Genomic DNA, 72,089 nt, shown 5'->3' with positions numbered 1-72,089 from the left:
GTCCCTGCTAAACGGTTCTTTGCCATAATCATCAAGAAATATCTTTGTTCTTGACTACATTCATCAAATCATCATCCAAATATATGTTTGAACATATGTTATTGTTGTAGCTTCTCTTGATGACCCCACCTTTAATGTCATAGTCTTCAATGTCCCTTACACTCAGAACACTTATTTTCATATATGTCTTCAAAACAAATCTAAACTACTCCCTCCCAAATTATATTTTGTTTTGCAAACATGCATTGTTTCCTTCACACCTCAAGAATTCAGCCATGCAATTGTTAGTTTCCAAATTCACCACAAATTGAAAAGAAAACCAAATTCACCACAATCATATTTCTACTTTTGATTTTGCTACATGCTTCTTCTATGAACTTTAAACATTACTGGCTTCCTTTCTTTCAGATTTCCATTTTTCAATCATTAATTAAAATGAAATTGGACTTGTAAATTAAAAAAATCTACCTCAAGGGCTTCCCAATCAGTATTGTTAGAATTCTAAACTTCACCTCTACTATGTTATGATATCTTTCAGAAAACTCCACTACAATCTTTTCAAAAAACCAACTTTATAGGAAAATCAAATTCATGTTCACATCCTCTACTTCAATATTAGAATCATGCCATACCTGCTTTGGTGTAGACTTGTTTCTTTAAAATATTTCTATTGTTATAAATAATGGAAACCATATCACTAGTGAGAGGGGGGTTGAATCAGTAGTGTGGCCAAATTATACAATTTTTCAAAAATTATATTTTTAATTAATTTAGTAATTGTTCATGGATCAGCAACACAACTCAATGATAACATAATCATCATTAAGCACATTAGAAACATATACAAAAGACACCAATATTTAATTTATAATAAGCTTCAACTTAATTACATCATTTCCCCACAAACTACTAGTAGGTTTATCAACTGCTACTGAGAGGAACTTTTATCCTTGCTCATTTATAAGTTTGTTATCACTGTGACAAACACCCTCCAAAATTTTGCATACACTCAAATTTTGGAGCCTACTATGGATGTTATGATTGGTCGTTCCATAGTCACTTCTTAGTCTGTTGACGCTTTTAAGCTCCCTTCTTGGATCGAAAGTGTCGAAGTCACTTGCTCACACATGCTCAATCTGTAACAAGTTCATGAGCGTATTCTTTTATAGAATCTTGGACAAGCATAGCACATTCCATTAAAAATGTTCCTGTGCGATGTCCTATCCATGTCGTGTCGAAAAACAGAAACAATAAATTCTAGTTTAATTTGTCCTTGAATTCAACAGAAAATTAAATTCGAATTCTATTCTCATATAAACTTAAAATAGTTAAATTAAGTTTATTAAACTTAACTTAGGAAATTCAAGTTGGAAGTATTTCTATCATCATGTGTATGTTCCCCCTACTTCGTAGAAGTCCAGTATGAGTTAATTGTGAGTTGTAAAATAGAAGACTCAGTTTCATGAGTTAGTTCAGTTAAATTAGTTCTCAAACTGATTGAGAGAACTAATAGTGAGTTAATAGTCAGTAGTGTCACTAATGAACTCCACCAGTGCTACTCTTGTTAACTAAATATTTACTCATCAGAAACTCATGCATGTCGAATCAGAGAAAGACCCTGTTGAGACTAGAGTGTAGGGACAGTGTGCTATTTGTTTTAGACTTTTCTGAGTTGCACTGATAGTGCTTGCATTTAGGAACTGACTCTTGAGGGATTGCATAGTTTTTAGAGGCGTTATTTCTCTTTAAATACAAGCTATTCTCGATAGGAATTACGCATTGGAATAGATACTTGGAGAGCTTGTGAAGAGGCTAATATTTGCCTTGATCTTGCTTATGCATTGGAGATTGAATTTACTGAGTGTTGGGATTGTTCTAGAGAGACAAAGCATTGTAATTTCATCTTGATTTTCCAGATTAATACAAAACAGATAGTGGGGTTTTGAGTTGTGGTTTTCCGTAGATATTTATTGTGTTATGTGCATTTGATTCTCTTTCACTATTGATTAATATCATTTTATCGATGTTTGTGGGCTTCTGTTGTAAATAGTAGAAGTAGATTCTTGTCTCTTGCTTTAGAAAATTGCATTAGCTTGTGAATCTACAGGATTTTCGACATGGTATCGGAGCAAGATTGTTTTTTTGGCCAAGAGTTTGCAGAGCAGATCTAAAAATTTATGTATACAATTTTCAGAAAAAAATTGTAGATTTGGATTCCTTGTGAAACTATACCCAAATTCAAAAAACAAATAAGTCAAATCCGAGTTCGGATGAGGGATATATCGTTGATTTAAAATCAACTCTCTAGAGGAGATTTCGATGCTTTGAGTTTCTGGGTTATAGGTGAACGTCAAATTTGCAATACATACTTCAGGATCAGAAGATGGTGTTCCATGGGTTGAGGCTTGAGTATGACTTGGAAGGTAGGTCGAATGTCATAGTCTAGAGGGACAAGATGGAGGTTGTGTTAGAGGACAATGGCTTGAAGGAATTTGTTGAACAAGCAATTCCTAGGACAACAATTATTAATGCACAGAACTTGGCAGAGTGGAATAAGTGTGTGGCGAAGGCAAGGTGGATAATCCTTGAGGGAGTTTGAGATCATATTGTCTTGAGTCTCCATGGAAAGGAAACCCCGCATGCTATGTGGAAAACATTGACGGACTTGTATCAGAATAACAATGATCAAAGGAAGTTGGCACTAAAGGATAAACTTTGTAAAATCAAGATGGATAAAGGTGAGACAATTCCGAAATACTTGACCAAGTTTAGTCAATGTCGGGATGAACTTGGAAGTGTTGGAAGTATGGTTTTCGAGGAGGATATGGTGAGCCTTTCTCTTCTTGGATTCCCAAAGATTTGGCATAGTTATCAGGACTCTGTCAATGATTAGGAGAAGCTACCAGATTGGGAACGACTATGGTCAGTTTTGATGGAGGATGAGATCGTGAGGAACACCAGGGATGGCTCTTCATCAAAGACTAATGATGAAGAGAACTTTGCCTTAGCGATTAAGGCAAGGAAGGGGAAAGGTAAAATTTCCCATTCCAAATCCGATTCTTGTCATGGAGGTAAGAAGAAGGACATGAAGAAAGTTAAATTCCTTCATTGTCATAAGATGGCTCACTTTGCTACAAATTGTCCATTGAAGAAGTCCAAGGAGAAGTCCTTAGGAGGAGAGGGGGGTGAGGCCTTGGCCTCACAATATGAATTGGACTTTTCCCTCATTGCATGCATGGTGTCTTCAATGATGGGAAGAGTCCATTACTTAGAAAGTGGAGCTTCTTTCCACATGACTAGAAGCAAAGAGTTATTTAGTGAACTGGAGGAGAAATATCTCAAGATGCATATTAGGATGGGTGATGACAGTAAGTATAGTGTTACTGGTGTGGGCACTATTAATTTTCAGAGGGATCATGTAGCTCCACTCACCTTGAATAATGTTATGAATGTACCTGGAGCAACTTAGAACTTGGTATAGGTTTCCATGCTTGAGGATAGAGGCTATGATGTGATCTTTCCGAAAGGAAAGGCATTCCTTCGACACATAGCCACGGGTCAAGTAAAGAAGACAAGGATTCGAGTTCAGAATCCCTATAAGATAGAGGTAGAGGATTGTGCTTCTTTGAGTTCAAATGCGGAAAATATGTTGAGCTAAGACGTCAGGGAGTTCTGGCATAGGCGATTGGGCCACTTGCATCATGTGGCTTTGAAGATATTGAAACAAATATCTACCAGTCTTCCCAAAGGTATGCTTGAGCAAGTTGATACATGCAAGGGTTGTACTTTGGGAAAATACACCAAGCCTTCCATTGGAGATAGAGATAGTCGAGCAGAGTCTATTCTGGAGGGAGTCCATTCAGATGTGTGTGGACCATTCTCAATAGCATCCATGGCCAAACACAGGTATTATGTTATATTTGTTGATGAATATTCACGTAAATTCTCGTTAATTTTTATGTAGAAAAAGGATGAAACTTTCACAAATTTTTGTGAGTTCAAAGCATTGGTAGAGAAAGAGTTTGGCAAGAAGGTTAAAGCTCTATAGAGTGATAACAGTGGTGAGTATGTCTCCAACAAGTTTAAGAGGAAGGGATTAAATGAGAGTTGAAAGCACCCCATAATCCTCAACATAATGGGGTTGTTGAGAGGAAGAACAGGAGCATAGTAGGGGCAGCAAGGGTGATGTTGCATGATTAGGGCCTACCACTACACTTGTGAGCTGAGGCATGCAACACAACAGTTTATGTTCAAAACCGTAGCCCACATCGGATACATGAGATGAAGACACCAGAGGAATCTTATTATAGTAAGAGGTCAGATGTTGGTCACTTCAGAATTTTTGGGTCATCAGTTTATTTCCATGTGACCAAAGATGAATGGAAGAAGATTGAGCCAACAATAGAGTTGGGGATGTTTGTGGGGTACACTGGTACACCCCACAACGATTGAGTGTACATGATGACCAGTCGAACGACAGTGGTTTGCAGGGATATTAGGTTCGATGAGGAAAATGCCATGCAAGTATCCCTTGAGAGGGACATTGAGCTACATGGGGATGAGGAGATTTTAGCTCCTAAGGTTGAGGGGCCTTAGATTGATGTGGAGCAGCCACATGTAGAGGTTCAGAGAATGGAGACATCCACTCAGGCAGGGTCTTCCAAAGAGGGAAGAAAGTGCACTCGAGAGGCTGACAGATTGTTGGATGATGCACTAGAGAATGTGGGAGCATCCTCTTCTTAGCGTAGACAATAGAGGTCACCAAAGTGGTGCACTAGATACATGGCACTTATGGGTGCATGTGTTGTGACAAAGCCATCTTCCTTTTAAGAAACAATTTAGTAGCCGTTTGAGTTGATGTGATGGTGGAGGAGTACGACTCCATGGTTCGAAACAATGTTTGGGATATGGTCCCCAGACTGGAGGACAAGTTAGTTGTGAGCTCCCATTGGATTTACAAGGTAAAGAAGCTGTAGATGGTAGTGTGGAGAAGCATAAGGCCATATTTGATGCTTGTGGCTTTTCACAAGTAGAGGGGATTGACTATGATGAGACCTTTTCTCCTATTGCAAGGTACTCGTCAATCCAATCTATTTTGGCACTATCAGCATAGATGGGTTGGAAGATCCATTAGATGGATGTGAAGATTGCCTTCCTCAATGGAATGATTGAGGAAGAGGTGTACCTAGAGTAGCCCAGAGGTTTTGAAACCTTGGACCGTGAGTCGTATGCATGCTGACTCAAGAGAGCATTGTATGGGCTGAAGTAAGCACCCCGTGCTTGGTACACTAGGATAGATAGCTACTTCACTAGGTTGGGTTTCACGAAGAGTGAAGAAGATGCAAACATATATCACATAGTGGTGGAAGGTAAGATGTTGATCATTGTACTTTATGTAGATGATCACATACTGACAGGAGATGAGAAGCTCATAAAATATTGCAAGGAGGACCTTGCAAGAGAGTTTTACATGAAGGACATGGGGCTCATGTATTACTTTCTTGGCATGGAGGTATGGTAAGAAGATGGGGAGTTGTTTGTATCTCAGGGCAAGTATGCCAATAAGATACTCAGGAAATTTTTCAAGGAGAGAAGTAAACCCATGGAGACTCCTCTAGCTGGTAATTGGAGGAAGGAAGATGCTACTTCAGGGGAAGTAGTGGAAGCTACTTGTTGGGCCTCAGAATTACTCTCTCCTTGACAACTTTTCTCACTTATTTCTCTTGTTTTCCATAGAAGACAAATCCCCATCACTAATAAATGATAGATTTTGTCTCAATGTTGTTGGGAAAAGTATCCATTCGGAATGCCCCTATCCCACTCTAAGGTGTGATAGTGCCTTAGCAACAAACAAGGAAAACTACTTGAGTATTTCTTCTTTATGAAATGTAAATGAGGAGAAAGAATGTAACTAACCTGTGTCTTCCGCTAGTTTGTTGATCCAATCGCTCCTCTCTTCAATAGCTCCCAGCTCCCTGCTCCCTTACGGGCCCAGCTTCACCAAATTCCTGCAAGATCACAAGAGAGAGGAACTACACGAAGATATAGATATACATTCATAAAAAGCTCAAGATCAGATTAAGCTAAACATGCAAATATAACAAAACATCATTTATACACAGCATGTAGGAGAAACTCAAATAGTTTATTGATAGAATAAGAAAGTCCAAGAGTAGATACAACCAAGTGAGTTCCGATCTAGCATCTACCTCCCAGCAAAGGAATCCCTTCCTCTCCTCCAACAAAACATAAATCACCCAATGTACTAATCTGAATCTCAAACCAACAGCAATTCTCTGCAAAGTACAAAATTCCAGCCTATGGATCTCTGGGATGAGGGATCCATATATAGATGTAAGCAGAGAGGATGAGTCAGCTTATGTTTTGACTTGTGGCTTCTCTCTGTCAGTTCTTGCTTCCACTTGGAGACTGAGAGCCTCTTACTCATCACTTGGTCGAATTCAGTGAGGCAAGTGTCATTGGAGAAGATTCTGGAAGCTTCCATGGTTTTTCCACCTCGTTGAATGACTCTGCCACTTGTCCTTTCCCGCTCAACGCACCTGGGTAGTGCATTCAAGTGCATTGCAATGCACCTAGACAGTGTACTGGGGTGCTTTGCAACGCAGGCAGCTAGTGGAGCACTTGAATTGATCCTGAATTGACTGTTTCTGAGTGGTTTTTGGTGGAGAACTTCTGGGAGAAGCTGTCATTGGTTGACCTTGTTCCTTTAGGAGTTATAACAACATATTTAGGGACTTTGAATCCCTTGAATTATCGACATTTCATGCTTATAGCTGTAAGGCACAAAAATGTCTATAACACTCAAGGAGGACTTTAAATGATTGACATGTTATAATTTTATGTTTTTGCTATTTGAAATGAGTTTTTGCAAATTGGCTATGGAACGCAACCTATTTTGCAACTAACTGTGTGTTCCGTAGCTACTTCCATCATTGAACATGTTACAGGTGTCAAACGAAGAAATCACCCACATGGGCATCTCTGGAATTGTCTTGACATGGATCCTATCCTAATCACCCAGTCAGATTGACAAAAAAGCCAGGTCAATGCCACAGTCAAAGGTGGAGTCAAGCGTATGAAACCCAGAAGAAATAGGACTCTTTTTCTACCCTTTCATGGTTAATTAATAAATCCAAGAGATCTGTTGAAGCATTAACTCGGATCAGCAACCCGTGTCAGCGATTTTGTGCAACCACCTTGTTCGAATTCAAATCACCTCTAGTTGATCAAAATTTACAAAGACTGTGTGTAATACGTGTAGACCACCTGTAGTTAATTTTCCTCGAAAGACAATTATGAATATTTTCCTTTAAATACCAGTTGAACAGAACCGAAAGGGGTTCAAAGTTTTTGATGTATTAATTTTAAACTTATCAGCTCTGTAATTTTGGACTTTTGCTCCTGTTTTATAAATACAAAGTCATGTGTTGACTGATGATCATTTGAAGGAGCATTTTAAATTTAGTTAGCAGCTCAACCTAGTCAGTTGCAGAGGGACACTGCACTGAAGGAGTTTTTCTTTTCATTTATTTTTTCCTTTTTGTTCAGTTTTAAATTCTTCATTTACTTTTAGCAGTGTTTATAACTTAGGTTGATTTCTTGTGGTTTGATTTCTTTTAGTTTTAGTAAGTAGCATAATGTTAGAATTCAATTGTGCAGTCTTGTTTCCCCAATCCATTTCATAAAGGAAACGGCTTTGTTTCTAAACAGAGTAAGATTGAAAGTAATGAGGATGCACTATTGATTAGCTTACTCAATGTTTTTGTTATTTATTTCTTAGTTCAGGTTGTCAATGCACAATATTAATGAATGTTTTTGGTCACCATTTCAAGCTAATATCCATCCTAAACTAAATGGTTAAGCATTCACTTTACATAAGGGTTTAGACCAATCAATTATCTTCTGCATCTTTTTATTTAGTTTTTACTAGATCATGGAGTACAAAAGTTGCTTGAATTCCATCTCAAGGAGGTTATCTGTCAAATTGAAGGTTAGAGTAACTAGAAGTACTTCAGTTAATTTCATTCTCTGTATTTATTCCAACATGGCTTATAACTTTACATTCTAGTTTTAAGAATTATCCATGAATTAGGAATAGATGAGAAGATAGGACAGATGCTCTGTTTCTCCTTCTTTCAACTTAGATTTTGACTAGTTTTAAGAACTTAGTTCACCTTTAAGAAATTTAGATTTAGTTTCTCATAGTTCAAATTGTATCTCACTAGGAATCAAAGAACAGAAACCCCCAAAACAATACAAACTACAAAACAATGAAGTAAGAAGGGTTAACTAGCACATATAGTGCACTACCCTTCATCATCTTACAAGCCTCAGTTGATAATTTATGCAAAGCAATTTAGGACACTAAATTGAATAAACATTTTGGTGCCATTTCTGGGGAGATGTAACTCGATAACCATATCTCTTACATTAAAAACAAAATGATATGAATAGAGAAAGAGACTCTAGGGGTAGATTTATAGCTAGAGGCAGGAGTTCAATTCCTACAACACCACCTACTCCACCAAGAAAAAGAAGAGATACACCTCCACCTCAAGCTCATAGTCCCAAGCATAAAACTCCTGAAATTCTAGGGGCAAAAATCCAATCAAAGAATCTCCTGCTTCATCTACCAAGGCAGTCCTAGAGGAGAAAAATCTTGGGTCTCCAATAGTAGGAGTAGCCTTTTTCACCTCCACAGGGGAGCACATTTTAGTTGAAGAATTAGGAATACCTGGTGAGGAATAAGAAGTAGAACCTCTCTCCCATATCCCATTAATAGAAGAACCAGAGGAAGACAAAGTAACCTTGCAGGTTGAACCTTATAGTGACTCTAAAGAAACTATAATGGCAGAAGAAGGAGAGGATGGAGAATTCACACTGTTTGGAGGAGGGGGTAGAGGAAGAGGTAGAGGAAATAATGGAGGAGGCAGAGGAAATAGGGAAATAGACAATTCTTTTGGATTCCCTATAGTGGATGAAGAAACGAATGCCACAATGAAAAATATCTCACCTTCTGTCCTCCCAAATTTCCATGGGTTAAAAAGTGAGGATCCTGAAACATTTTTATTTTAGTTTGAAGTCTTGTGCAGAACCTATGATTATCTATAAGACTCTCAAAAACTTAAGTTGTTCCCTTCAACACTGAAAGGAGCTACTTTGAAGTGGTTAATGGGGTTAATCACTCAGTCCATTAGAACATGGTATGACAAGAAAAAAACGTTTTTGGATAGGTATTTGGATTATTGAATACCTACCAATCACAAATATGAAGTGTTCAAAATGATGCAAAGAGAGGATGAAAATTTAGAAGATTTGATTGAGAGATTCAACTATAATTTGAAAAGAGCAAAGATGGACAATTTAGATGAAGATACTTTAAAAGATATTTTATTAAAAGCCATTAGAGATGAGTGGATAGATATCCTTAACATGATGGGGAAGGGAGATATCTCTCAACTCCCATTAAATGACATAGGAGAATTATGTGTTCATCTCTCAAGAGGGAAATCCAAAACTGGGAAAGGTCTAAGAGATCCTTCTCTTGTTAGAGTAAATAAATCTACAACTAGATCAGTGAGTAGGGCAGAAATTGGTAATATGCTTGATGAATTCAAAACAGATATTCTAGGGAGTCTTAGTGAGAAAATAGACACCCTTAAGTTGCAAAACAAGCAGAAAACCGAGGTTGATGCTTTAGCTATTTTTTGTCCAAAATGCAGAAAAAACATGCTCTAAGAGAATGCCCTTTGGATGAAAAAATTATAGAGACTTGTATGATTTTCTCAGAGAATCATGAGACTAAAGGTTGTCCTTCGATTCCAGGTCTTAAGGTTGTTTTTCAAAAAGAAACAGTTCCAAATTTAGTAGAACCTCTTTGCTTTGTCTCTAGAAAACCTTGGCAGGGGCCAAAAAATCAAGGATTTAACAATCAAATGTATCTTCAGCCCCCACCAAATTGGAATTCTTGCCAGCAACCTTGGCCTCAACCTCAATCTCAACCTTGGCCTCAACCTCAATCTCAATCTCAACTTTGGGCACAAGGAGTACAAAATCCTTATGGGAGATTTTCTCAATATTATCAATATCCTCCATAATATCAGAATTATCCTCCCTCACAAATTCCACAACAAAATCAACAGTCACAACTTCAAAATCAGAACCCTCAACTTTCATTACCATTTCCATAACAAATTCCACAACAAAACCAAAATCCCCAAATCTTACTGCCATTTCAACAGAGACCAAATCAGCTACCTACCCAACCATTACCAAACCCCAAAAATAAAAATCCTCAGAATAGTTACATGGTGTAAGGACAACAATTTCCAACTTATATGATCACTCCTCTAGATCTCAATCATGTTCAACTAAGATCTGGTAGGGTATTAGAAAAGGAAAGGCCTTCTATAGGTATTCAGGAACAAGACAATTCTGAGGAAGATTCTCTACAACCCAATAAATGTTTTGAGGGAACATCTCTCCAAAACCAAAATACTGAAAATGAAAAACAAAAAGAACCAGTGAACTCAACTCCTATCATTGAGCAGCTAATATCTACTTCTGCACCTCCTTTTCCTGAAAGATTACAAGTTGATAGAGGAGTAGAAAATTAGATCATGTTGCCTAATTATGATTTTATAAATAAATTAAAAAATCTGTATCAAAATTCCTTTGTTACAAGCCATTAAGGAGATTCCAATCCTAGCTAAAACAATAAAGGAGTTGAACATAAAGAAACCAGGAAGAAAAGCAAAAGAAACAAAAAGAATTCACCTGGTAGGAAAAATAACAGGTATAATGATGGGAAAAATTGCTATACAAAAATATGTAGATCCAGGAAGTCCAATTGTGAAAATACGTATCAATGGAGTTGAAATTCCAAATACATTGATTGATTTAGGGGCAGCAATAAACATCATGAGCAAACAAACCATGGAACACCTCAAGCTTCCTAATCTTCTTTACACACCTACATTATTGCAATTAGTGGATAGGTCTGTAATCAAACCAGATGGATTGTTAGAAGATATTTCAGTATCCTTAGATTCTTGGGAATGTCTTGTTTATTTTATGATCTTGAACCCCAAGAACAATCTAGGAGGACATCCACTCATATTAGGAAGACCTTGGCTAGTCATAGCTGATGCTTTCATTAGCTATAGATCTAGTGATACATATATTTCTGATGGGACTTCAACAAAGAAATTCACTCTATACCCTCCAACAAGAACAATCACAGAAATACATGACAAATAATGGATTGATGATGAAAATGACATTCAACCTCTCCTTACTATTTCAAATATTAGTGAAGATAGTCAAATCTTAAATACAATGGAAAATTTTGAATCATCTTTAGAATATGAACATGTTCAATTTCAAGAAAAATCCAATATTGAATATTTTTCATCTAGGCAGATGTCTCTTTATTCTATGGAAGAATTTGGTAGCTCTACAATTGAAATCTTTCTAGGGAGAACATTGAACATAAACAATAACTTGGAGAAATTACAACAGGAAAAGCTACTCAAGACATTACAACAACATTCTGCTGCATATGCATGGGAATATACTAACATGAAAGGAATTAGTCCTAAGACTTGTATACATCACATCTACATTGAGGAAAATTGTAGACCTATCAGACAACCTCAGAGAAGGATGGATCCAAATCTTAGGGAAATTGTGAAAGAAGAGATGCAAAAACGGCTGAATGTAAACCTCATTTACTCAATTTTAGACAGCTAGTGGGTTGCCCCTTTAGTGATTGTGCCTAAAAAGAATGGTAAACGGAGGGTGTGCATTGATTACCGAGAATTGAATAAAGCTACCCTTAAAGATCATTTTCCTTTTCCCTTTACAGATCAAGTGTTAGATACATTAGCAGGTAAGAAGTATTTCTCATTCTTGGATGGTTTTAGTGGTTGTAATCAGATGCAGGTGGCACCCGAAGATCAAGATAAAACCACATTTACTTGTCCATGGGGGACCTATGCTTACCGACTACTTCCTTTTGCATTATGTAATGCACTTGCAACATTCCAAAGAGCAGTACTAGGAATGTTTCATGATCTAATACATGATTGTGTAGAGGTATATATGGATAACTTTACAGTCTATGGGAATACATTTGAAGAAGCTTTTGAAAATTTGGAAAAAGTTCTTAAAATATGTAAGGAAGAAAACCTTTCACTAAGCCATGAAAAATGTTTTATGATGTTTACAGAAGATATTGTTTTACAGCATCACATTTCAGGAGATGGGATTAAAGTTGATAAATATAAAGTTGAAGTCATCTCTAAATTATCAATTCCAAATTGCCAAAAGTGTGTTCTAAGTTTTCTAGGATTTACAGGATACTATAGACGATTTATAGAAAATTTCACTAAAATACCATCCCCACTCTTCAAATTACTCGCCAAGGATTGTGAATTCAATTGGAATCCTGACTACCAGTTAGCATTTGAGACCTTAAAAACAAAAATTTCTGAAGCACCCATCCTGAGAGGTCCAAATTGGAAACTACCTTTTCACATTTCAACAGATGCTTAAGATACAACTCTAGGAGTTGTATTAGGAAAAAAAGACTTGATTCCCTATGCCATCAACTATACAAGTAAGAATTTGACTCCCACTGAGTTAAATTATACTGTGACTGAAAATGAATTTTTAGTTCTTGTTCATGCAATCAACAAGTTCAGACATTATATAATAGGCTATGAAACCTTTGTTCATACAGATCACTCTGCAATTATATACTTAATGAATAAACCTATAACTAATGGCAGAGTTACAAGATGGATTTTACTCTTGCAAGAATTCAATATTACTGTGCTAGATAGACCTGGAAAACAAAACATAGTTGCTGATTTCTTTTCCAGAATTCAAAATATCAAATATGACACTCCAGTTGAAGATAAGTTTCCTCATGAATATCTTTTTGCAGTAACTACTCAAGCCCCTTGGTTTGCAGATATTGATAATTACTTAGTCACAGGAAATTGCCTTCACATTTTTTTCCTAGAGAAAAAAGAAAAATCATTAAGATAAGTGCAAGATACAAATGGATCACTAATGAATTGTATAAAACAAGCCCATATCTTATGATCAGAAGATGTGTTAGGGAAGATCAAATGCCTGAGATTCTTAAGGCATGTCATGATGAGTCGTGTGGTGGACACTTTGCTAACAAGAGGACAACCTATAAAATCGTTTCTTTAGGATATTATTGGCCATCCATCTTCAAAAATGCCAAATAATATGTCAGGAGGTGTGACAACTGCCAGAGGGTAGGGAAACCTACTCCTTCAAATGAAATGCCACTACAAATTTAGGTACTCATTTAACCTTTTGAAAAATGGGCCTTAGATTTTGTTGGGACAATTAATCCTTCATCTAAGCAAAATAAGTATATATTGGTATGCACTAATTATGTCACTAAACAGGTAGAGGCCAAAGAATTACCTTTTGCTAATGAAAAATCTGTAGTTAATTTTCTTTTTGAGGACATCTTCACTCGTTTTGGTGTTCCAAGAGAAATTGTGACAGATCAGGGATCTCAATTTACATCTAAAATGGTGAAGGGTCTTGTGGAAGATTTCAACATCAAACATAGGAAATCTACTCCCTATTGTCCACAAGCAAATGGTCAAGTTGAATATACAAATAAGGTGATTGAAAAAATTATCAATAAGACTGTGCATCTACATAGAAGAGATTGGGTAAAAAGGCTTCTTGAAGCCTTATGAGCCTATAGAACTACATGGAGGAACACAACAAGACATACACCTTGTGAACTTATGGGAAACAAGCCCTTTTCCCTATAGAGATTCAAATCAAAACCTTGAAGATGGAACTCCAATTGGGACTTGATTTATCAGAGGCAAAAGAACAAAGATTGGAGTAACTCAATGAACTTCATGAAATCAGGCAAGATGTAGTCTGAAGAACCAGTATAGTCCAACAACATAGGGCTAAATGGCATGATAAATATATTAAGGAGAAGAAGCTTCAAGCAGGAGATTGGGCATTGTTGTTCGATTCAAACTTCAAATATTTTCAAGGGAAGTTTCAAACTCATTGGCTTGGGCCATATGAGATTGAAGAAGTCTTCAATAACGAAGTTGTCAAGATAAGGACAATAGATGGAAGAAAAATACCTCTTCTTGTGAATGGTCATCGGTTGAAGATATATCAAAAACCAATTTCAAGAGAGGAGTTCATTAAGATTTTCTAGAATAACTCTAAAATGAACCTAGTGAAGAAGAATTCTTCTTCTCCACTAACATAGTCTTTATTTTTCCTAAGAAGTGACTGATAATATATATATATATATATATATATATATATATATATATATATATATATATAATTGTATGAGGTTGAAAACCAATCATTGATTGGCATACTTATACAGAAAATACAAGGTGAAAATCAGAGATTTCTGACATCCTATATTTTCCATTTCCTCTCTATAATAAGTAGTGACAAAAAGCTACATTCATTTATAGTTTAGACTCTCCAAATTCACCATCTCATTCTGTCTTCATTTTTTTACTGTTCCACTTCATCTCACTGTCATATTTCATTTACATTTTATCTTTTTACAGTTTTACCCCATTTCACCCTATTTTTCATTTTATCTTACATCTCATTCCATCCCACTGTCATAACTCATTTCCATTTTATTTTTACATTCATATCCCATAAGCCATATTTCACTTTTCCTTCTTTTCACATTCTGCAGTTGATTCCATTCCGCAGCTAATCTGATTCTGCAGCTACAACTTACTTATCAGCTCTGGCACATTTGTACAGATCACAAATAAATCATGAATGTAGGGAAATTGAAGAATCAAGTTTTGGACACCAACCATGCTCAAAGTACCTACGAATCAAAACCAAAAGAATTATCAAGCAAAATGTTAAGTTCTAAAGGTAAAATTCAAAATTTATTTCAAAACAGCAAGTTACAAACATAAGTTTTGGCAAGCTCTTTGATTCTTAAATTAAAATTAATATTTTATTTTATTTTATTTTTATTTTTTAAACGAATATACTAATTTTTACCCTTAATAAACTTTTAAGTAAATATTTTTATCAGGTTATTCTGTGACTATGACTATGAAACTTATTTATTTATTTATATATATTTTAAAATAGAATTAACTATTCTATTTTCAACCTTTACAACTAACTAATATTTATAATTAATTTATTTTAAGATTTAAATCTCCCTTTATATGATATTTTACTTGAAATATAATTAACTTATATTTATTTAAAATATAGTCAACTATTATCTATTACTTATGTTTATAGTATATTAACTCACTTATTTTAATATATATTTATAAAATTGTCTATTTACGTTAATAAGAAAATTAATAACCGGATTTAACTGATTTGAATAAAAATAAATAAATAAATAAATATTTTGGTCTAACTAGTCGTTTCCTGGTCAAATCTAGCCGTTACCTGGGTATTATGCCCGATCTATTTATAATGCATAGCAAGATCTGCTCATTCAACTTGTCCTCATGATCAACCACACTGGTTGGTTCGAAACGCGTCGACAAAAAAATTATCTCTAAGTGATTTTCGCCTAAGATTCTTCTCTAAAAAGGTCACCTTCCAGTTTGAAAATCCTTAGATCCTCATGATAAAGAATTTCACCCAACATCAGAAGATTTACGACCTCATGCTTTAGGGGGCAACTGTTATAGACATATTTGGGCACTGCAACCCCAATCACATATGTCCATAAACCAAGGGCTCTCAAACCCCTAAAAGTGTTGTTTCATACCCTAAAGGATCAAGGTCAACTGATTACATCATTTCCCAGAAGTTCTCCCTGAAAAATTGCTCAGAACTGGTCAAAACTGGACCATACAGACTGCTCCATGCTAAGGGTGCGATGCATCTCACCTGCTACACACAAAGAGTGCGATGCATACTGAAAAACCCTTCTGTAGGGTGCGATGAGCGAGAGTAGACAAATGGCAGAGGCAGTTTGCTAGGTGGAAAGCCAGAGAATCTTCTAGAAACTGCTCATATGACACTTGCCTCTCTGAATTTGCCTAGGGATGAGTAAGAGATGATGAAATCTCCAAGTGGAACCAAGAACTATCAGTGAAATGACACTAATCAAAATCCCAGAAGCTGACTCACCCCCCTGTAAATATCTATATATGGATCCCTCATCCAAGAGATCCAAAGGTTGGAATTTTGTAATTTGTAAGGAAGTGTTGTTGGTTTCTCTTTGAGATATTGTATTGTTGGGTGATCTAGCTTTTCATGAGGTGGAGAGGGCTTTCGTGCTGGGAGGATGATGTTGGATCAGACAGCTGGGTTGTAATCCTCTCTTCTACTACTTCTATCAATAAAGCTATTTGAGTTTTCCTCCATACACTTTTATATTTCTGAATCTTATATTTGTGTATGCGTTTGTATGGTTAATGTACATCTGATTCTACATTGTTTATGGTTATAGATCTCTATTCTTTGATGGTATTTTGTTGCTTTGACTCTACAGGTGTTCTTTGAAGTGGGACAAGTGAAAAATGAGTGGCAAAGCTCTATCAAAGGAGAGAAGAAACAAGCAAGGAGCCATGCGAAAGACTGAGGTTGGTACTCTCTGCTTCTCTCTCATCTATCACTCATAAAGGAAAACGCAAGTTACTTTGTATTGTTTGTTTCTAAGATAGCTACCCGTCTTAGTGGGACTAGCAGCTCTGAATAGACACTAGTTTTCCCAGAAACAATAACCATGTAAACATCAGTCACACTCATTCCAAAATTTTTAAGCATTGTCGCACAAGTGTCGTCATAAAGTGTATCTTAAGTGTCACACTGTCCTAACTTGTTGTAAATTTTTCACACATAAGGAAATGCATTGTTCATGTGTCATGGATGATATATGTTTATTGTGCCTTATCAAAGTTGTCACACAGTCAAAGTCTTATCACTGTTCACATAAGTCTCATTGGTCTCACACTTAGCCATTTTTGGAAAGGCTTCCCGACCAAGCAACCTAGCTTCATCGGGCCTCCCTAAACTGCACACTAAATAGTTTCAATCCTCTATCTATTACCTTCCCCCTTGGCACTGTGTAATGCCCAGTTCCTACCTCTAGTATTGCTGCATTTTTCATTTCATGTGCTTAAGCTCCAACCTTGATCTATAGAATTGTGCAATCCTTTCTCCTAGCCTGACCCTAATTGCGCAATCACAAGCCACAAGCTCATTCCCTAAGCTTATTAAATGCACAATTGCACAATAGCGCATCCTCCCTTGTCTCCTAGAGCTATACAACCTGTTCACTCAGTGTACATCCCCTCAACCTTCCTCTCTGGCTCCCAAAGCTGTGCATTTTTCTCCCTCAATCTAGCCTGAACTACGGACTACGTAGTCTCAAGGCTCAAGCCTCTACCTTGAGCTCTTTAATTTCGCAATAGCATCATTAACTGTGCTCATCTATCCTCCAAAATTATGCAATAGGCTGATCCAGTGCCTATCCCCTCAACACGTCATCCTAAGCTCCTAGCCAACATAATTTTCTTCCTCGGTCCAACCTGAATTGCAAATTTTGCAGTCTAAAGGCTCAAGCTTCACCCCTGACTTCTTGAGTTGCACTTTTATGTAGTTACTGAGCCTCTATCCTAGTTTGCCACTTGGTTCTAGCTTAGTAAATGGATGAATGTGTTCCATCTTATACTAGGGGTTTATCAGATTGATGTTGTTTTGTCTTGAGTGAATTGTAGATACAGGAACCCTATCATGCTATGGCAATATGATGAAGAAGGAGATGGAGAAGGATAACATGATAGAATACACATATGGATCTGAAGAGATAAGATGATCAATAGGTGAGAAGATGAAGGGACATCGAACTCTAACAAAAGATGAAGATCAAGATCACATGGAAGACTCCTCATCTTTAAGCCATAAGGAGGAGAAAGAAGAAGAACATGAACCATCTGTTCAAGAAGACACAAAGAAAGAAGTAGTAAGAAGGACATCTTGACACTGTCACATCATCATTTAGTACATGTCATCAATGTCATGACATGTCCTATCACCAGTCATCATATGCATATCATTATTGTGGATTATTTAATTACATATTTGGAATGTATTGTAAGGTGGAAGCCCAAAGGACACACATGGAATATGAAGAGTCATGTAAGTTGAAAAGTCATAGGAATTCAAACAATCATGAGGGTATTCAAAGAGTCACAAGGAGGGTGAAGCATCACCCCTTGGTTATATATACACCCTCATTGTATGAGCAAAGGATTTTTTCACCTTGGCTCCTCATGCAAGGCATTAGAGAGATAAGCTAGTTATTTTGAGCAGAAGGGAGTGGCTCCAATGCACCACTCTTGGAGCTAGTGGTGTTGATTGTATATATGTGTCTTGGAACTTTTACTTAATATAAGAAGCCCTATGTGCCAGCACGTTCTCCATACATGGATTATGTATATTTGTAAGACTATTATGTGAATGTTTGTAATTCAAGTTTTCTTTCATCTGTTCTAAAGTAGTTGAACTACTTTAGTTATTTTGGTACTTATCATATTGAGAATGTATTGTAATTGCTATTATCATTGCCACATCCTGATGGACTATTCTGTTGGATATCAAACAGATCTTCCTTGTCATATTGGTTTTAGTAACCATTAGATTTCTGTGGAGTATTCTGATTGATGTTGCACAAACCCTTGTTCATGTGTGTCTCTACTAGGGTGGCACTAGTACCTCTCTCTTAGAGGCTCAGTCTTCCTCCCCCTCGCAGTGAAATAAATTTGACAAACATCTGATCGAACACTCACGAGGAACACCCCCCTTTCTTTTCAAAGGCGCATTTTCACTCCTCTCTCTTGCTCACAGTTAGAGCCAAGGAATAGCTTTAAGAATCATTAGAGGAAATTTCAGCCTAAAAGTGACCTCCAAAGGAAAAATGATAAAATAAGAAGAAAAATAAATAAATTAATATCATAATTTAAATATTATTGTTAAAAAATAGTCGTTACTTGAAATTATGGTCTCTACGTTGCTCTCTATTTAGGACTTTTCCATGGTCTTCCTCTTCATCTCGTCTTGATGATGCACTACACTTGTTGGTTCGAAACGCGTCAGCCAAAAAAATCTCTTATGTGATTTCTACCGAAATACTTTTCTTAATAAAATAATAGTTAAAATAATAAAATAAGAGTTATAAATTTTGGAGGGAAAATAAGAAAACCACTTTTTAATTATATTTTTGTCTTATCGTTTTATAGGTTTACTCAAATTTCAAGTGTAGACACTCGTTGTATGCGAAATTAAATTCCACATCCAATGAGTCCCCATTATACATACTTTTGAGAAGACCTATACTGATAAAAAATGAAGATACATTAAAAAAGTGTGTTCATGTACATGTATTTTTTCTTATTTTGCCTCCAAAATATTTACATGTACCTCTTTTTAAATTTAAAGGATTTTGGTTGGTTTACATATTATGACATGGAAATTATGTGAAATTTTAATGGGCACTTTTAGGTTAAAATATCCTCTAATGACATGGAAATTGGGCCGATATTCTAGATGGGGTTCCTACTCCAAACGGTGTGAGGTCAAATTAGGACTTCACATCAAGGAGACACCTTGGTTGACGGATTTCCAACATCATCAACATAGTCTTCACTAAAAGGGACTACAACCCTTGCTTGTTTATCAATCTTTGCTAAAAGGGACTCTTTCACCTACTCGTTTATCAGTCAATAATGAAAGGGAATACTACCCCTACTCATTTACCAACACTCACTATAAGGGACTCTTGGCCTTGAACATTTACTAGCACCCATTGGAAGGGACTCTTTCCCGTAAACATTTACCAGAACCCACTCGAAGCAGTTACTACCCTTGATGTGCAAGCTACCACTTTCCACCCTTGTTGATCCATATTTCATCCATTTTCAAACTAGAACCAATAGGCCTCTTGTGTCACAAACAACTAATGTTTTCTCACTGTAACTGCTCACCAAACCCACCATACAAACACCTTCAACAATCTCTAATTTTTGATAAAACAACCATCGCCTTCAGAAATTTCACATTACTGAAAAAATCACCTAATTAAGTAAATCGCCAACCATACATATCAGCAACATCAATCGCTAATGACCATTGCACTTCTTTGCATCTCTAGAACACCCTTCAAATACCAAGACTGGTCCCTGATTCACCCTTGATGCATATATCCATTATGCATCATGTTGCACCAAGAACCTCTAATTCACATGCTCATCCACACACTTTGCTCTTGCAACCCATGAACTTTCCTTCTTGAATTCTTCTTTTAAAGAATTCTGGGCTGATATTTTTGGAGTTGGATTTTGTTTAACTTGCGTTCTAGTTTGCTACATGGATTTATTATTGTTTTGTGTTTCTCCAATTAAATCCAGTATTATGTATGTGATATTATCTTCCCAATATTTGATCTGTAGTTTTGGGCTCAATTTGTGAGTATTTCTGTTAATTCGACACATTTTGTCTTTTTAACATAATTTAACTGGGACTTTCTATTTGTGGCAAATCTCCATATTTTATTTCATGCATGTGCCTTCAACACATTGCTATAACCCCAAAATCCTTTTTAATAAACACTACCAACTCAAGTTGTTGACATGTTCATGTGCCTAAAGCACCTAACATAGGCCCAAAGCCTTTTAAATATGTTGTCACTCCCAAATATAAACTCCACAAGTCAATTACTGCCAATTCTGTTGAATTAGCCTTAAGCTCCTTTTTCGTCTCGCCTTTACCTATTTTCCCCCATAATCCCGCTACTTGTGACTGTTGGCTAATCCCTTTAGGAATTAGGCACATCAAGCCTGTCGATGGCCTAATTCCTTTATTATTTTCTCCATGCCCTTGGTCTTATTTCTACACGAAATGACCAAATTCCATCGTTTAAGTCTGGAGCCCCCCTTCCCGTTGATTCAATTTTGAAACCTTTTTATTAATAAAATTTTCATCAACAACAATTCCACTGGAACCATCGTAGCTAAATTTATTTATTAATGGCTCCGTGTCCTTTATTTTCCGTAACTACATAAAATTTGTGCCTGGTGCTAAGGCCAAAGCTCCCTCTATCCTGACACTTTAGCTTGTGAAACCATTGTAATCCTCTTACAATCCTTCAGGCTCCTCCTTAGTGAGCTTTGTTGTAAGTGGATTTGTCTATGTCCAATAAAAACCCACTCCCGCTACTCTTTTGTACATTCCACATATTCTCAGTTCACCTTTTAGTTGCTCCACTAATTTTTTCGCTCCATCAAATTTGGCTATGCACTAAAAAGGGTCTCCAGCCCTCCGCCCTCCGGGCGGCCCGCGGTGGCGCGGCACCGGGCGGAGGGCCCAAATATTTTTTTTTTAATACTTTTTTTTTAAAATAAAAAATATTTAAAAATTTTGATTTTAAATAAAAAAAAAAAAAACATTGTTTAAAAAAAAAATTCTTTAATAATTGTTTTTTTTTTTAAATAAAAAAAAAACAAACAACGTTGTTTAAAAAAAAAAATTAATAATTGTTTTTTTTCTAAATAATTAAAAAAACAAATTTGTTTATCAATTAATTTAAAATTTTTTAATATATACCTTTCTAAATAAAAAAAAACGATATGTATTAGAAAATTTTAATTTCTTTTTCTTTTTTTTAAATAGATAAATAAATGTTTCTTTAGGCTTGGGTTTTGGTTGCACTGCGAACGATGGCAATGATCAAGGTCTTGAACAGAGCACAGGACGCTGCGGCCCCGGCTCCAACACCGGTCTCAAGGGCTGTAAGCGATCCGGAGGTTTGGCAAACGGCGACTACGTTTGGAAGGGCGACTCAACTGCAAACATATTCAGAGAGATGGCCGGCTTCACGCAGGCGAATGGCCCAAATACACCCAGACCTGAAAGGCCATACAATTGCCGGGGTCTTTGACACGTTTTCTCATGCGACTATGGATTGGGAACGGAGCAAGAGATCCAAGCGGAACGGATCGAAGTTAATGACGGAAATCACCATTTTTGCGTGGTTGTCCGAGGAGGTATCTCCCTCGAGAAAGGCTGAGACCCCAAATCGTGTCCAGATCGCTTGCAGAATCGAAAGGGGGGGATTATATGGTGTAGATCCGCACCATTTTACAACACACGGACCAAAACAGTGTGGTCTCGGCTCAGATCTACTTGATCTAGCCTCCATACGAGCACAGATTGATCCCAAACAGCAGGTCGAAGACACCATCCATAGATCGAGTAGAGTTCAAGCAGATCCTGACATGCAAAAGGAAAAACAAACAAAATCAGGGCCAGATCTGGGTTTCGGCCTACAGCCAGAGCAGGTAAAAAAAATTATTTTCATATTTTGATTAAACCCCCACAAGGGAAAACTCGGTTAGTATGGGTTCATGCAGGAAGCACCTCCATTCAACTGAAACAACAAATATGGGTAGAAATGGGATACCCAGTCCTGATCCAACATCTGGTTAGTGGAAGGAGGTCTCTACAGGACTGCAGATCGATGGAAAGCTATGAGATTGGGCCAGGGTCAATCATTTCTTTAAACCTCAGATTGAGAGGAGGGGCTACGTCTAAGGGACAGCAAAGCGGAGACAAGGGAAAAAAAACTGCACCTCAGCAACAACCCAAGGGAGGGTTATCCTACAAAAACATTTTACAGGGCAGCAGAGATTCAGGGTCCTCTCCAGATCAAGGCGGTCATATACCCAGGCCATATATAGTAGATCAGGCAGAGCAAACCCCAGCTTTAAACTTAGATTCTTCTGGGCTGGATGATTTCGTAAAGTCCTATGAAACGCAAGCTCTCATATGTCGTTTCAACAGTTTTTGGCCAAAACCCCTGGATCTATTCCATTGGATCTTCACCAGCTGGACCATGGAATGTGATATTCATCTCTGTTCAAAGGGGTTTTTTATAGTAAGATTTTCATCCAAGGAAGTCAGAGACACAGTTATTAGTGCAGGACCCTGGTTCTGGGGAACATCGGGGCTGTTTATGACCCCATGGTTCCCAGATTTTGATCCAAACAAAATGACTGTAACCAAAATGCCGGTCTGGGTTAGACTATATAATCTACCTCTGCATTTTTGGAATGAACGAGTTCTGGAAGGCATTGGGAACAGTATAGGGAAATATATAAAAACAGATCTGGATAGGATTGATGAAAGGATCTACACTTACGCATGTATCTGTGTGGAAGTAGATTTAAGCAAAGGGCTGCCGAACAATATAAGGCTGATCTACAAACAACAAAACTGGCTGCAAGTGCTAGACTATGAAAATACTGCTTTCAGATGTAGACTCTGTAGGCAGACAGGACACTTACAAAGCACATGTCCAGAAGCCAAGAGTAAAAAGAAGCAGAAAGGGAAGCAGAGGAAAGGATGGCAATTCTCACCACCAGATTCAGATGACGAAGAATCAGAAGCAGAGGAGGAAGAGATCCCTGCAGAGAAGACCGAGGCAGCTCAAGAAATGGAGAAACAGAAAGAAACCACAACAGACAACAAGGCAGAGATGACAAGCGTGGACCACAGCATAGGAGGCACCGAGCGACATCACCACTCAGATACCTCAGATTCAGACAAAGAAATCGGATCACAGAATGTAGAAACACAGTTGATCATTGCACCGACCGAGCCCACCCAAGGGGAGTGGCGTAAGGTCGAAAAGAAAAAGGGGCGGAAAACTTGAACTATTTTCGTTTTTCTGCCTCTTTTCATGCTCTCTTCTTTCTTCCCTTTTTTCATATTTCTTTTTGCACGTTAGTCTTCTAACGCTGCATAGGGCCCTTATGGCAGTTCTCAGTATGCTTCAATGCATATTCAGATGTAACTTTTCATTATCTTTTTAATAAAAAGTTACTGTTTTTTCTTCGGAAAAATAAATGTTTCTTTAAAAATTTTAAATTTTTTTAAATTTTTTGGCTTTTTTTTTTTTTTTTAAATTGAAAAGACATATTTTTAAAATTTTAAATTTTTTTTTGGTTTTTTTTTGTTTTAATTTTAGTGTATTTTTTTTTTGTAGTTTTTTTAAAATGTTTTTGATGTTAATTTTACTAGTTTTTTTACTTTTATTTTTATGGATTTTCTATGTTTTTTTTTTTTTGTTTTAATCTAGTTTGTTTTTTTTTCCCTAGGTTTTTTTAATGTTTTTATTTCTATTTTTATTTACTTATATATATATATATATATATATATATATATATATAGATATATATATATATTTTTTTTTTTTTTTAAATTTTGTTTTTTTTTCCTAATTCTTTTATGGTTTATAAGATAATTTTTTTTTAACTTTTTTTTTGTCTTTTTAATATATATATTTTTAAGTAATTAACATTTTAATCTTAATTTTAGTAGTTTTTAAATTATTTTTTTTGGTTAATTTTCTATGTTTTTATTAAATTTAGTTTGTTTTTAATTTTTTGATAATGTTTTTTAAATTTTTATATTTTTACCTAAATTTTATAGTTTGTTTAAATTTTTTTTCTCTTCCATATATATATATATATATATATATATATATATTTCTTTTCTTTTGACAATTTTTTCTATTGTTTACAAGATTTTTGATTTTTTTTTTTTTTTTTTTTTCCATTTTTTCCATTTTTTTTAAATATGTTTTTTTACTATTTATTTGTTTATAATTTTTAAGTGTTTTTTAGTTTTTTAATTTAGTTTTTTTTGACATTTTTATGATTGATTTTTTTTTTTTTATTTTTTTTTTTTTAAATTTTTTTTTTTTAGTATATGCTTTAATTTAGGTTTTGTTAATTTTTAAACTTTTTTTGTTTTGTGTTTTTTCATTGTTTTAATTTTTTATTTTATTTTATGTCTTCATTATTTGTTTGAAATTTTAATCTTTTTCAGGGTCATGAGAAAATATTTTAAGGTATTATTTCGAAATGTTGAAATATTACCCTTGAAAAAAAAAGGAAAAAAAAGTGTTATCCCAACGTTAACACTTTTTGTTTTGAGGGCGTTTTTGGGACATTTTTTGCATAAAAAATTGGTTTTCACCGCCATTTTTAAAATATGTTCAAAATTTACCCTAGAAAAAAAAGTGTTATTCCAGCATCAACACTTTTTGTTTTTAGCACTGTTTTTGATGTTTTTAAGGGGTTTTTTGGCTAGAGTTCTCGTTTTGAGTTCACAGTTCCCATTTCAAAGTTTACATTGTTTTTTCTATTTGACTTTGGGGACACCACTTTGACTAGATTTTTCTTTTGATCCAGGAGGCCATTTTCAAACTTTCACATACCACTGGAAATATTTTCGAGAGCTCTATCAATCTAAGTGGGTTACATCTGTATTTGAGAGGATCTGTTGCACAAGAACTTGCTCCAAAATATCAATACCTTTGTTTCTTTTTCCTTTGCCACATTTTCAATTACCTTTGCCTTTACCTTTGCCATGATTGACAACATATTTACCAATGAATTTGTAGTTTCCATTGTTTTCATTTCCCAAAAAAAATTTCCTTTTCCATCAGTGATAACATATTTCCAGCAACCTCCCCCTTTGGCATTGATGGCAACACCAATATCAAACAAAACATCATTACCATTGATTCACTAATGATCAAGAAAAGACAATGGTAATTATCTTCTATATCTTTGATGCTTCTCCTTGTGTTTTGCTTAAGGTCCTTCTCCCTCTTTGTATGAGGTTATTTACCATCATTTTTTTATCAACAATACTTATCCCCCTTTGAAATCAATGGAAAATATACTAACATTCTCCCGCTGTCAAAAATCTCCCTTTGTCTTCTGATCCTATGAACATGTGAATTGTTTCTTCTTAAGCTAAAAACCTCAAGTACCTCTAATATGATCCAACCAACTTGTTCTATGCCTTGTGAAGAATATTGATTTCAAGGGAAAGGAGTAATTTCTCCCAATCTCCGCCTCAAGAAAGCAAGAAGGATCTCTTTCTAAAACAACATATGCTTTTGCAACTGAGCCATAAGAAATATATTTTGCTAGTCCAAGTCTCAATTAGGATTACATTCATAACAGTGCCTTCCTAGACACATACACATGACCTCTATCAACAAGAACAACTTTTCCTATGCATGACACCATCAATTGTAAATTGATGAACAACAAAGTACAACGCTTTTGGAAAACTTAAAAGGACCCTCATCAATGCATGCCTAGACCAGTAGCTCGGTTTGTATTTCACCTGGTAGACTTCCAATGACAACAAACTCACCATGATACATTTGACTCATTAAGAACCAGTCATATAAATCAGTACTTACCTATCAACACTTGGGCTTACAGAAAACATGAACACCATCCTCTAACAGAGAGTTTAATGACTGTAAATACCAATTGGTAGTACCTTTGACACCACTTGTTGAATTGATGCCACTGATAAAAAATGTTGAGCACTTGATAACTGAGTGTTCTTATCCTTTGATCATGTTCCTTTCACCAAAAATCTAATGTATTATACCAATTTCCAATAGAATATTAATCCATTCTGCAAAAAACACCCGCTACCAATTAACGATACATGTTGTCAATGCATAATTTGATACTCAAATCTTGACTTGAGTATACTCCCCTTGTGGCCATGCTCCCTCTTTGTATTAGGAATTTGTAAACAATACTTGCTAGAGAAACTTTAACAATAAACAGATCCTCACCATCTATATGTATACTTGGTCTACCAATATGATTTGAAAATAACATTCAATCAACCACTGTTGGGTTGTGTTATATTCTTTCCACAACTAGACCCTCTAGTTAACCAGGGTGTTAGTGGGGGGGTGAAGCTCCCCCTTCGTTGCATCGATTGCACAACACGGGGGGTCATAGGGGGTTTGAGGGGGGCGATTAGCCCCCCTCTATGAGGTCTAGGGTAGTGCCCTGGGGAAATTTTTTTGGTATCCTATATTAGGTGGGCGAGCCTACTTATGTTTTTTTGCATGGTTTTCACACATGGTTTTGGGCACGATGGTTTTCGGTCCATGGTATTGGATGCTTCGGCATGTATATATATGTATTGCAACATTGAAAGGAACATAATGAAAAATCAAGCTGGTAGTCCCGGTTTTGGGACCCAGGGGAAAATCTTTGTGTATATGTGTCTTATGTGTTATGCTCTCGCATTGTTTATTTTCTGTGTTTTAGAATTCGTAAGCAGGTAATTTCTATATGGGGTTAAAACCTACAACCACACTACTCAGCAATCAACATAAAATGACATACTTTCCTCTATCCTTCAGATGCATTCATTGGCTTGTTCCTTCCATCTCCTTGAATATAACTTTCTAGATTCCCTTGAAGCCTTCCTCTTCTCTTTAATGAAGAGGAGCAAGGGATTTACTCCCCCTGAGTAGATTATATTCCTTTTTCTTTCACACCTAGATATGAGTTGATTTCTTACATTGGTTGGCTTGACTAGATGACTTTCTACCATTGTCTAAGTATATAAACCACTAATCATTCCATTTGTTAGCACCAATTAAAGCCAATTTGCAATTTACCTGTTTCTCTTCATAATCACTGTATTTATTTGGAGCAGTATCATGGTTTATGCTTCTTAGTTTTTCTAATTTGAGTATCTATCTATTGTAGGTTATATAAGAAATATTAACCATAGGAATCTCATACTCTGATATGCTAACTCTCTGCTAAATATCTTCAAAACCGAACACTGCTCTGTGCTGCCTCCATGCTCCATTCAATCTGCCTTTCTTTTGAGTGTTGAAATAGCTCATGCGTCGTTGTCCTTGTTGGCTCTCAATAAGATTGATACCTCTATTTGTAGTGTTTAGAAAATATATTTTCTTGCCAAATTTTCATGTAGTTTGTTTGTGCCCATAATTCCTACACCTGTAGCATTCAACATTATTCAAGAAGGGGACAAAGGAATTGTTATTCTTACCAAAACTTCTTCCTGTCCAATTTCTTGGACCGATTCAAGTTCTCTTTATGTTTTTGGGCCACTAGAAATATTTACTTTCAGGGAAAAGGCTCTTTGTACTTGGCTATTTGAATTTTTCTTAGCAACTCATGGTTATGGCTGAAATAACGCATTCCACTTCTATTGCTGCAATTTTTTTTTCTTCTCTAGACACTTGGAGGAAAAGTGTCATGTGTTATTACAATAAAATCATATAAGGGGTTACATACCTTTATTTTGATTCCTAGAAGTTATTTTATCTCCTTTATGCTTCATTCTTTTCTCTATCATTGTAGTGTTGTCAGATCTTCCTTTAACAAAATTCATGGATCCCTTTGATGATGTTGTTGGGTCGCTACCATTTTCCAATAATGTCTCGGCCTGAGAGGAACAATGGCTGGTTTGAATCTCCTTAAACACTTCAGATTTATTTACATGCTTCTAAAGATTCATTAACTACTCATTTAACCCATGAACTTTGTTGGTCGAATTCTGCATTTTAATAATTCTGGATCGATATTTTTGGAATTTGACTTTGGTTAACTTGCCTTCAGATATGCTACATGGATTTTTTTATTTTTTGTCCTTTTCCCTATTTAATAAACTCTTTTGTATGTGATCTTAACCTCCCAATATCTGATATTTAGTTTTGGGCTCAACTTATGAGTATTTTTGTTTATTTTTCTCATTCTGACTTTTTTAACATAATTTAACTAGGACTTTGTATTTCTAGAGAATCTCATGATTTATCACAATTGACAAACTTTCCTCTTAACTTTTCCATGCTGCTACCAAAACTCCAAGTTGTTCCATCCACAGGCCCAAAGGCCCTGCTAAAAATTAGCTACCAAAATAGCTACAGACTCATCATTCATGCATGGGCCCTTAGCACATTGCTAGAGCCCCAAAATCCTTTTTAATAAACATTACCAACTCAAGTTGTCGACTTTTTCATGTGCCTAAAGAACTTAACATAGGCCCAAATCCTTTAAAAATGTTATCGTTGTCAAATATAAACTCCATGGTCCAAATACTACCAATTGTGCCAAATTATCCTTAAGCTCTTTTTGCTTGGCGCCTTTACCTATTTTCTACCATAAGGTCCCTCCCTGTGACCGTTGACTGGGCTCTTTAGGAACTAAGTTGTTCTAGCCTCTCGGGGACCTAATTCATTTATTATTTTTATGTGCCCTTGGTCTTTTTTATATGAGAAATGACTAAATGTCACCGCTTATGTCTGGAGCCCCTCTTCGTGATGCTTCATCTTTGAAACCTTTTTATTAATAAAATTGTTTTCAACAATGACTCTGTTGGGTCCACTACACCTTAAGCTTTGAGAGATAAATTTATTTACTAATGAATCTGCGCCATTAGATTTCCGTAGCTAGATCTAATTTGTGTCTGGCTTAAGGCTAGATCTCCCTCTATCCTAATACTTTAACTTGTGAAACCATTGTAATCCTCTTACAATCCTTTGGGTTCCTCTTTAGAAAACTTCACTATTAGTGGGGTCCACCTGTGTCCAATAAAAACTGCTCCCATTGCTTTTTTATACATGCCACATATGCATGGTCCACCTTTTGGCAGCTCCACTAGTTTTACTGCTGAGTTTGACTACTCCGCCAAACTTGGCTATGCACCGAAAAGGGTGTCCAACCTTCTTTAAGTTTGTTCTTTGACATTTTGGTCACCAACTTTGACTGCCTTTTTCTTTTCATGCAGGAGGCCATTTTAAAACTTCCACATACCACTGGAAAGATTTTCTAAAGCTCTATCAATCTGAGTATGTTTTACCTATATCTAAGATGATCTTATACACAAGAATTGGATAAAAAGTCTCTACATCTTTGTTTCTTTTTCCTTTTCCATCAATGATAACATATTTCCAACAATCTCCCCATTTGGCATTGATGGCAACACCAAGATCAAAGAAATCATCATCACCAATGATCAAGCAAAGATAAGTGTAATTATCTTCTTTGTATTTGATGCTTCTCTCTATGTTTTGCTTGAGGTCCTTCTCCCTCTTTGTATGAGTCTATTTACCATCTTTTATTTGATTAGTAATACGTATCCCCCTTTGAAATCAATGGAAAACATACTAACGTGTTCCCGCTATCAACAATCTCCCTTTGTCTTCTAATCATATGCATCGGTCAACTGCTTCTTCTTAAGATGAAAACCTTAGGTACATATGATATTATCCAAGCAACTTACTCTTTGTCCTGTGAAGAGGATTGAGTTTAAGTGAAAGGAGAAATTACTCCTAATCTCTGCCTCAAGTAGGAAAGAGGGATATCTTACTAAAAAACACATGTTTGTGAAATTGAGCCATGAGAAATATTTTTTTTGCGGTCTGAGTCTCATCTAGGATTACATGCATAACAATACCTACCTAGATACACACACCTGATTTCTAGCAACAATAACAATCTTTCTTATGCATGACACCATCAATTGTCAACTAATTAACAACAAAGTACAACATTTTTTACAAACATAGAGGGACTATCATCAATGCATGCTTAGACCATCAACTCACCATGATACATTTGACTCCTCAGGGACCAGTCATATAAATCATTGCTTCTCTATCAACACTTGGACTTACATACAACATGAACATCATACTCCAATAAGGAGTCTAATGACTATAAATACCAATTTATAGTACCTTTGATACCACTTTCAGAATTGATGCCACTAGTAGCAAATGTTGAGCACTTGATAATTGAGTGTTTTCATCCTATAATCATGACCCTTTCACCACAAATATGATGCATGGTACCAATTTCCAATAGAAAATTAATCCATTCTGCAGCAAAAACTTGATACCATTTAATGATACCTATTGTCAATGCATAATATGATACTCAAATATTGACTTCAGTATACTCCCATTGTGACCATGCTCCCTCTTTGCATTAGGAATATGTAAACAATACGTGTTAGAGAAACTTTATCAGTACAAAAATCATCATCTTCTATATATATACTTGGTCTACCATGTTAGTCATGGTTGTCATTGATGTCAATATGGTATTTGATGAGATGGAAAATATTCTTGCGATGTGTGACGTTGCCCTAACACTAGGGAAATCTTAGCTTTACATAAAGCTCTAACCCTAGTTGAAGCAAAAACTAATCCTAATCATATCCAAACTATTCAAGAATTTCCAAGTGTGAAGACCTTTCATATAAAACCCTAACCTAATCCCAATCATAATCCTTTTACATATCCTAATGAAACCCTAGTTCTACTATGTATTTTCAAATGAATAAAACCCTACATAGATGAATATTTAGGTATAGAAATATTAATGTAGTCCCATATAATATCCTAGTTTTATTGAAGCATACACACCATATACATGAAATGAATTTTCTTAATTCCTAAAATAGCTATGCAAACATCATATACCTATGCACCTTACCATTACCATATACATGAAATGACTTTGTTTAATGGCATACAAACATGACATACATGTTCCCTATGACCATACATGGAAGTCAATGTGTAATTGCATCATGTACATGGAAGATGGGATATAATGGGAGACAAGGTCTTTTGCATGGAGGATAAGCCTTTTGATGAAATATAACACTCACATGGCAAAAAAGCTTTTTTGCATGATCTTTTTTCATCTTTCACATGGCAGACAAATATAATGTATGTGCATGATCACATGCCAGACCAAAGATTGACATGTTCTCTTGAATCTGTCGTAAACTATGTTGGATATATAAAAATATAAATATATAACATATTTGATGCCCAAGCCAAAGACTATATAAAAAATAATTTAAAGAAAAAACTTTGCATATTGGATGGACATATTACGTGGAAGCTTAACATATTTTTAACTAGACGTTGCATATTTGATAGACATATTACGTTGAACGTATCTAACGTTGGACGCTGCATATTTTATGAATGTACTACATATTACGTATTACATTAATGTTGGTTGGCCCATAATTTGTCCCACCTTAAGCCAACGATGTAACCTTTTACCTATAAATCTTGTAAGAGACTCTTATTACGGACTTGAGGAAGGCTACTGATCACAGTCATATTGTAGATTGGTTGGTTAGTGTTCATTGTAGGTTGACTTGTAGACTTGTGAGAAAATTCAGTGACATTTCTGAAGTTTGTAGACCTATAAAAATTGCAGAGTTGTGAAGTGACATATATGAAGATTGCGTACATACATTTTTACAGACCTTAAGCCTTCTTGTCACCAGAACTTGGACCCCTCCTAGAGCTATCTTTGAAGACATCCTTGTGAAAAGAACAATTCAACAAGAATTCTATTTGTACAAACCTAATCAGCTTTGGAAGAATTTCTTTGAAGAATTATATAGCAACAATTTTGTGTATCGTTGAAGTCACTCTTAGAGAAGATCAAAAAGTTCATCATATAAGGCTTGTAAAGAAGCTTCATTAAGCTAACATTGGAGCAGGTTCATAGAAGTTTTTAAGGATTTTGGATAGACCTAAATTGGACAATCATTTGAAGCATTTGAAGACTTGTTTGGAGAAAACTATGTTGAGCAACCAATTGGAGACCCCAAAGAAGAATCCTTGAAGACTTGTTGTGTTTTGAAGATCTGTTGACTTGTGGAGACTTGTGAACACTTCAACTTGTTACCATATTGAAGATCAGTCTTGTTGAGGCAAAAACTTGTAGAAGACCCTTTAGAAGCTGACTTGGGGGCATTAGTAGAGATCTTGTGAATGATTGAAGTTCTGATGAAGTAACCTTGGAGAGTTGTGTTTTGGGTACCATGAAGAACAATGGAGACACCTTCATATGCAGATCAAGGTTGTCATTGATGACGTGATGGGGAGACTAAGTGATGGGATAGCTGAAGATTTATAGGGCTCGTTGAATAAGACATTGGAAGTCGTTAAGTATAACCAAATATGTATTTACGAAGTAAAGATAAGGGTTGGATCCCAAGAGGTTGGAGCCTCGAAAACACAAGCTTGGTGCCTTAGAAGATCGGGTCGGTGCCCTAGAGGATCAGAGTCCTCAAGAAACCCGGTCGGAGCCTAAACTAGATATAGGGTTGGAGCCCTTGAGGTTGGTGCCTCAAAATTGACAAGGTTGGAGCCTTTGGAAGTCCAAGTCGGTGCTTGGAAAATACAGGCTGGCGCCTAAGAGATTGAAGAATGGTGTCTTCATCTAGGGTTGGAGCCATACATATAATGTACTTGATTTATTGAAGAAATTAATAAAATTATTTATTCTTATTGTTCATTTTGTGGTCTAGATATAAGTGATCTAATTGGTAAAATTAACAATTGAAAAGGAATATTGATTCACCCCCCCTCAATATTTCCAACAATTGGTATAAGAGCTAGTACGTTCACTCAAAGCCTAGCATCTTTAAGGTTGATCCTTAGAACTCAAATGGCAAAGCCAAGGAAGAAAGCCTCCAATCCTCCTAAAGATGTCTCTAACTTAACAATGAAAACTGAAGACAATCAAATTGAGAAAGTTCCATTGTTCAATGGAAACTTTGATGTATGGAAGGTAAGCATGAAAAATTTCTTAATGGCTCAAGGTGTTGGAGTATGGGAATTGGTGATTGCTGATATCGTGATGGATGGAGAATCCAAGGAACATAATACAAGAGAAATGAAAGAAATCTTGAATGGGCTGCTTGATTCTATGAAGGTCAATTTTGAAAAATGTTTGTCAACAAAAGGTATATGGAACAAAATTCACGATCTTCACTCAAAAAGAGTGTTGACAATGATATCTAGTCAAGAAAATGATGGAAAACAATAAGGACATCCAGAACCCATAAAGGAAGCTGAAGATAAGATTGGTAACATCAAGGCTAAAGAATACCTAGAAGATGAAGAGAATGAAGAATATCTCCTCACTAAACTTATGGCTGTCATGGAAGAGATTAACAATTTGAAAAGGAAAATGAGGAACTTAAGAAGAAAGAAGTTGGTGACCAGGACAAGACAAGGAAGGAAGTTGACCTTGTCAAGATTCAAGTACAAGAAACATATGAGGAGCTCACAAATATTAAGGAAGAATTTCATCAAAACAAGAGAAAGCATCATGAAGAAGTCATATGCATGAAAAATCAATTGGATAAGGAAAAGAAATGGGAAGATACCTTGTCAAGCCACCTTGAATAAACGCACAAGAGCTTGAACAAACTTGAAACGAAGATTGGTAAATAAAAGGAAGAGGTCTCCTCCCTTAGATCTCAACTAGAAGAAGCAAGGAAGCAAGCACAAGGAGCTGATAAGGCGATGGAAGCTTTGATATTCATACAAGGGCAAGTTACTGAAGCAGAAAAGGAGAGAAACACCATGATATGCCAACTGGAAGAAAAGGGTGATGACATCACCAAGTTAATATTAGAAATCACTTTGCTTAAGGCCCAATCATGTGAAGAAACTAAGATGAAGGAATAAATGGGGATCATTCAATCAAAGAGCAATGAAGAATCCAAGAAAATGAAGGAAGAAATTGTCTTTCTTAGAAAAGAAGTTGACTTGCTAAATAAGAACTTGAAAAGTTCTCAAACCCTAGATGACATCCTAGGTCATCAAAGGTCTCCCCTTGATAAATAAGGTCTTGTCTATGTAGATGAATCCTCAAGAAAGAATGATAATGCTTCAAACAACATGGATGTGAGGAATCCAAAAAGAAATGTTGATGCTCTTAGTTCCAACAAAGGCAAGGAGAAGAGTCAAGACAACTATGAAAGAAATCCTACTCCAAGAATACTTGCAGATGGTGTCAAGAATACACAAGGTAATGAATATAATCAAAGAATCTCAAGGAAAAAAGACTTCAGAAGTACATCATGGAAATCTTCATCTCCCAGGTACCAAAGTATATTTCTTGGTTATTTCTATTCTTGTACAAATTTTGGGTACATGGAGAAAGATTGTAGGGCATATCACAAAGACAAATATAATGGTGCCCATCAATATCCTAGAAGACAGTTTGCAAGAATAAGTCATGATTACTCTTTTATAAACAATATGGAGTGCTTCAATTTCCATAACATTGGACATATGGTACGTGATTTTAACTTGGTTCCATACACAAGCTAGAATAATGACAACTAAGCCAAAAAAGAAAGTTGCACAAATATGGAGAAAGAAGCAAATTGGATCTGAAAGTCTCTTGGACACTCTAGCCAACAACACATGTTGATTTGATGAAGACATCAAGATGTGATATCCCAAGTGTTTGATGATGAGACTTTGCCAAAAAGGAGACCATACATATAGTTAGGGGGAGCTTGTAATCATTCTTGTAGAAGCTATCTGAAAAAGGGCCCTATGAAATCCTTGATGAGTCACACATCTTTTGGGAGCAAATCCATTGAAGAAAAAACTATTTTACTCATCCAATGGACCATTGCTAAAGATGTCTTCCACTTGATCACAAGGCAAGTGATCCTTTATGAGCTAGAAGAGTTTATGCAAGAAAGGGAAGTTGGTTCATCACATGAAGAAATGTAAACACATATATCATGGACCACATTGCCAGAAGAAATATCACCATGACAGGGGGAGTAGCATGACAAGAAATGATGTGATAGGGGGAGTACTTGGGCACCCCATTTGCCATTGATGTCAAAGGGGGGGAGAATCCTAGCTTTACATAATTCTCTAACCATAGTTGAAGCAAACACTAATCCTAATCATATCCAAACTATTGAAGAAGTTCCAAGTGTGAAATCTTTCATATAAAACCCACACCTAATCCCAATCCTAATCCTTTTACATATCCTAATGAAACCCTAGCTCTACCACTAGTAGAAAATGATGAAATTAGTGACTAGGTGACTAAAAAATTTAGTCACCACAACTTTTCCAAGTGAAATAATACAAAAAATGAGCAATCTTAAGTGACTCAACTAAAAACGACCAACATAAATGACTAATTTAGTCCCAAACTAAAATATATGACTAGATAATATGTAATATAACTGAAAATGACTAACGTGAATGACTAATTTAGGCTAGGAACAAAAATACAACTACCTAACAAGTACTACAATAATACAAATTGGTCGTTAATGTTATTCATTTTAATTGTTCCACTTCAACAATCTAAAATTATAAGTGATAAGGGATTCAAAGGTTTTTATCGATTTTCTAAAAGGTTATACTTCCTTACAAACTTCTTTATTGGATCAGTGGATGACTAGAGTTATGGAGCTGATTATAATATTCAGGGTTATATCATTTGATAACATTCACAGGGAATTAAATTCGAAGCATTTGTCAAATGTGCATGCACATGACATCCTTGTGAACCATCAACTTAAACAACGACATCACAATTCTACACATCATTTAGAAACATTGATGGACAAATACAACAAGGCCAACATCCAACAAAAACCCATGTAATGAAGAATAAACTGTAATAAATATTTGACCATAAAAAATAAATTATTTATGCTAACTTTACCATAATTCTAAACTCGTTATGTTATATTACTCGAGTATGGTTCCATGGAACCATAGTCGAGTAATATAACATAATGAGTTTAGATTTATGGTAAGGTTAGCATTATATATATATATATATATATATATATATATATTTGGTCAAATATATGTTACAGAAACACTAATAAACACACGTGGAATCCTCAATCCTTAGTTTTAAATATTAAGAAACCCATGCAAATGCTCAAATCCACCAAACAAAATATAATGTGGTAATATGAATGAAAAGGGAAATAAATTAGCAAATCATCAAATCCACTTTGACCCTCACACATAGCACTAAGCATCACAACTACAATACTAACGAGTAGAAACAAAATTGAGAAATACAAAAAATAATAATTACAAAAACCAAGCAAAATCCATCTAATGGTAAACCACAATGGTGATGATTGCAACATCAACCACAAAAAGTCGCAAAATAAGAAAGATCCATCCACTTATAGATTGCAATAAAGAGCCTCACAACATCATCTTGCCAATGCTGAACCTCCATAAAGTTTTGATTTCTAAGGAGCAAGAGCTATGTATTTGGCGGCAATATAATTAAATTCAAATTAATTTCTATTTACATTTCAATAAAAAAATTGAATTTTTTTCACCGCATTTTTTAATAACTAATCATTCTAAAAAGTGACTTTGAAGCTCCTATATGCTCCCTCCGCCCCAATTTTTGAATAGAAACATTGGTCATTCACCCTTTTATGAGAATGAAATCAAACTTTAGTTAAATATCATCAACATATCGTAATTGATCCTTGAACCATGGGGTTTCCAATTGTAGATATCGTGCCTAGGAACTAAAGTTTTTCGAGATCAAGATGATATCATCAACATATTGTAATTGATCCTTGAACCATGGGGTTTCCAATCATAGATATCCTGCCCAGGAACTAAAGTTTTCCGAGATCAAGATGATGAAGATCCCAATGCTGCAATGAAGATTTACTTCCTAGAGTCAAAAAACTAAGGTGATTCCCTCCTACGAACACGACCACGTTTTCTTGGTGGGAGATTCAAAATTTTAGAGTTTCAAATTCTATTTCAACTGTCATTTTTGCATTGTAGAACAAGTATCCATCCAGATTTTGTCTTGAACATTGGGCAAAGCTTATCATCCCAAATGCTTACTACATTTTCTAGATTTCGATCTAGGGTCTTTATTTTGAATGTGATGGCAATCCACATGTAGGGTCACTTATTGTTGTTTTGATGAATTCTGTGTGAGGTTATAGGAGGATTTTATGTAATGTTGAAGTTAATTTGGGAGATGTTTGGAAGGAAATTGTTTGTATATGATGTATGTTTAAATACCCAACTGTTATTATATCAATGATTGGCTTTCACTTGCATAGAATACGATGGATTCAATCTATTCTTGGTAATGGATTTCAACGGGGTTGCTATGTGATCGTCTTCATTTTGGCTGGAGTAGGGTTGTGAAATGGAGCAGTATGGAAAATTGGGGGCATTGAAGAGTGGAATGGGTCTGGTTATGGCATGGATAGACAAAATTCAAGTCACTCAATCTACTCAGCCTTATATTGTGAATGTTGGAAGGGAGCGGTGGATGTTGTAGGTGACAATGAGCACTTGTAGAGGTCATTTCCTTCGAATGTCGATGGATCAGTGAGTCGTCGATGGGCCATCATTCAATGATTCAATGACCAATACTTCTAGTATCAGGCCTATTTCTACTTCTGCTCCTCTTCCTACCTCCTCCCCTTCATCCTCATCACTTAGAAGGTTTCAAGGGAAGGATGCGCTATTTTATGCTAGTATATTGCAATCGAGGAATACTTTTGGAGATGCACTTGGTTTCTATGAAACTAGTCTGGAAATAGAGCCTACCAATATCAAGGCTAGCATTGAAAAATGAATTTTCCTCCAAATACAAAGTCTCATTCCAAGGGCATTTGAATGCTTTACAAAAACTATTGTGCTCAATCCCCAAAATGTGTGTGCTCTCACGCACTGTGGAGTTTTGTACAAAGATGATGCACTAGAGGTTTGTTTCTTCCAACTAATAATGTTTGAGTTTTTTTTCTTTTTCTTGTGTACTATTTTTTTGTTACTTATTTTGTTGAGCTTCTATATAGTAGTAGGTGTTTTATATTTGATTTTGAAACTGAATCCATTTCAACATGTATCTTAAAGAGATCATTTCTTGGTTTTTTAGCTAAAAAAATTCAGTGTACACCCAGGCACTAGTTTGGAAGTTAGGTTTAAATTATGGAGGTGAACCAACAAATATGACAATTTGTCGAGAGTTTTATATTATTACAACCAGATTAGCAAAATTTCAAATCTTATAAGACTGTTAATTTGTTACTTTGGTTTACAGGCAAATGGAGTTTCAATCCTAACGTATGCGACTGAAAGAATAAGTAAATTATATCAAGGAAGTACATCTAAATACAACCCTTACTTTTGCTCGGTAGATCATAACACTAACCAAACTATGGTGGAAGTTTCACAATTGGATATTCCTGCAGAGAATGTTATTTGGGAAGCAGAAAACTTGGGCAAGAGGTTCAAAATGTGACTATGGAAGTGCTTGAGAAAGTGACAGAAGAGCTTGGAAAATACAAAGACAAGCTCAAGGAAATGGAGGTTAGTTTAGAAGTTGGGATCTCATTAGAACATGATAATAAATCTCTTGCAATGGATAAAGATGATAATAGTTTGCAGAGTTGTATGCTCTTTCCAAATGTTGATGGGCCTTCTGCTGAAAATAGTGATCTTGTTTAGTCTATAAAATTGCCTTCTATTTCAATGAGGGGGATGATAAACTAGAGAAGGTTGAGACTGAATCTGGAGATTTAGAAGCCAAGTCTATGTCTCAAATTAGAAATACTTTCACATTTGAGATTGGATAAATAATGTCACCACTGGAGAGGGTATTTACGGCTCAGTTGATTTCACCCAGTCTGGTGAGATAGATAAAAATTTTGGATGCTGGAAACTCTTTCAAACTAGCCATCCAAGCAAAGTGATTCAGGTTTACTTCCATTTATGATATGAAGTTTATTTTTATTATGTTAAAAGAATTGCATTCTTCATGTAGAACAATTTTTATAAACAGAGCTTATGTTCATTACAATGTCATTTGGAATTATTGAATATGTTGTGGTGATTGAAGCCAGATTCCTTTCTTTTTTCTAAAAGATTTTGTTTATTTAATTTCTCGGGTCTTATTAATTTTGACTTCATTATTTGGATTGGGTTAGAGTGGGTCCTTTCTTTAGCTTTGCAGACTTACAAATAGGGTGTTTATTGAAAATATCATATTGTTACTGTATTTTTTTGCACAGAACAAGGCTTCTACAACATGCCTAACTGGGAAAGATGAAGCTGAAGCATTTAAAAAACATGCAAATGATAATGTCAATTCTGCAGTGCCTGATACAATTTCAATACTCTTGAAGGGCGGTTATGCCTTTGTCGAAGCCAAAGCTAAAAATATACCCAGTGGAGAGAAAAGAAGTCATGCAAATATTGTTACAGAGTCAGAAAACAAATTTACAAGTCATGACAAAAATGTGGTGATAGTGAGGTGGTAAGTTTATGTACTATGGCCATGATCTATAGTGCATCAGTTAGGCTAGGGAGCCATTCCTTGAAAATTGAGGCTAGATAGGAACAAAAGCCTTCTAGTACAGATCTTCTTGATATTGGCCCACAATTTACATCATCATGTACCATGCAACTATCAACATTAACATATTTGAATGCAACAGTAGTACCAACATCAATGTTGTTTCAACAACTTTTCACAGATTCACAACAAGTACAATTGCATGCATAAATTCTTGTGTACTAGTCGCTTATGTGAGTTATCTCTATTGTGTTTATTCTACCTCAGAACCCACAATTGTTCTTAATTGGGATCTACATTCTAACTAGCAATGCATGATGTGTTTTGGCATTCAAGGGTCATTACCATATGAGGCATTGATGATAACAACTTTTTCTAATATAGGGGGAGGTGTGTGACCATGTTCTATGCTGAGTTTGTTATCTATGTGGGATGATCATTTCTTACATAATATTTCATTTTTATTTATTTCTTGTCTCTCCAATATCTTTAAGACAAACAATTTGTTTGTGTGCTAATATTGTGTGTCAGCATCTCAAAATGGTTCCTTTGCATCAGATGGAAGGAGTATGCGGGAGAATGCTTGGTATATTGTTGCATATTGTATTAATGGGAAGGAGTTATCTAGTACCTCAAGCACACCTATTCACACCCCTTGATCAAGCACAACATCAACAGTTTCTACAAAAGTTGTTGAAGTCATGGAGATTACAACTCCTGCATCAGTTGATGCCCCTGATGCAAGGAATATTGCTTTAGGAATGAGGTCAGCAGACTTGGTAGTGTCAAGGAGCCGTTTATTTTTTACTAAAATGACTAGGGATTCTAACTTAGGGAGGGGTAGGAGCAAGAATACCCCTCGAGCAATTATGAGTCCACTTCCCCCACTCACATTGTCACCACCAGTGTGGAGTACTCCAGTGAATGAAGGGATGCATGGGTCCACCATTTAGAGGAGTCTACATTTTGAACCCCATCAAATGACCGCAGTAAGGCATCTCTATCAATTTGCACAAATTGGACACTACCTACTCCAGAAGTGCTACTCCTTGGATGCCTCACTTACCTTTCCCTGGACCATGGGTGGTCCCTCCTCAATGACCACCACCAGATTTTGGCTTATAGATTTCTAGTTTTGTAGTTCCAGAAGGAACTCAGGATGCACTTAATAACTAAGGTATTATGTATCACCTTATGTACCATATACACCAATGACACCTGTGGTTCCCCATTTCCTAAGTATGGTTGGGGCTACTACAATTCACACTGGTACCAATGTTAGTATAGATGTTCCAAAAATAGGTGTGGTAGTTGGTAGGTAGTCCAACAAGGAGCAGAAACCTAGAAAGAGGAAAAAGAAAAGTGTTTTAGAAGAAATTGTTCGAACTGGTGGCTTGCAAGTGACATCTAGTATTCCTAAACACCCTACTGAACCCACATCAATATCTTTCCTTGGGTCATTAATGATTTTCTCAACTACTTCAAACACTCTCATTGCATAAGGTACTAGCATCCTGGGTACACCTTTTGTTTCTCATTACCAGGTAATAAGTAGAGGAGAAACTGGACAAAGAATTATATTTTTAGAGGAAACAACAAATTGTATAGAAAAGGTGAAATTGAATGTTGAAGATGTTTCTTCTATTGCAGCTACTGTGGTTAGGCACAACCAGGGCATTTAGAGTTAGTTAGTGTAATTTCTCGGTTACATTTCCCTCTTAAATTAAACATTGTAAATAGGTTGAGTTAGGGACATGGGTTCCAGGGATGAGGAAGACTTTGTGTGGGGACAAATGGAAAACAAGGGGTAGGTGGCATCATAGGGATTGGCTTGCAAGACTTGGCAAGAAAACATAAGTAAGTCAGCAATGACAAGGCTAACACACACAAAAATATGGAATAAGATGGACAATTAGGAAGGATTAGATTGGCTTGCTTGTTTTGTGCTAGGTTGGAAACCAACAGAAAGGGGTAGATATTTTTTTCTTAAGCAACAGGAGCAGGGGTGCTGAAAAGGAGAAGAGAATAGCACAAAAGAGGAGCATGGAGAGGGGTTTGGTTTCTGCTATTGTAAACAATGCCAGGAAGGAACTATTGGGTTGCATGCATAGAAGGAAGGAACAAGGAGAACATTGCACGTCCTTGTGCATAACTCAAGGCCTGTAAATTCACTAAAGGGTGGAGGGAATCAATCCCTCGGAGTCCCTACACCAACCACCTATTTTCAATTTAATCCTTGAGAAATTTCTCCCCCAAGCCCTAGAATATGGCTCGGGGGTGATTGGGTTGTAAGAAAAACAACATTTTGGTGTAGGCCAGTCTACATATGTGTGGAGAAGTCTAGTCCCTAACTCAGTTTCCATACCCAGTTTAGAGATAAGTATTTCCACCATTGTTGATTTTAAGTTATATCTCCTGAAAACATCATTATAAGAATAATCACATTTACATGATGCTACGTTGTTGGGAATTTAATTGTTTCCATTGTCATCCTTATTATTTTGTGCATATCTTGATAGGAGGCTATGGGGTGGTACAGGTGATGGGTTTGTCTATTATACATGAGGTGAAAATTATTCCTGTGCAGAAATTTATAATAGGTTGTATGTAGGTTACGTTATGTCTACATAGACTGTTCTTGAAGGGTATGAGTAGAAAACCACACCTCTAACCAATGTATATATTCACCTTTTCCCACCACTGATAAGTAAAAACAAAACGAAAGGGTAATATTCAAAAGATGCCCTATTTCTCATTGGGGAGCTGTAAAAACTTATTAAAATATTACTACAACAATGTCGCTGGAAAAACTGCATTCATTATCGATGAAGGATGAAAAATATCTATCACTCCTTAAGGTTGAGTGACTGACTTGTCAAGGAACATTGGGTTCCTGTTAGATAAGCGAGTCAAATCCTCCCATTAGTTTGATCTACAACTTCAACCTTGGAAGTGGTAGACTTCAGTCCTGTAGGTGGTGTTAATTTTAGCTTGACATGTTCTTTGCTTAGGACAATTACTTCAACATTCCATATTATCCCATTTATCAATCCATTTTATTTCCATTAGAAATCACATGAATAATTATCACATCAGTTGTAACTAAAGAAAGGGCATAAATGATAAATATAGAAGACAAGCCAAGATAAGAGAACACAAGTATGTGGCTCAAGCTAGGGAAAGCCCCCAATATGGGGAAATCCATTGATCAATTCTTTTTATTATTAAAGTCAAATGTTCAACAGAGAGAGCATATAACAATTCAAAGTCAAAATGACATGGAAATTTTAAGATCTAGTATCGCTTCCCTTAGACAAGTAGATGGCCCAATACAAAATGCAATTTCAACACTCTGTAAACAAAAGACAAATTGTACCCTATCTAATGGTCAACAATGGTCATGTAATAATAAACACAGTCCCTCTTGAGCTCAGAATTCTTTAGTAAACTGAATCTTGGTTAGGGCTTATTAGATCACTGTAATAACTCCTTTTCTCAACTTCAGACTTCCTTCAAGCAATTCGAATCATCCTTCTAGAGTCTAGACTAATTCTAGCCCTCAAACATGCCTCAAGACCCTTCTTCTTCCATAAGACAAGGTTTGCAGCTTGCCTGGGTTGTTACTTACCTTTTCGGCCCCTTGTCCAAGCACTATTAGGCTTGTGGCCTTCCTGATGAAGCCTCCTAGTGCTACAGCCTACCTGAAGAAGAGAGATCCCACACAAAATAGTCCCAACACACATTCTGAACTACCCTGAAGTCTATAACTGCCTTCTTGTAGGATCTCGCCTACAAAATAGGATAAACACTGCCAAGAACATGACCCAGAATTTCTCCTAACAACCACATCCTCTTGCCTAAGGAACTCGACCCATAAAACAACCCAAAACAACCTTGCGCTTCCTCATTCGGTGGTGACATATTCTTTCTTTGTCTATTTCAGAGAGGAGAAAATAAGAGATGTCTATGTATCAAATGAGGTTGGAGGTCACTTCCATTTATAGGAGATGGAGAGGGGTTCAACTTGGTTAATTAACCCCAAACGGACCTTGTTAAATTACACATATGTTGGATTGAATCCAAAAACATATGTCTCCTGATCCAAATTTGGAAATCTTTAGGTCAATTTTGGTTCTCTCGAAAAGAGGAATTCAAAGCCATGATTATCTTCATAAAACAATATTCCCAAAGTGAAATTTTTCCCTAGTTTCCAATTTTTACACCGTCTCAATTAGTGAGAATTCCACCTGCCAATCCATCCATTATCATTCCATCCTATCATCATGAACTATCTCTGCATCCCTTCTCAACTTTGTTGAACACTGATATAGATAATGAAGAAGAATTGATCGAGAGTGAGTCACAAGACCTTGGCACTTTCCACTAACAAAATTCAATCCACATAACTAGGGATAGAACCCTAATCTAGCTTATCCCTAGACCAAGTTTTTGAACATAATGCATCCTAGTTAGAAGGAGTACGATAGTACACGATGAATCCAACTACAATGCTATGGTCCCTATCCACTTTTCCCAACTCATTGGCCAGGTGAGAGGTACTTCCTATGAGTCCAAGACTACATGGGTAGGATGTATGTTGGGGCATCCGCAGGAGAAGGTGAACCACTCATCATGCCTATATGCCATAGGAGAAGGTGAACCACTCATGCTATGAATCGTAGGGGAAGGTGAACCACTCACCCTATACATGTGTCATCATACTAGGGTATATTCTCACAGGGGAAGGTGAACCAGTCACCCTGTACATAATGAACCAATAGGGGAAGGTGAACCACTCACCCTAAAGTCGTACATAGCTCTAAGAAGTACCCCAGGCCCCTAGGAGCTCCCAGAGCTCAATGTTCAACCAAGGCCCTCATAGTAGGGTCTTTCCATGACTCCCAACCTCTCTTTGAAGGAAGGTAAACTTGACCTTACCAAGAGGCTTTGAGGGGATGCTCATAACCTGCACATCCATCTTGCAATGTTGGAGCTTGATTGCTCCCCATTGTACCATATCCAAAATAAGGTGGTACCTAATACCAATATGCTAGGAAAGGTCGTGGAACACGAGATTCACTGAAAGGAAAATCCCACTCTACAACAATGGTTTCCAGTATGTGCTCAAATGGCTCACTGAAGAGCTTCCTCAACCAAATGGCTTCATAATAAGCCATGCTTACTACTTTATACATTCAGCCTCAATGGTGCTCCTAGAGTAACAAAATTCATTCTTTGATTTAGTCACGAAATAAAGGTGGTCCCCAAGAGATATGGCACTTAGATGTGCTCTTTCCATTTACCATACTTAAAATCTAACAATTCTCAACAGTGTATTTCAAATCATAATTAATCTTAATGAGAAACTATCCAATATATGAGTCTTAACCATAAATTGTCTCAGTGTCTTAGTATTATGGGCCATCGCATACACCAATGTCCTCACAAGTTGTCTATAACCAGATCAGCAACGTCTCCATCTTATTAGACCTTTAAGCTTAGGCACAAAGCTAGGTCTCTCATCTTGATTTTAAAAGTCAACTCCCTCTTACATTGATAAATGAGAGGATCATCATTTGTTGGGAAGAAATCATCAATAGTTGCATCCAAACATCATATCTCCCTCTGAATATCAAGAAAGTAACTTTGTCCAAAACATAACCATCGAGCTATCTGCAACCTGATATTAATCCTTTGGACCATGTACCAAAATCATCCAATCATAGTCATGTGGCTTCTCAAGTAACAAAGATTTATCAAATCATCATTAGAGAATTATCACTTGTCATGTCTTGCCTAATGTTCTTTGACATGCTCATCCTTCTTGAAATAATCATTGGGCAAAAGGATTCATCAAGACATTTGGCTAGGGATTATATAGCTCCCTCTGAAGTCTTACATCAGTTAGTTATCCAACCTTCATCAATCTTCTCCTCATCTTTAAGATGATACATTGTCATGCTACATCAATAGTACCTCAATATTACGTATATCACAAGTACTTCTAGTTGTATGAAGACTCTAAAAGACTTGTTCTGAATTTTTCCTTGGAATGATCTGCTCTGTTCCTTTTGAACTATTTGCTTCAATTCTGATTATGCCAGGGTGTCTAGCCCTTATTAGCATTGTTCCAAACATCTTCTGCCATACTTTAGATAGTTCAAATAGAACCCAAGCAATGAATATCATAGATCGAATCAAGTTATGCCAATTTACTTCTTAGCCACAAATTTTTAAACTTCAGAACATGTTATCATAGGATAGTTTCATAAGGTCATCAATATGCTTAGAATATATATAATTGTTGATGTACTAGATTTCTTCAAAGATTCAGTGTTGTTACAGAAGAATGTGGCAAATAGATAATGCACTTTAAGCTTGTTGTTGAAAAATTGACTTCTTCCCTCAAGGTTTTGATACTTGCCATTGATTGTTGAAGATGAAAAATTGTGAACACTTGTTGTGGCCCAGATACGATGTTCATCACGTATTGCAATATAACTTTCACTTTATTTCTCAATCCAATTTAGGTTATCTGCTATATAATGTATGGTGAGAAAGAGAAGTGATCTCAACCATATAGAATATTAGTGGCATCATAAGCTCATAATCAACAATGATGCAAAGTTAACCAGCTGCTCATCAAGTCCTCAGGTCTGTCGATGTGCTACTATAATCCCTGAAGATGTCTATTGTTGCAAAATGTGCCACTTGTGTATTTTAAGATGCTTGCCAAGTATATCACTAACAATGCCCTCAAGTTTGGTGATCCACACTTCACTATACACCTCTTTGCCACAACTATACAAGCTTGAGATTATCCACAATTATTTTGAAGATCCCTCAAGGTATTTTCATACTGATTGTAAGGATATGCTTTAATCAACAAAAAAATAGCCTTAATCTCATACAAATTTTCTTAGCTTCAGTCTTTAGTTCATTTATGCCACAAACCTTAATAAGATTTTGCAATATAAATAGACCTTCATGCTCTAGACCAACTTTAATGCCTATAATCAGTCATACCTTGAGTGATGTGTCATTTATATGTCAATAGGAGTGCCTGAAGTTTCTTTTGATAGCTTTCTTCATTGTGATGAGGATTCATGCTTCATACAGTCCACTGGCCCTAATGTGTTGTCATTGAAACTGCCTTCACACATGCCAAGTATGAATGCCTTAAGTCTGCTATTGAAATTTTTTCTCACAATTGCCATTGAATTGATTATCTTTTGTTAATTTTCCTTTAGAGAGGAGACTCCCAACAAGACGAAGAAGAACTAGCCATATTAAAACCTTACTGCTTTAGTTCAATGTTAATGTTTTGCTTCATATTTTGTTGTGACTAAACCCTCTTAGAGTTCAAATATAGGCAAGCTGCACTTGTCTTAATTAAATTCAATGTAACTCTTATTCATATTAAGGCTTCAGGAATTTATTGAATAACATATATGATTGTATTAAAGTCAAAATTTTCTACACAGATCTCCAACCTCATAAATCGACCTTCAACTGTAGACTTCAATAAAGATTCTAGAGTGAAACAATGATTTAAATCTTGGATCACATAACCATTAGTTTCAAATCAAATTATTTATGGTAAGTTGTCCTTGAGAGGGTTTCCTTGATTTTGTCCTAAATACAAAGGTTAGGGTATCTAAATTTTTCAGAATCAACATTTACCTTAGAATGAGGCAGAAATATTCCTTGATGTACCAGGTCAATGAATTTTTAGCCTGTATCTTGTACAAATTACCGATATAACTCTTCCATATCTGTCTTGAACAAAAGTGATGATGCTACCTTAAAGAGGTTGATTGCTTGCTTCAAAATGACTTGTCAAATAATGCTAAGAGGTATGTCATAGAAAACCCTTATACCAGGCCTCATAAACCCTTTGAACAATCACAAAACTAACCTTGAGAATGAGTGAAAGACCTCAAGAAAGAGGTTCGAGATCAGGTTATAAAATTCCATGGAAAATTGCCTAAACAGAGCTTGGATTACCTTCAAACTACAAAGTAAGCCAACAAATACCAAGAGATTACTTCTTGTTCAAGGGAGAGATTTGATCTATATTGAGATTGACAAGACTCCCCTGGATGCAGAGCTATATAACAGAAATAAATCACTCTTTCAGCTCAGCTTGAAAGGCCTTCAATAAACTCGGACGTGGTTGCTTCCTTTCTCAAGTGAGAGGACAACTTCAAAATGTTTTCCAATCAAAAATTTAGATAATATATTCATATTGATTCTGAATTTCAGACCTATGAAGAAACTCAGAGAATTCAGTCCTCCTAAATTGATTTCAGACCTCATATGATGTGCCCATGACTGTGATTTCTTTGACAAATAACTCAGCTTTTTGTGTGGGCTATTAGATTAGCCCCTTGGTCTTCCACATCAAGGTTTATATGCCCCTCAAATGTCTTCACTCTTCTTGATTAGGTTTTTGTCCTAGTCATAGTGACTATGGCTTGAGATCCTGCCCAAAATTTTACTTAATGCCATAAGGAGCTTGGTCCTAGGTGTTGAAAATGGAAACAAGAAATGCTAAAAATAGAATTGCTATAAATAGTAGTTCGGGTACCAATGTTGGACATAGCAACAAGAAATGAAAAATGAAAGTCATAAAAATAGCATTTCGGGATAGATTCCAATTTTAGTTAGTCCCTGAACAAAATTGAGAAGTAAAATTCGAATTTGATCTTAGCAGTTGTTTGTAAAATAATTAATTAATTCACCATGAGTTAGTTAGTTGTAGAAAATCAAACATGAACTCTATGTGAATACATGCAACAATTATCCCATTGATTAAGGAATTTATCCATCGGTTTAAGAGAAAAGGATGAGTTGTAATTAGTTGGCTCAGTTAACTGAGTCAAGTCCAATTAGATTAATTCAAACAGTTTGTTGAATTAATTGTGAGTTGAGTTAGTTAATGCATGCATGCATGTAACTGTTGCACTTCAGATAACTGAATATTTTCTCATAAATAACTCATGTGTGTCAGTTCAAACAGCGACCCAGTTGAGATCAGAGGAAGCGACAATGTACTATCAGTTGTAGGATTTTTCCTATATAGGAAACTCATCCATGCAGAATGAATTATCTCCTTCAGGTTTATGCAGTTATTTCAGAGGTCAGAGGAATGTGTGAGGGATTATTACACATAGGTGGTAGCTTTAGGACCAAGGAGAAACTACACAAGGAAATAAGAGGCTTGGAGGGCAAAGGAGAAGGTTTGTGAGAAGCCTTTTACTATCTATGAGCAGCAGTGAGGGATTATACTGAGAGCTAGATAGCTTGTGAGCTAAAGCTTTGTGTAATCCTGAGATATTTCCACTTGTATGATAATATAGATAGCCAATTTTTTATTTGAGGCTTTCCTTAGAGTATTTCTTCTATGTTATGTGTGATTGACTTCTCATTCTTAGTTATATGTGTTCTCTTGATCTTTCTCAATTCGATTAAGCTTCCGCAAAGTGTTGTAGAAGTAGATCTTGTATTGTGTTTTAGTATATTGCATAATCTGTTGATCATAAATATTATAGAGTGAAACAATGATTTAAATCTTGGATCACATAACCATTAGTTTTAGATCAAATTATTTATGGTAAGTTGTCCTTGAGAGGGTTTCCTTGATTTTGTCCTAAATACAGAGGTTAGGGTATCTGATTTTTTCATAATCAACACATACCTTTGAATGAGGCAGAAATATTCCTTGATGTACTAGGTCAATGAATTTTTAGCCTGTATCTTATACAAATTGCCGATATAATTCTTCCATATCTATCTTCGACAAAAGCGATGATGTTTCCTTAAAGAGGTTGATTGCTTGCTTCAAAATGACTTGTCAAAAAATGCTAAGAGGTATGTCATATAGAACCCTTATACCATGCCTTAGAAACACTTTGAACAGTCACAAAACTAACCTTGAGAATGAGCGAAAGACCTCAAGAAAGAGCTTCGAGATCAGGTTATAAACTTCCATGGAAAATTGCCTAAACAGAGCTTGGATTACCTTCAAACTACTTCAAAATAAGTCAACAAATACAAAGAGATTACTACCTGTTGAAGGGAGAGATTTGATCTATATTGAGATTGACAAGACTCCCCTAGATGCAGAGCTATATCACAAAAAGAAATCACTCTTTCATCTCAGCTTGAAAGGCCTTCAATAAACTCAAACAAGGTTGCTTCCTTTCTCAAGTGATAGGACAACTTCAAAATGTTTTCCAAACAACAATTTAGATAATATATTCACAATGATTCTAAATTTTAGACCTATGAAGAACCTCAGAGAATTTAGTCCTCATAAATTGATTTCATATCTCATATGATGTGCCCATGACTACGATTTCTTTGACAAATAATTGAGCTTTGTGTGTGGGCTATTAGATTAGCCCCTCGGTCTTCTAGATCAGGGTTTATATGCCCCTCAAAAGTCTTCGCTCTTCTTGATTAGGTTTTTGTCCTAGTCATAGTGACTATGGCTTGAGATCATGCCCAGAATTTGACTTAATGCCATAAGGAGCTTGGTCCTAGGTATGTCTCTGTCTTTTGATGTGATGAAGGCTTTATCTTTAGTGATTTCTTTGTCTCTTTCTTGGGCTTGTCTTCACCTGAGCTCTGAAACCATGTTAATTTTAGCTTAACATGTTCTTTTCTTAGGATAGTTACTTCAATGTTCCATATTAGCCCATTTATCAATCCATTTTGTTTCCATTAGCAATCACATAAATCATTATCACATTGACAGTAACTGGAGAAAGAACATAAATGATAAATGTAGAAGACAAGCCAAGACAAGAGAACATAAGTATATGGCTCAAGCCAGGGAAAAACCCCAAGATGGGGAAAACCCTTGATCAATTCTTCTTATTATTAATGTCAAATGTTTAGTAGAGAGAGAGTGTACAATAATTCAAAGTCAAAATGACATGCCAATTTGAAGATCCAATACCACTTCCCTTAGACAAATAGATGGCCCAATCAAAACTGCAATTCTGGCACTCTGTCAACAATAGACAAATTGTGCCCTATCTAATGGTCAACGATGGTCATGGCATCAACAAAATAATCCCTCTTGAGCTTGAAGTTCTATAGAAAAATGAACCCTAGTTAGGGCTTATTAGATCACTGCAATAACTCCTTTTCTCACCTCCAGACTTCTTTCAAGGGCTGGGACCTTCCTTCTAGCAATTCAAATCATCCTTCTAGACTAATTCTAGCCCTCAAACATGCCTCAAGACCCTTCTGCTTCCATAAGACAAGGTCTGCAGCTTACCTGGGTTGTTACTAACCTTTTTGGCCCCTTGTCCAAGCACTATTAGGCTTGTGGTCTACCTAATGAAGCCTCTTAGTGTTGCGGCCTACCTAAAGAAGAGAGATACCACACAAAATAGTCCCAACACACATTCTGAACTACCCTGAAGTCTGTGGCTACCTTCCTATAGGATCTTAGCTTGCAAAAGAGGATAAACACTACCCAGAACATGCATCAAATTAACCTAGACTTTCTCCTAATAGCCTTGGCCTCCTACCTAAGGAACTCGGCCCATCAAACATCCCAAAACAACCTTTCCCTTCCTCATTCATAGGAGACATCTTCCTTATGTGACTATTTCAAAGAGGAGAAAACAAGAGATGTGTATGTATAAAATGAGGTTGGAGGCCACTTCCTTTTATAGGAGATGGAGAGTGGTTCAACTTGATTAATTAAACCCAAGACAACGTTGTTAAATTTCACATGTGTGGGCTTGAATCCAAAAACATATCTCTCCTTGTCCAAAATTGGTGATCTTTAGGTCAATTTGGTCCTCTCTAAAAGAGGAATTCAATGACACAATTACCTTCTTCAAATAAGCTACCCAAAGTGGAATTTGACCCTATTTGTTGATTTTAATAGTGGTGAGTTCCTCATTAATAAAATTCCTTCCTACCACAGAATACGTAACAAAGTTGAATATCTCTTCAACTGTGGCACTAGGAGACTGCTCTCATATTCCATATCCTAAGCAATGGATTAATTCATTCTTGAATACTAATGGAAGCATTGAAAGCTGGGATTGGCATCCCATGCAGAATAGCATACAAGTATTATGCTGCTCGTAGGCTCCCAATGTCTAGTCTAGGTTACTGAGAATTTCATCAACATGTATTAGTCCTCACATACCTAACTGATCATGGTAACAAGATTTCACTGTTGTATGTTTAGGCTTGAACAACATACATGCTTCAGTCAAATCTTATACAAATCACCTTGATATAGGCATCCTCAAAAGATCTCATATGATCTAGCTGCATTAACCTAATTAGTAAATTATATCTACAAGTTTTGTTGCTTACGAAACTTTAATTGGCATGGTATCTAATATGACATTGTGGTGATTCTCATAGTCACACAACATTGTTTATTTTCATGGTTTTGTGCACCAGTCATAAAAATTGAGTTTTTTTCTCAGGTATGCATTGCTACTACATACATATTCCCTAGTAGTATTTCCATTTGATCATATGGTAACAATAACATGCAATTTCCTGAGTCAAAATAAGTATATGATCACCTGTTGTAGTCTAGCAGCATGCCGCATCCAATCACTTATTTAATCCCAATGTATATATCCATTGTCAAGGAAATTTTTCCATCTACTTGAATTGATTCATTGTACAAGCCTAAGGTCTTGTGGCACTATATGGTTAAATATAGGTCTCCACTCAGCACATGAATATTTTTTTTTAAATCCAAATCCAGGGTTTTTAAGTCTACCTTCCCTTTAGGTTGATATTAAATGAAGATTGTTTAACTATTCTGGCATATTTATATCACTAAAATTTAATCACCGGAGATAGTTGGATCATTAGAGAGATTAGGATATAAGCTCCATGACAAGTTCATTGGTTTATTTTGGGTCCCATTCCCCTGCTTTGGTACAGAATGTATATGTGTTAATGGAAAAAGTATGCTTTTCCTAGACTTTTATGGTGATATGAAGAATAATATTCCAATGCCTCAATTACTTTTTACGAGAGTGAGTCTACATTAGTTTTTTATTCCATGGGGAACAATTTACAAGGTGGATTGTATAGTAAACATACAAGAAATAAAAGAAAAATGATGTTATCAAAAGTAGGGCAACAAATAATTAATTCAAGCAAAAGTGATACAAAGGATAAAAGAAAAACATGTAGAATGTTGTGAATGATGAACTGTAAAGGGTTCCCCACCTATTCATTGTAATTTCCTACTATTTCTTTGCAGTATCTCGTGGAGAATCAATTATGGAATGAAGGTGTGACTACTCCACCTTATCTGGTTTTTTTAAGGGAAAACTTGTGAATTTTGATGCTTGATTATTTGTTATTTGGAAGGATAGGGGCCTCTGGTCAATGTTGACCATGCCACCCACAAAGTGGCTTTCTAATTCGTCGGGACAAAAATGCAAATTCAAACGGAATATATTTTGGCCTATTACTGTGTATTGCTGCCATGGTGGATCTTTGTTATGCTAGCACCTATTTTGACAAAGGATAATTCAAATGATAGAAATTTCCTATATGTTATTGTCATTTGTGTACCTTTCTCTATGGCCATTGCAACATTCCTTAGTTCAAGCATGTCCAATTTCCTAACTCTTTATGTAGTTGATTGTTTCTTATCTTATCTAGTACATTTATTTAAGATTTTTTTAACTATGAACTCTCGAGTATTAATGGAAAAATGATCTTAAAGAAACCACATTTCTATGAGTGAAAGGAATGTGCCTCATTCATTCAAGGATATTGGAGAAGCAAAAGCTTAGTGTCTTTATTTCATATCTTACCTTTTGTCTTGACAAAGTCAAGAGTACCATATTGGATCCTGGACCTCCTATAATATGGTATTATGTTGGCATGCAAGATGATGGTGATGATTATGGAGAAGTCTGGTTCTTTGCAATGGTTTTCATACATATCTCTTTGAGACCCCACTCAGATATAAGCATGTAAGACTTTTGTTATAGGTTTCCCCACTCGAACTCCAAATGTAAACCTTTTGATATTGTTTCACCCAAATGTTGTAGAGGTTCTATGATAATACTTTGGCATTGTTTCCGGACTTACTGCTTCTTAAATGTTGTTATTGGCACAAGAATGTCCCCTTTGAATGGATCAATAATGAAAAATCAAATCTGCATTGGTTGAGTAAGGAACAGGAGAGATTCCTCTTGCCGTGAGGAGTTACAATGTTTCCCAATGGAGTCGGTGAATATGTGGATCATATGGAAGAGTTGGTCCTATGAATGAAATATGGAACAGTGCGAACTGCACTTGATACTGGATTTGCGGTGGGTAACATTCTAACTAGTGTCAATAGTTTTACCAAAATGAATCCAGTCTTTGATACCTTTCTAAGTTTATATTGTCGATCACATGTCATAGTCAGGTTATGAAGGAAGTATACTCCATAAACAACAACAAGGAATATAGAGTCAAGTTAAACTAATGGATGCACCATCAACACACATGGTTGATCCACCTTATGATGTTCACTATACCTGAGAGTGTCAGACATCCAGAATATCAAAAGAAAGCTAACAGAAATTTTCATGTCAGAAGCAAGAGGATTAATAGGAATTGATCTAAAGTTATTTTTCTATGCATCATTTTACTTTACATAACATTTGAACTTGCTCTTAAGCTAAGTTTAATAGTAAACATTCTATTAGAGAGATATTTCTCTTCCCTCCTACTAGCTGTGAGCAGGTGGATTTATACAATTAGGCCTTAGTGAACATGTTGACATGGTAATTCACAAAGAATAGTTGTAGAATTACAAGTCTTTTCTAGAAGTCGATTCTCAGATAGCCTTACATCCACTATTCTTTAATCTATTTGTAATTTCTATTGCTTGTCGTGATATGTATATTTCTGTATCTTACATGATAAAGATCAAAATAATTTACTTAATGTAAATGTTCATAGTTATGTTATTTGAATATGACTTGTGAGATCTACTATATAAGTATACATGTCCTTACTTATATAAGAGAATACTTTCTGTTTAGGTTGCCAGTTGGGGTGGTAATTTGATGGATTGTGGAATTATTACAATGTCAATGACGCCTAGAGACAGTCATGAAGCGCAAGTGCAGTTTACACTTGAACAGGGTGTTCCTGCAATGTTGTGTATCATCTCTACAGAACAACTTCCTTATCCATCCAATGGATTTGACATGGCTCCCTACTCTTAATGTCTCATTCCATGGACAAATTTTGCTATGTTTGATGATACCTTCTAAATTTTCATTGTGTTCTAGATTGTGTAATGGCTTAGAAGTACTCAAATTAACATGGATAAAGTTAGAACAACAATTTGCAAATCATTACTTGATAAAAATAAATATAGTTTCATTCTTATTGCACAATCAATATGAATAACCAGTGGCGAGAGTATAAGTGCTACTGCAACTAAGTGTAGGGGACTTCCACCCAGCTCCCAATCAGTTTCTTATTCTTATTCTTCAATACTTTCCCAAATGAAAAATATTTCATTCCCTTTTCCTTATTTATTGAATATAAATTTTCATATTCACTTTTGATTTGATTGTTATAGTTTAGGAAGGTGTACATACTCTATTTCTTTGGATTTGAAGTAGTGATTTTTTATGAGAAAACACATGTTCTTAACCATTAATCCGATACTAATTATTTAATTAAAGTACTTACAATTATTTTAATTTCATGTATTTATTTCAATTCAATTAAATGTTATGGCTGCAAAGCATTTTAGATTGATATTCCTATTCAGTTTAGTGGGTTTTGTTCACTGATTTAGTAAGAGAGTGATTTTATGAAAACAATAATTTCCCTGGAAGACATAGGGAACATGATCCAGCTAAGGTGTTTGAATTAGTTTCATTTATCAAAATTATCCTTGATTTCTCTTGAATTCTTTAAATTTTATGGGATCTTGGTAGCTATTCGTTGAGTGAAGTTTTGTTGATGCAGGTAGAGCCTACCTTATGGAAATAGATCGAGTACTGCAACCAGGAGGATTTTGGGTCCTATATGGAGCACCAATAAACTATGAAAATAGATGGCATTGATGGGGCACAACTATAGAGGAGCAAAAGGTTGACTATGATGCCCTTCAAGGTCTTTTGAACAAGATGTGCAATAAACTATACAATGAAACAAATGACATTGTTGTATGGCAAAAATCTTTGGACAATGGTTGCTACACTACCCATGAAAAAATAATTTACCCCCTTGAATGTGATGACAAAATTGAACCAGATGCTACCTGGTATGTTCCCATGCGGTCTTGTGTAGTAAAACCAAATCCCAACTTCAAGCAGTTAGGAGTAGGACAAACTCCAATGTGGGTCCATACATTTTTTGGGGGCAGTGATCGCACTTTTAGAAATGATACAACTCAGTGCATGGTGCACATTAACCATTACAGATAGTGGTACCTAATCTTGAAATAGATAAAATAAGAAATGTTATGGATATGAACACTCTTTATGGGGGTTTTGTTGTAGCACTGATAGATTATCTTCTGTGGGTCATGAATTTGGTTTCCTCTTATGGTATAAATTCCTTGAATGTTGTTTATGGCCGAGGACTAATTGGTACATATAATGATTGGTAAGTTTCTTCCTCTCGATGTTTGATTAGGCAAAATGATGTGCTCAACACCATTATCTTCACTAATACTTGAGGCTTGTGTTGTTTAGGTGTAAGAAATTTTCAACCTATCCAAGAACATATGATCTCCTACATGTTGATGGTATTTTCAGTGTATAAAGTCACAGGTAGGTACATAATTTTCTATCAAGTGGTGCTAAATGTTGGTTTTTTAATCCTGATGACCTTGAATGAGGAAAAAGTACATTTGATTATTGATTATGTGTATTTTGTGAAACAGATATGAGATGAAATATGTCTTGTTGGAAATGGACCGTATATTAAGACCTGTTGGCTATGTCATAATGCGTGAATGACCCCATTATTTCTATAGTGTCAAGAATCTAGCCACAGGAATGAGATGGAATTACCACTAGAGGGACACTTAGGATGCTAAGAATGGGGATGAAAAATTTCTCATTTGTCAGAAAAAGGATTGGAGGTCTTCAAAAGTTTCTTCTTAATGATAAATCAAACCTTGAAATTTCAAAGCCTCTATTCCTATTCTATCCAATCAATCTGGCATTAAAGTGAGTGCTTGGCTGTGAAGGTATATGTTGATAGGATGCATTTTCTAGCCATTATATATCATGTCAGTGAAATTTAGTGATCCATTTCCTTTTCCCAAGATGTCAAGTTATTTATTCCCCTGGTGTTTGGGAGGCCTAATACTGAATATTAGAACTACTATATTGAATCAAATCCATTCTTTTTATCTTGAAGCTCTAAGGTGGGTAGTTAGGTGTTATTTATATTTGCAGTTTTCATGACGAAGGGATTTTATAATGCCAAAACCCTTTGCTACAATGTTTTAGAACTCTGTTATTACTTTCATTTCTTGTGTCTTATGATACAAACAGGTGCCCAGTGATGCGTTGTAAAAAGAGCAAGCCATGAAAGTACTTATTGGATCATTTTAATGCCTAGATAGCTATAGGAAATGGACTTGCATGACTAGAGTATGAAGCCTGGGGTGATTTTGAAGGTAAAGGGAGGGAAGAAATGAGAGCACTGTCTGAGAGGGATGAATTTGGTCTTCCACATTAGAGCTTTTCATCTTCTTGGTAGTCTAAGGCTCTCTGTAAAGATTAAATATTATGCACTTCATTTTGATATCTTGAATACATCTACTCATAGCCCTAGAAATAACCCTGTAATTACCATTTTCCCATTCTATAATGAACTTGGAATTATCCTTTATCCAAGAAAAGTTTATACCTCTTTCAACAACAATTTTTAGCATCAACAAAGTGCAAATATCTCTACTGTGTTATTAGTCTCAACCCTGTCGGTTGCCTTTAAAGAAACAAAATGGTTGTCTCCAATAATTATATTGTATCCTCCTCCATATTTTCCAATAATACCTTGAGAAACTCCATCAAAATAGCTCCATGCCTTACATTTATCAATCTCATAGTTTTTCAAATTTCATTTTCTGTTCATCTTTATAGGTTTTCAAATGCCTTGATAGGCATATCTGACATGATGAACTCATGATACCCAACTAATAGGTGATATTTATGATATCCACCTAAAGATCTCCTCTTGCTAGCACAACAAAATTCCTATTCTATTTTCCTAAACACTAGAGCAAAGAATGCACATTTAGCATTCTACCACCTGATTCTACTCAAATGCAAATTTGAGCCTTGAGGAAAATTTGGCTACAACATGTAAATTCATTCAACCTTCACTGAAGCATAAATGGGATGTAAAAACCATAAGCATGCATAGAAACAAACTGTACCTGTCAATACAAAGAAAGAATATGCGATAATTGTCATGTAGCCGAAGTATAGAATACCAAAGTCAAGGTTCGTAATCTCCATCTTGGTGAAGAAGTAGAATGTAGCCTACAGGAATAGGTAAAGTGCAGATGAGCCTGAAGTTATATAAGCTCTCCACCACCAGTGGTAGTCCTCACTAGACAACTGAAAGTACAGAGGAAAATAGTGATCTTTGTAGAAGTAACAATAATGATAACAAAGACAATGAACAGAAACCCAAAAATGTTATAAAATTGATGTAGCCAAATAGATGTTAAGATGAAGAATAATTCAATGAAAACTACACCAAAGGGTAATATGCCTCCAATGAGTACTAAGAAAACTGGTTGCATGTACCATGCCTGCTCTGGAATCTACCTGGGAATTTATTTGTCTTAACAATATCTTTAATTATAGGTTTCTTATAGCCAAAGTAACTACCAACAAAGACCAAATACACAGATATCACAAACCATAAAAATACCAAAGTAGCCATTGTCCCAATTGGTACAACACTAGAGGGCTCTTCACCTTAGATCAGTGCATTGAGGACAAGGAAAATGCCAAAAAAAATGCTAGTGAAGATGAACGCAGTCTTCAGCGTGTTTGTTTTCCATTCTATCCCCTTGAAATCTATATTGTGTCTATGAAGTTGAATTATTTTCCAATTGGGAAAAATTTCTTGATTAAATAAGAAAACATACAAAAACTAGGATACAAATTCTGTAAAAAGGGGCGTAAATCTTCTGGTACATGGTTAGATATTTGGTGAATACAATGGCCCCTTGGGCATTAGAGAAATTGAACCTACATGTTTCAAAACTCAAAATCTTTGCAAAGTCTTCAATTCTGTCCTTTATCCCCTCTTGTATTCTAAGTTCCAGTCTTCTTTAGTGTAACTGCTTTCGAAGAAGAGAAAGGCAGATGAGGTGTCTTGAGGAGGTTAGTTACCTTAGGTATGAAGGGTCTCAATTGTCTTAGAAAATAATGTACTTTTTTGGCATTAATTTTCCATGAATTCCTACATTTATAACAATTTGTCAGCTATCTTATCTATAGTCATAAAGTGAAGATGCTATTATTGTATTTCTAAGTATTTATTCTGAATGCCATTTGTCATTCTGAAAATACTATCCACTCAATGAATGTATCAACATCCATTCAGAAATTGATTGATGGAATGCTTTATGAAGCAAATGACAAATGCTTTTTCATAGCTAGTTTTTCCATATGAATACACCTTTTCCGCTCATCTCATCATTCTAATTTGGAGTTTCCGCCCTTGACCTTTCTGTTTGTTTCTACATAGGATATACCAACACTGAAGCTTGAAATAATGGAAAAAGAATTGTTCCTTTTTTTATTCTATTTATTGTTGTTAATATGGCCCTCATAGGTTCAGTGGCCAGATGGACTTGGAGCATTAAGAGAGGCAGGAGTTGTAGATCGGGAGCCGAAGGACCGGGCAGGTATAGGGTATGACCAAGAGGAGCTGAGGGAGAACACAAAAATCATATGGTCAGAGTATCTTGTCTTGTACTAGTGGATGTATGAGGGCCATTATCCCTAGTACGGGAGCCCTAGACTTTTGTATTACATGTTGTTAGTATAACAAAGTTGGGTTGAAAAATTAAAAAGTTGTCTATGTTCTATGCATATGTGATTTACTGCTTTATATTTTTGCTGTGCAAAGTAGTTTATGGTTGAGATTCCTGGTTTGATAGCGTCAATGATTTTAAGACTCTAACCTAGACCCAAGGTTGTGGAAATTCAATAGTGAAATTTTTTTCACTAAGCTGAAAGATTTTGTCATAAAAATCCCATAGCAGATATTTCTTCACGGTTGAACGAAACACTGAGTCCTTTCACAATCTGTCTGTAGCTAGCCATTTTGATTTTTTTGTAAGTTTACTATTTCTAACATCTCGGTGTATCAAGCACTGAGTCTCCTCTTGTAATATCAATTGGCTTGTCATTCTGAAGTTGGAGGAGTGGATCTTGATGAGTTGCCTTATTTCTTAAGATTTATCTTGCATCCATTAAAATACAGAGTGGTCATTGCCCTATGAATATACCTTCTTGATGTCTGCCACTAATCCCAAGAGAAGGATGGATAAGGATATGACATACTTCCTTCCATATATTGCCCAATAGGAAGAGTTGCAGAATATTTAGAAATGACAATACAAAAACCCATTCAATAGGTCACTTCCATCTACATTTTCCATTGTGGAGCTAACTGGCATGTTAAAAACAATCTTCTCTAGTATTTGATGGTCACACCCTTTTGTATACAGGAATATTGATGCTCATCCTTGCCACAAGCTTGCAGGCCTCTTCTTGTCTTGACATATGAACTGTGATATTGATTTTCTGTCTTGCACATTAAATTTTGAATAAATCATAATTAGAGCTCATGGTATAGGGACAATGAGGAGTGGTGTTCCTTCCATTTTTAACTAGTTTTCTAGCTTGTAGGAAAGATGCTGCATTTGTTGAGTGATCTACCTTCTGGTTTAGTCCTCTTAGCACATGGTATAAATCAATGAAATCAAACCTTTTCTTCCTATCGTTTGATTCATTAGATTATTCTTGCACGATTAAGAACCACTAGACTGGATAAAGTTGGCATGTATCTCATAATAAGAGAAGAATCTCCTATGATGACCAATTGATCAATTATTTGATTCCTCCCTAGACCCCACCCACAACTATTTCTATTTCCCCCCGAGGATCAAGCACATTCCCCACCCATGCCGGCCAGTGGATTGACCTTTGAGTCTGTTGAGAAAGATTATTTTTTTAGATCTGTCATTTTTGGGATTCATCCTCATGCATTGAAATTTTCCATAATGAAAGGTATTATTATTGTTGTTAGTGTGTTTTTTTAACTAGTGACACTCAAGCCTCAACCATAACCCCATGCTTCACACTTACTCTGTTGCGTTGGAGTCCACAATGGCCATTTGTGTAAGTTGGGGCATTCCTTATGTTTTTCCTCTTATTACAGGTGGACATGTAGTTAAAGCTTATTGAATTACCTTTGATGTCATGGAAAGGGTGGTGTACACTATACTTACAACAATATTTGCTCATCTATCTTGAGACAACCATTTGTGAAAGTTGTAATAATATTTTTTTTGTAAGATGATGGATTGACTTCTTAAAGCATTAGATGTTGGGTTGTGTTATATTCTTTCCACAACTAGCCCATGTAGTTAACTGGGGGTTTAGAAGGGGGGCACAGCCCCCCTCGTTGCCGATTGCGTAGCAGGGGGAGTCACAACGGGTTTGAGGGGTGCAAGTAACCCCATTATATGGGGTTTGGGGCAACGCCCCGGAAAATTTTGTTTTTGGAACCTATGTTAGGTTGGGCGGACTTACCTATGGTTTTGTGCATGATTTTTCACACATGGTTTTGGACGCGATGGTTTTCGGTCCATGGTATTGGATGCTTCGGCATGTATAAATATGTATTGTAACATTGAAAGGAACATAATGAAAAATCAAGATGGTAGTCCTGGTTTTCGAATCTAGGGGAAATCTATGTGTATATGTGTTTTATGTCTTATGCTCTAGCATTATTTATTTTTTGTGTTTTAGAATTCGTATGCAGGTAATTTTTGTACGGGATTAAAGCCTACATTTGGTATCAGAGCTATTCTGGATTCAAAGGGATGCCTTTGTTGCTGAGGGGTTTTTCTCGGGCATGTGGTAGACCCTGTTCAGTGGGAGATCTGCGAGATTGATTTTGGTGGTGAAAGAAGATGGTGAGCAGTGGAAAGATAGACATCGAGAAATTTAGTGGTCAGAGTTTTGAGTTAGGGAAACTCAATATGGAGGATCTGTTGTTGGATAAATATCAGTGGATCACGGTAGATACGGGTACTAAACCAACGGGAGTGTCTGATGAAGAATGGAAGAAGTTGGTTTGGAAGGCAAAAAGCACAATACGATTGTGTGTCTCAGATTTAGTATTTCTGAATGTATCAGGGGAAGCTACGATGAAGGCTTTGTGGGACAAGTTAGGGACTTTGTACCAATCTAAGTCTCTGGTGAATAAACTGTTAATACGGAAAAAGTTGTATAACTTGAGGATGAAAGATGGAGACACAGTGATAGAGCATTAAGTGCATCAGTTTATTATGTTCTCTACGAGATTCATGGGATAGTCTAGTTATTGCAATAGGTAGCAATACAAATGCTTTGCAGTTTGATGAAATAGTCTCATCCTTGCTGACGGAGGAGATGAGACAGCAAAATATGGAGAGCCATAATGGTGATGCCTTATCTGTACGAGAACAGTCCTAGAATAGAAACAAAAATAAGTCATCGAGTGGGAGATCTAAATCTAGAGGGAGATCTAAATCTCTAGGAAAACCTGTAAAGGTGGTGTGCTCGTAATGCAGAAAGGAAGGGCACTACAAAAGGGATTGTAAATCTGAAGTTGTTGATAAAGGAAAGGGATCTGATGATGCTCCTTCTGCAGAGGCAAAAACCACCTCAAATGAAGGTGGGGATGTGTACTTGGCTTCTTCAAGTACACATGTAGATCATGAGGCATGGTTGATTGACTCAAGTGCATCCTTTCACTTCACTCCCCATAGAGAGTGGTTCTGCGAGTATGAGAAATACGATGGTGGTGATGTCTTCTTATTGGGTGATAGGAAGGCTAGAATCGTTGGTTATGGAAAAGTAAAGTTGAATTTGCAAGGTGGAACGGTTAGAACACTTTCGAGTGTTCTACATATTCCTGCATTGGCCAGAAAATTGATTTTTGTAAGCAAGATGGATGGTGCAGGTGTAAAAAAAATGTCTGAGAAGGATACTTGCAAGATGGTTGAAGGGGCACAGGTATTGATGCGGGGAGTTCGGATTGGAACTCTGCACAAGCTGCAAGGTAGCACTGTTGTTGATGGGTGCAACAGTTCTGTGGTTCCTGAAAGTGGAACAGAAAATCTAGTGGTCTCTGGAGAGAAGACCATGCTGTTGAATCAATGGCTTGGATATATTGGAGAGAAGGGCCTTCGAATACTTCATGGTAAAGGTGTGGTAGAAAGTATGAGTAAAATCTCTCTGGATTTTTATTTCTATGAAAATTGTGTATATGGGAAGCAGAATTGGGTGAGTTTCCCCTTTGGTGGTAAGAGGGCGAAACAGATTTTAGAGCTTGTGCACAGTGATGTGTTTGGACCTGTGAAGGTTCCATCACTGAGTATGTTTGTGTACTATGTATCATTTATATATGACTTCTCAAGGAGTACATGGATATATTTTGTTGAGAAGAAATCTTAATTCTTTGACAGGTTTAAAGAATTTAAGGCTTTGGTGGAAAAACAAACAGAGAAGAAGATAAAGGTGCCGAGGACAGATAACGGTGGAGAGTTTTGTAGTAAGGAATTTGAAGAATTCTATAAGAAGTGTGGTATAGAATGGTAGTAGACTACTCCATATACACCTCAACAAAATGGATTTGTAGAAAGAATCAACAAGATGTTCATGGAAAGGGAAAGAAGCATGCTCAGTGGTGCCGGGTTAGGATAGGAATTCTGGGCAGAGGTGGTGGAGATAGCATGTTACCTAGTTAATAGATCACCTTCATTAGCGTTGGAGGATAACACTCCACAAGAGGTATGGACTTGTAAGAAACCTTGTCTTTCACATCTGAGGGTATTTGGATGTGATGCATATGTACATGTTCCAAAGGAGAAATGAACCAAGTTGGATAGTAAATCTAAAAAGTGAATCTTTATTGAGTATAAGGATGTTTTAAAGGGTTATAAGCTTTGGAACCTAGTAACGAGGAAGATTGTGTACAACCAAGATGTGGTGTTTAGAGAGGTGAAAGATTTTATTAAACATGAAGTCCAACCAAAGGAACCTGAGAAGATAGAATTTGAGCTAAAGGAGGAAGAATCACACTCTACAGCAGAGGAGGAATCAGAAGATGAAGAGCCACAAACTTAGGGTGTGAGAAGATTAGTTCGAGAAATAAGGTAGCTAGAAAAATATAGTCCATCTTCTTTCTGTTCAAATTTTTCTTTATCTATTACTGATGATGATCGTAGAACTGTGAAGGAAGCAGTAGATTCAGAGGATGGAAAACTTTGGAAAGAGGCCATGGTTGATGAAATGGCATCTTTGCACAAAAATGAGGCTTGGGATCTAGTGGAGTTGCTAGTTGGAAGGAAACCCATTGGCAGAAAATGGGTGTTGTAGAAATACCCACCGTAGATCAACAGATTATGCAATATACTAAAGAAAAATACAAGATCTACTTCTACAACAAACTTTGTGGAAGCTTAATCGAATATGAGCAAGATCAATAGAACACATATAACTAATAAGAAGAAATCAATCCCACATAACGCATAAGAAATAATCAGGGGAAAGCTTCAACATAAAACCCCAACTTTGTATTATCATACAAGTGGAAATATAGTCTGGATTACAAAAAGCATCAGCTCACAAGCTATCCAGCTCTCTTTGCAATCCCTCTGCTACTCATAGACAGTCAAAGTCCTCTCCCAAACCTTCTCCTCTGCTCTCCAAGCCTCCTATTTCTTTGCGTAATTTTCCTTGGGGTTTAGTGCTGTCACTTGTGTGAATTGGCTTCTTCACACACTCACTAACCTCTGATCTAACTGCGTAATCCTGAAGGAGATAAATCCTTCTCTATGGATGAGCTACCTTTATAGCAAAAATCCATCCAACTGATAGTACACTGTCCCTCCTCTGATCTCAACTCAGTCTCTGTCTGAACTGACATGCATGAGTTATTCATGAGAGAATATTCAATTTTCTCGAAGTGCGGCAGTTATATGCAAGCATGCATTAACTAAATGAACTCACATTAGTTTAAACAAACTGTTTAAATCAATTGAACTGGACTTTACTCAGTTAACTGGGACAACTAATTACAACTCAAATCAGAACTCATCCTTATCTCTTTAACAAATGGATAAATTCCTCAATTAATGGAGAAATTGTTGCATGTCCCCACATAGACTTCATGTTTGATTTTTCACAACTAATTAACTCATGGTGAATTAATTAATTTATTCCCTGTTTCTCGATCCAGCACTGGTATCGAAACTGCTATTTATAGCAGTGTTATTTTTAGCACTTCTATTTTTAGCATTTCTTGTTGCTATTTTCAAGGGTGTTCAAGAAGAAGACAAATGCAGAAGGAAAGGTGGAGAAATACAAACCTCGATTGGTAGCAAAAGTTTATTCCCAGGTGTCGGGAATTGATTTTGGTGATATTTTTTCTCCTGTTGCCAAGGTAACCTCTATTAGATTACTTTTATCTATTGTTGCCACTTTTGATTTTGAGGTAGAATAGATGGATGTGAAGACATCATTTCTTCACGGGGATCTAGAAGAGGAGATCTACATGAAGCAACCTGAAGGCTTTGCGGTGAAGGGTAAGAAAGAACTTGTATGGAAGTTAAAGAAGTCTTTGTATGGGTTAAAACAGTCACCCAGGATGTGGTATCAGAAATTTGATACATTTATACGGGGACTTGGCTTCACCAGAAGAAAAGCAGATCACTGTGTGTATTTTAAATTAATTGGTGACTGTGTTATTTATCTAGTCTTTTATGTGGATGATATTTTACTGGTTGGAAATGACAAAGAAATTATCTAGGATTTGAAGACCCATTTGTCCTCCAAATTCGACATGAAAGATATTGGTGCTGCAAACCATATTTTGGTCATGGAAATTAAAAGAGATCGGACGAAGAGGAAGCTTTGGTTAAACTAGAGGAAGTATTTCAAGACAATATTGCAGAGGTTTAATATGCAGGATAGTAAACTGGTGAAGTTTCCTATTCCTGTAGATGTAAATTTATTTGTTGAACAGTGTCCCAAGACACAAGAGGAGGAAGAGGACATGCCCCGTGTTCCATATGCAAGTGCAGTCGGTAGCTTGACATATGTGATGGTCTCTACGAGACTAGACATTGCACATGCAGTGGGAGTATTGAATAGTTTTATGTTAAAACCAGGGAAGGAGCACTAGACAACAGTGAAGCGGGTTTTCAGGTATTTGCGTGGTACTAGTGATTATGGTTTGTGGTACCAAGGAAGAACAGGATTGGACAAAGTGTTGGATATTTTTGGCTTTGTTGATGTAGACTGGGCTGGCTATTTGGATCAGAGAAGATCTACAAGTGGGTATGTGTTTAACCTATTTGGAGGTGCAGTCAGTTGCATGAGTAAGAAAAAATCTGTAGTGGCACTATCAGCTACAGAGGTGGAATACATGGTAGCCACTCATGCAAGCAAGGAAGAAGTTGTAGGTTTTAACCCTGTACAAAAATTACCTGCCCACGATTTCTAAACCACAGAAAATAAACAAGTGAGAGCATAACACATAAAACACATGTACACAGAGATTTTCCCCTGGATCCCAAATTCGAAACTACCAGATTGATTTTTCATTGTCTTCCTTTCAATGTTACAATACATATTTATACATGTTGAAGCATCTAATACCGTGGAATGAAAACCATCGCATCCAAAACCATGGATTGAAAACCATCGCGTCTAAAACCATGTGCGAAAAATCATGCACAAAACTATAGGTAGGTCTGCCTACCCTAATATAGGGTCCAAAAACAAATTTTTCTGGGGCCCTACGCCGGACCCCATTGATCCGGATTTAAACAAGAACACAATAAAATACAGAGATAACCATAAACACAAAGATGCAGCGGAAATATTACTTCATTTCATTACTATAAAATACTGAAATATGCTTACAACCAGAAATGGAAATAAACCAGCTAGGGCGATGGTAGCTTATCTCTGAGAAGAGATGTGTGGCTACATGCCTCTGAACTGTTCTCCACTATATTACAATGAGGCTCGAAGGCCTATTTATTGTTGAGAAACAATGGCAAACCCTTCGCATCCCGAAACCTAACCCTAGAAGATGAAACGCCAAATTGTGGGCCCCGTTTGGGTAAATTGGTACATCAATTTCCCGGGGTCGTAACTTTGGCATACAATCTTCGTTTGACGTGTACAATAGCTCGTTAGAAAGATCTATCCGAGTACTACCACTTTGGGAGGCAACATCGGTCCATGGACCCATGTTGCCCCAGATTCCCAAAAAAACGTTGTTTAGGGCCTCAAAACGGCTCCCGAAGTTCAGGACCCGAAAAACTGCTAAAAATAGTAAACTGTGCTACAATTTAGGAAACTGAAAAAAGCTGAAAGAGACAGTTGTGTGGGTCCAAATGGGATAGGTGGGTGGCCACCAACATCCACCTGGATCATTAGCAGTTTTTCGGGTCCTGAACTTCCGGAGCCGTTTTGAGGCCCTGAACGACGTTTTTTTGGGAATCTGGGGCAACATGGGTCCATGGACCGATGTTGCCTCCCAAAGTGGTAGTACTTGGATAGATCTTTCTAACGAGCTATTGTACATGTCAAACGGAGATTGTATGCCAAAGTTACGACCCCGGGAAATTGATGTACCAATTTACCCAAACGGGGCCCACAATTTGGCGTTTCATCTTCTAGGGTTAGGTTTCGGGATGCGAAGGGTTTTCCATTGTTTCTCAACAATAAATAGGCCTTCGAGCCTCATTCTAATACAGTGGAGAACAGTTCAGAGGCATGTAGCCGCACATCACTTCTCAGAGATATGCTACCATCGCCCTAGCTGGTTTATTTCCATTTCTGGTTGTAAGCATATTTCAGTATTTTATAGTAATGAAATGAAGTATTATTTCCACTGCATCTTTGTGTTTATGGTTATCTCTGTATTTTATTGCGTTCCTGTTTAAATCCGGATCAGTGGTATTAGAGCGATCTACTTTTTCTCTGTTTTTCTTTGCATGTCCCCAACAAGGTCGGGATATAAGGAGTTAGGGCTTGAACTGATCGAACCTTTGCAAGACTAGCCTCGCAAATACTGATAGCCTCCCATGGCGGATGATAAGAAAGACGAGGGGGTAGGAGATCCTATCAAAATCTTGCTCGAAGAAGCCCTCGAGCGACAATGGAACGCGATGATGGACAACTTTGCCCAGATCCTTCAGCGGCTACCTAGAGGCGACGCATCGGCTTCCAACAGCTACTCTGGAAACGCCACGCCGTTTAAGGTACAAGTTAATTTTGAAATCCCCATCTGCGAGGGTCAAATAGACGCAGATGCCGTAGATAAATGGTTAAATCTGCTAGATGGTTATTTTTCTGTTCATGAATTTTCAAATCGGGAAAAAATTGTTTTTTATCTTCTCAAAGCAGCCCCCCACGTCAAGGACTGGTGGGAAACCTACTGCGAGCAAATGGATGAAAGTATAAGCTCACTATTCTCAGCCGCACCCACTTGGAATGACTGCCGGGATGCCATCAAGGAGCAGTACTACCCTATCGGAAGCTATGAGGACAAATACATCAAATGGACCACACTACGGCAGGGACGAGACCAAGATGTGCTGGAGTTCACAAACATTTTTCATACCCTTCGCACACAGTTGGGTATCAAAGACTCTGAGTTGCATCTGGTACTCAAATACCGTGGCTGCCTACACAGATACACCCAGGAAGAGATGGTCTTCTTGAACATCTCCTCGCTCGGCACGACGTACCGATACGCTGTCAAAATCGAGCAAAAGTTCAAACAGAAGAAGCGAGACTTTGGATCTGCAAATCCGAAGCCCAAAGGACAAAGCCAAGGCGGGGTGACCCAAGACAACCCGTCGAAGCCACAAGAAAAGGACAACACCACAAAGCCGAAGAAGGACACAGGAAACTGGTGTGAGTTCCACAAGAGTCCCACTCATAACATAAGTGAGTGTCGGACCAAGCAGTCGCTAGTGGCCGAGTTGAAGGCTTCCGAATCAGATGCATGTTCTGACCCCGAGCCAGAACTTGACAAGGGGAATGGTAAAGGGAAGCAGATCATTGATGTGGATCCCAGCGCCACTGTTGCCACTGCCAAGATCCAGCAGAATGACCCTGCAGATCCAGAAGAGGGGGAGTGTCTTTTCCACTCACAAATGTGGGTGAAGGGTTCGCCGCTGCAATTCATTGTCGACAGTGGCAGCCAAAAGAACCTCATTTCAGCAGAGGTCATGAAGCGGTTGGGCCTACCGACTACACCGCACCCGCAGCCATACAATATCGGGTGGCTTGACGAAGGACGAGATCTGAAAGTTCGCCAGCAGTGCCACCTTCCCTACAGCATCAAACCCTTCACAGACAAGGTATTGTGTGATGTTACACCTCTAGATGTTTGTTATGTATTATTAGGCCAGCCATACTTGTGGAGGCGACATGTTGTGTATGAGTCTAGGCCTCGTGCTGTCATTATTTCTTTGAATAATTCATTATACAGGATATCGGAGGTAGCCCCACCTACCACCACATCTTTGATCACTACTAAGAAAGGCAGCAAGATCATCTCCCAAACTAGGAAATTCATCTGTCTGGTTCACTCCCAAAGTAAGGGGAAGATCGTTGCTACATCCATGACCCCTGCAAAGGGTTCCTCCACACAGCAGCAGCAACAAAGGGATACGATCAGGACAGAACACAGGAACAACTTCTCCTCACCCACAGGGTATCACATAAGTTTAAGGTGGGCAACAAAGTTTGGTTACATCTGCAGAAAGAACGCCTTACAAGAGCCCATCAGAAGCTCTGACCACTCCGACATGGTCCTTACACCAGTACCAAGGCTATGGGAAACAATGCTTTGAAGCACAACATTCCTACATTCCTTCACTTGCACCGAGTGTTCAATGTGGACCATCGCCGGCCATGCTTCCCACCATTTCTGGTCACAACAGAGATTGCATAACAGCTCACCAGAGACCCAGCTCAGCAGAAGCTTCCTCATCTCAAGGAGGAACTCAACGCAATGGGGACCATTGCTTCGTAAGGGGGGAGGAATGATCCAGGTGGAAGTTGGTGGCCACCCGCCTATCCCATTTGGACCCCCACAACTGTCTCTTTCAGCTTTTTTCAGTTTCCTAAATTGTAGCACAGTTTACTATTTTTAGCAGTTTTTCGGATCCTGAACTTCCGGAGCCGTTTTGAGGCCCTAAACGTCGCTTTTTTGGGAATCTGTGGCAACATGGGTCCATGGACCGATGTTGCCTCCCAAAGTGGTAGTACTCGGATAGATCTTTCTAACGAGCTATTGTACACGTCAAACGGAGATTGTATGCCAAAGTTACGACCACGGGAAATTGATGTACCAATTTACCCAAACGGGGCCCACAATTTGGCGTTTCATCTTCTAGGGTTAGGTTTCGGGATGTGAAGGGTTCGCCATTGTTTCTCAACAATAAATAGGCCTTCGAGCCTCATTGTAGTATAGTGGAGAACAGTTCAGAGGCATGTAGCCTGCACATCCCTTCTCAGAGATAAGCTACCATCGCCCTAGCTGGTTTATTTCCATTTCTATTTGTAAGCATATTTTAGTATTTTATAGTAATGAAATGAAGTATTATTTCCGCTGCATCTTCGTGTGTATGGTTATCTCTATATTTTATTGGCTTTGTTGATGTAGACTGGGCTGGAGATTTGGATCAGAGAAGATCTACAAGTGGGTATGCATTTAACCTATTTGGAGGTGCAGTCAGTTGCATGAGTAAGAAAAAATCTGTAGTGGCACTATCAACTACAGAGGTGGAATACATGGCAGCCACTCATGCAAGCAAGGAAGAAGTTGTAGGTTTTAACCCTGTATAGAAATTACCTGCATATGATTTCTAAAGCACAGAAAATAAACAAGCGAGAGCATAACACATAAAACACATATACACAGAGATTTTCCCCTGGATCCCAAATTCGAAACTACCAGATTGATTTTTCATTATGTTCTTTTCAATGTTACAATACATATTTATACATGTTGAAGCATCTAATACCATGGAATGAAAACCATTGTGTCCAAAACCATGGATCGAAAACCATCGTGTCTAAAACCATGTGTGAAAAATCATGCACAAAACTATAGGTAGGTCCGCCCAACCTAATATAGGGTCCAAAAACAAAATTTTCCGGGACCCTACGCCGGACCCCATAAAGTGGGGTTACTTGCACCCGTCAAACCCCCTTGTGACTCCCCCTGCTATGCAATCGACGCAAGGAAGGGGGGGCTCCGCCCCCCTTCTGACCCCTCGGTTAACTACGTGGGCAAGTCGTGGAAAGAATATAACACAACCCAACATTCTCCCACCTGTTTTTCTTTCCACAGGGGGCCACAAGAGAGATTAGTCATTTATCTAGCACTGTAACGCCCATTGTTTCTCTACACCAAAAGAACTTCTCAGAGCTCACAGATTTTGTCAATGCATCTACAGTATTCTTTAAAGTAGCCACCTTTACCAGCAACACCATTTTTACTTCTATCATATCCCTCACAAAGTGATACTGAACATCAATGTGCTTTATCTTTGAATGATATGTTGGGTTCTTTGCTAAGAAAATTTCACTTTGGCTATCACAATCTATCCTTATAGCTCCCTGTAATAACCCCATATTTGAACACAATCTTTGCAACCAAACTGCTTCC

The 72,089-nt window shown here is 36.7% G+C and overlaps 1 pseudogene; it reads left to right on the top strand.

Annotated features, from left to right (window-relative positions):
- The first annotated feature begins 21,782 nt into the window (after window positions 1-21,782).
- Window positions 21,783-57,097, top strand: LOC149151789 (putative methyltransferase PMT21; annotated as a pseudogene).
- The last annotated feature ends 14,992 nt before the right edge of the window (window positions 57,098-72,089 follow it).

This window comes from Pinus tabuliformis, chromosome 9 (genome assembly GCF_031772625.1).
Source record: "Pinus tabuliformis cultivar Carrire ecotype Pingquan chromosome 9, CPIR1, whole genome shotgun sequence".
NCBI classification, from domain to species: Eukaryota; Viridiplantae; Streptophyta; class Pinopsida; order Pinales; family Pinaceae; genus Pinus; species Pinus tabuliformis.
The sequence above is the reverse complement of the archived record's forward strand: the minus strand, read 5'-3'. Positions and strand labels throughout refer to the sequence as shown.